The 72,089-nt window shown below is 43.3% G+C and overlaps 3 protein-coding genes across 4 annotated transcripts in view; 2 read left to right on the top strand and 1 right to left on the bottom strand.

The window, feature by feature from the left end:
• Positions 1-5,075: 5,075 nt before the first annotated feature.
• LOC106563154 (tRNA pseudouridine synthase A) lies at positions 5,076-8,248 on the bottom strand. 2 transcript variants are annotated; one of them, XM_014128418.2, is made up of 6 exons: positions 8,024-8,248; positions 7,000-7,232; positions 6,758-6,895; positions 6,463-6,565; positions 5,453-6,150; positions 5,076-5,252 (listed from the first exon to the last, which is right to left on the bottom strand). In XM_014128418.2, the coding sequence occupies exons 2-6, from the start codon at positions 7,195-7,197 to the stop codon at positions 5,214-5,216; spliced, it is 1,176 nt and encodes a 391-aa protein (XP_013983893.2). In that variant the 5' UTR covers positions 7,198-7,232; positions 8,024-8,248; the 3' UTR covers positions 5,076-5,213. The 2 variants fall into 2 exon arrangements, with proteins under 2 accessions (XP_013983893.2, XP_013983892.2); XM_014128417.2 differs by having other exon boundaries at positions 7,747-8,234.
• Positions 8,249-13,183: 4,935 nt separating this feature from the next.
• Positions 13,184-59,107, top strand: LOC106563153 (sarcoplasmic/endoplasmic reticulum calcium ATPase 2). The gene is made up of 21 exons (XM_014128416.2): positions 13,184-13,841; positions 15,936-15,953; positions 16,056-16,138; positions 26,690-26,794; positions 33,665-33,803; positions 44,946-45,026; positions 47,823-47,908; positions 48,226-48,523; positions 48,629-48,795; positions 50,826-50,914; positions 51,039-51,141; positions 51,321-51,452; positions 53,438-53,557; positions 54,390-54,608; positions 55,792-56,127; positions 56,320-56,540; positions 56,740-56,942; positions 57,056-57,141; positions 57,219-57,352; positions 57,521-57,638; positions 57,793-59,107. Exons 1-21 carry the CDS (start codon positions 13,724-13,726, stop codon positions 58,066-58,068), a joined length of 3,132 nt encoding a protein of 1,043 aa, XP_013983891.1. The 5' UTR covers positions 13,184-13,723; the 3' UTR covers positions 58,069-59,107.
• Positions 59,108-66,286: 7,179 nt separating this feature from the next.
• LOC106563116 (breakpoint cluster region protein) overlaps positions 66,287-72,089 on the top strand; it is a 134,710-nt gene continuing 128,907 nt past the window's right edge. The window contains 3 exon segments of the mRNA XM_045689934.1: positions 66,287-67,989; positions 67,991-68,353; positions 68,355-68,532. Coding sequence (XP_045545890.1) covers positions 67,027-67,989; positions 67,991-68,353; positions 68,355-68,532 — 1,504 coding nt within the window. The 5' untranslated portion in view covers positions 66,287-67,026.

Genomic DNA, 72,089 nt, shown 5'->3' with positions numbered 1-72,089 from the left:
GTCTATTGGAAAGCCCTTTGAGACCTTGCCTAAATGTAAACCCACCACAACATTACAATCAGTATCTAATTCATTCCCATCTCCAGACAGGTGAGTGTATGGGGTGAAATGGGGGCGGTGAATGAGGACTCTGCAGGCCGGATGACAGCGGATCAGGTTGCAGATGAAGGGTATTACCATGAGCAAGGCAGCAGGCACCGCCGTGAGGGCCAGGCGTGACAGACGCTTGGCAAACGCTGCCACCAAGTACTCTGGCAGGTGACTTCGAGAGAAAGACGAGACACAATGGGCAAAAGGTGTTGTTGACTGTTAACAGATTTACAGCAGATGTGAGGATGAAATGCCAGTCATTGATAGTTTAATGGAATAAGCATGAACGAGAGGTCTACTCTCTTTCAGTACAGCATAGCATCCACTCAGATTGTCTTCTATAGAACAGTCTATAAAAACAGACGATGGAAACCCAACTCGCCAACATCATAGGCTATAGCCAGGAAGTCGATCATCAGTGTGGGATTGCTATGTGGGGCAGGATGGAGTCACGGAGGATCACCAGCACCTTCTTGTACACGCTGTTGGGTAACTACAGGGGGCGACAGACAGACATGAGAAGAAAATGTAATTCTGGGTTGCAGACTCCAGTCCAAACAAGGTGGTCTATATGTTATACACTGCTCAAAAAAATAAAGGGAACACTTAAACAACACATCCTAGATCTGAATGAAATAAATAATCTTATTAAATACTTTTTTCTTTACATAGTTGAATGTGCTGACAACAAAATCACACAAAAATAATCAATGGAAATCCAATTTATCAACCCATGGAGGTCTGAATTTGGAGTCACACTCAAAATTAAAGTGGAAAACCACACTACAGGCTGATCCAACTTTGATGTAATGTCCTTAAAACAAGTCAAAATGAGGCTCAGTAGTGTGTGTGGCCTCCACGTGCCTGTATGACCTCCCTACAACGCCTGGGCATGCTCCTGATGAGGTGGTGGATGTTCTCCTGAGGGATCTCCTCCCAGACCTGGACTAAAGCATCCGCCAACTCCTGGACAGTCTGTGGTGAAACGTGGCGTTGGTGGATGGAGCGAGACATGATGTCCCAGATGTGCTCAATTGGATTCAGGTCTGGGGAACGGGCGGGCCAGTCCATAGCGTCAATGACTTCCTCTTGCAGGAACTGCTGACACACTCCAGCCACATGAGGTCTAGCATTGTCTTGCATTAGGAGGAACCCAGGGCCAACCGCACCAGCATATGGTCTCACAAGGGGTCTGAGGATCTCATCTCGGTACCTAATGGCAGTCAGGCTACCTCTGGCGAGCACATGGAGGGCTGTGTGGCCCCCCAAAGAAATGCCACCCCACACCATGACTGACCCACCGCCAAACCGGTCATGCTGGAGAATGTTGCAGGCAGCAGAACGTTCTCCACAGCATCTCCAGACTCTGTCACGTCTGTCACGTCCTCAGTGTGAACCTGCTTTCATCTGTGAAGAGCACAGGGCGCCAGTGGCGAATTTGCCAATCTTGGTGTTCTCTGGCAAATGCCAAACGTCCTGCACGGTGTTGGGCTGTAAGCACAACCCCCATCTGTGGACGTCGGGCCCTCATACCACCCTCATGGAGTCTGTTTCTGACCGTTTGAGCAGACACATGCACATGTGGCCTGCTGGAGGTCATTTTGCAGGGCTCTGGCAGTGCTCCTGCTCCTCCTTGCACAAAGGTGGAGGTAGCGGTCCTGCTGCTGGGTTGTTGCCCTCCTACGGCCTCCTCCACGTCTCCTGATGTACTGGCCTGTCTCCTGGTAGCGCCTCCATGCTCTGGACACTACACTGACAGACACAGCAAACCTTCTTGCCACTGCTCGCATTGATGTGCCATCCTTGATGAGCTGCACTACCTGAGCCACTTGTGTGGGTTGTAGACTCCGTCTCATGCTACCACTAGAGTGAAAGCACCGCCAGCATTCAAAAGTGACCAAAACATCAGCCAGGAAGCATAGGAACTGAGAAGTGGTCTGTGGTCCCCACCTGCAGAACCACTCCTTTATTGGGGGTGTCTTGCTAATTGCCTATAATTTCCACCTGTTGTCTATTCCATTTGCACAACAGCATGTAAAATTTATTGTCAATCAGTGTTGCTTCCTAAGTGGACAGTTTGATTTCACAGAAGTGTGATTGACTTGGAGTTACATTGTGTTGTTTAAGTGTTCCCTTTATTTTTTTGAGCAGTGTAGTTGATCTTATACCTTATACTTCAGAAACCCAAGCCACGACTGCTCAAAGGCACGACCGCTCACAGAACGCCAAGAATCATGGGTTCAATTCCTGCTGGGGCCACCCTACTAACAATGCATGACTAAGTGTCTGCTAAACAATTATGTATATAATATCATTGCTGTTAATTGGCATAAATACAGGTGGGTCCAGTTTCAAACTTGCCTCTTTGGTATACCAAGCACCCCAATGACCGCTTAAATGGTGTAACATTCAAGCAACTAACATGTAGTATTTCATTGAACCCCCTACCTGGATGACTTTCCTTGGGAAGCTGTAGTGTTTACTCCAGTCCAAGTCATGGAGGTGGAACTTCCCTTCCATGGAGGCAAACTTCATCAGGGCACTCTCCTGCATCGGAATAAATAGCATCATCACACTCAACATTTGACTAAATCCATGAAAATATATTTCACACACCACACCAATGATTAAGGCCAATGTTTTTTATTTACCTGTGACCGAGCAGACCCGGGAAAAACACCAGGCCCTAATCATCCTAATTTATGAAGCGGTCGGACCATCAAATAATTGGCATACACAGTACCAGTCAAAGGTTTCACACACTTACTCATGGGTTTTTCTGTATTTGTATTATTTTCTACATTGTAGAATAATAGCGAATACATCAAAACTATGAAATAACACATATGGAATCATGTAGTAACCAAAAAAAGTGTTAAACAAATCAAAATATATTTTATATTTGAGATTCTTCAAAGTAACCAACCTTTGCCTTGACAGCTTTGCACACTTTTGGCATTCTCTCAACCATCTGCATGAGGTAGTCACCTGGCATGCATTTCAGTTAACAGGTGTGCCTTGTTAAAAGTTAATTTGTGGAATTTCTTTCCTTCTTAATGCGTTTGAGCCAATCAGTTGTGTTGTGACAAGGTAGTGGTGAAATACAGAAGATAGCCCTAATTCGTAAAAGACCAAGTCCATAATAAATTCTTATTTACAATGACGGCCTACACCGGCCAAACCCAGACGACGCTGGGTCAATTGTGCGCCGCCCTATGGGACTCCCAATCACGGCCGGTTGTGATGCAGCCTGGAATCGAACCAGGGTGTCTATAGTGACGCCTCAAGCACTGAGATGCAGTGCCTTAGACTGCTGCGCCACTTGGGAACCCATGACAGAGAATGATGGAGGCCACTGTGTTCTTGGGGACCGTCAATGCTGCAGAAATGTTTTGGTATCCTTCCCCAGATCTGTGCCTCGACACAATCCTGTCTCGGAGCTCTACGGACAATTCCTTAGACCTCATGGCTTGGTTTTTGCTTTGACATGCACTGTCAACTGTGGGACCGTATATAGACAGGTGTGTGCCTTTCCAAATCATGTCCAATCAATTGAATTTACCACAGGTGGACTCCAATTCATAAAAACATTTCAATGATGATCAATGGAAACAGAATGGACCTGAGCTCAATTTCAAGTCTCATAGCACAGGTTGACTCTGAATACTTATGTAAATAAGGTATTTCTGTTTTTGCTTTGTCATTATGGGGTAGTGTGTGTAGATTGTTGAGGGACATTTATTTAATCAATTTTAGAATAAGGCTGTGGAAAAAGTCAAAGGGTCTGAATACTTTCCGAATGCACTGTATATGTCTACCCCCTAAAAAAAGCAGGCCTTTTATACTAGGGCCCAGTCTGCTTCTACACTCTTCTTGAGAGTAGAAGCCAGTCTGCTTCTACAAACTTCTTGAGTGAGGATTAGGCAAGAGCTCTATCTGATCTGGTACCAGACTAGAGTCTTCCCTCCTGGCCCTAATATTGACAGTCAGAAAAGTCACTCACTTTAATCTGGTATGATTCACGTCTGATGTGCTCCAGCAGCAGCTCCAAACTGCCATTGTAGCGGTGGCGCATGAACATGCAGTACTTCTCGTCCGCACTGCGACCACCTGCAACAAAACAGTCAGTCAGTCACTGGCATAGCCTCGGGTCCTAGTAAAATAAATCAAATACACCTACATCATTCGTTTGCAGTCCAACTCTATAGATGTCATTCACTAAATACGTTCCCCAATCAGAATACATACGCTGTCATTACTTGGTGAGGAAATGCCACAACCTTTTTTTCCTGGTTGCGGGAGTTGGAGTTTAGCTGATACTCACCTATTAACGTGTCTTCGTTGGGCAGTTTCCCAACATACTGGTCTCCCCTCTAATGATGAGCAGAACAGTTTACTACATCCATTGATCGCACAAACAACTTTCTCTTTCTCTGACTGAGGATGAAAGTGAAGAATGTGCATTGATATCGAATATGGATCGTCAATAACCAATACAACTAGGAGGGCAAAATTGATATGGGGGTCTGATTAGCTAGCTTTCAAAACGCAGCGATAACACGGACCACACAGAACGTTTCTGTTTAGTTACATACCTGAAGATACTCAAGAACGTCTTACACATCGTTGGCATGTTTCCTGCTCTAAATAATAATTGATGTCTATTTTGGGTGTTTTTATATCTGCGCCTCTGAATAGGTGTCCTCTTTTTTACTTAATGTTCTAATTTCGCGCCCTTGCAGTCGGTGGGTATATCGTGCTGGGCATGGCCAAATAATATTCAAAGTACCTCAAATATTCTAGAAAAACTATACTTCCATAATTGATTAACATTATTGTTATCAAATACCATAATTAATTTCATGGCATCGCATCATAGACCTGTCTTCTCAAGCTGTGTTTCTTTTATGAATGCTTCCAGCTAACAAATCCTCCAAAATACAATGTGTTAAAGATTACTACTGGAAAGGATTCACACTCAACGGTTTAAATTAAAGAACAAAATGTTTATTCAAATGAATTATGTAAAATCAGTGGCATTATTGACAACGCATTTCCATAGCAAAACAAAAGCTCCTTCTTGAGAGATACAGCAAAGGGTGTCTTTCTACTCGCTGGAGACTTCAAAGTGCAGAATCTGAACCATTACCCTCATCATCATCCTGAAAATTGAAACATTTTATGGGTTAAAAAAAAAAGAGGGTGATGGCATCTCCCAAAAAGACAGCAGGTTTTATGACTCCTCAGTGTGAACTGCTCCTAGTCGATTAAGCTACTAATGTTGAACATTTTGTAGGACTTACAAAAACAAACAACCACTGACAATTGAGCTGGCAAATATTATTCTGTTGTATTCACCCACCTGCCCCCTGTCCTTATCCTGAGCCCCTTTTGCAGTGGCCTCAAAGTCATGTATGGGCAGTGTGGCCATCCAGCTGGCCATGGACCCTTCCTGGCACTCAGTCTCCACAATGCTGGGGTAGATGTGTTCCTCCTTGAAGGCCAAGATAGCCTGCTCCTCTTCAGTCCACTCCAGGCACTCATGGAGGCCGTCCCCGCCGAAGCGCTTGTTGTACCTATCAAAGTGCACCTTCTCGAGCACTAGGCCCAGCCCAGGGGCCTTGGGCACATCCACCTTCTCCTCGCCCCAGCTTCGCTTTAACACCTCATCCCCAGAATAGCCCTTCACCACAGCTATCACCAGGCCAATCATTTTCCGGATTTGATGCATCATGAAGCTCTGGCCACGCACGGTAATCTCAGCAAACTCGGCGCCGCCGCGCACAAAGGGCTCGCCACAGGTCATCTCTGTGATGTAGCGGCGGGCGCTGGGGTCCCGCGCGGCCTTCTGGGAGGTGAAGTTGTGAAAGTTATGAGTGCCCTTGTAGCTGCCAAACAGACGGTTTACTCTCTGCAGTGTCTCTGGCTCCAGGCGGAATGCAGCGAAATTCTCGGTGCCATAGTCTTTTGGGGCGAAGGCCAAAGTGGGGAGCATGTAGGAGTATGTGCGGGCATCACAGCTGTTTTTAGAATTGAAGCCCCCAGTCACTCGTTTCAGACCTACCGGGACAAAAAAAAATATCACAAACTATATGGAACCCCATTGGTAACCAAAGCGACCCAAGTTCTTTTTTAGATCAATTTTTAAAAGTATATATTCAAGACAATAAGCAGAATAAACAGCATGAGACAATTAACAATTCCATTGTCATCCCACGTCCAACACATTTTCACTAAAAGTTGAATCAATGACATCCCAAAAGCGACCACCTAGACTTCAAGAACATATTTTTAATTCTGACACCATGGGTTTCCTTGTGAAGGGTTTAGGCTCGTCTCCAACACTTTTAACTGGAAGCAGTGCGATCTCACCCAGCACTCTGATCTGAGGTGGAAGATTGGAGTTGAGCTTTTCCTTTATGTCTTCAATCATCCATAGTTTTAGAGAGACCACTTGACCTGCTGCAGAAACCCCCTGACAAAACAAATGGAGCTGATCACAAAGCAAGGTAATTATCCATTTGTGTTTGATGCCACACACAGTGCATGTCTTACCCTGTGCATTCCATTACTTCAGGTATAAAAACACAGGTAAGTAAGACTACTTGCTCAAGGGACGCATTTGTGCAGACAGCAACTAAGCCCTTTCCATGTTTGTCTCCCATACCTTGTCTGTTCTTGCACATCTTTGGAATGACATTTTTTTCATATCATCTCCATGGTTGTCTGGGATGCACCCTGACTTAATCAGTGCTGTAACCAGCTCATCCTCAATGGTTTTGAACTGGGAAGATCCAGCATTTCTCTGAAACACAAAACAGATTAAGAATTTAGAAAGTAGCAATTTTGTTTAAAAACATCCCTCAATGGGATACAATTTATGGAAAGATTAAGAGGGTTAATACCAACCTGCATACCGTAGTAACCTTTGCCTGAATACGCCAAAAGCAGGACCACTTTTCTTTTGGGGAGTTTCCTCTCATCGCCAGTCTGTTCTACATCAGACTTAAGCTTCTTTGTGATGTGCCCATTCTCACCCGACTCTCTATTTCCCTCCTCCACTCGTTTCAGTGGCTTTGTCTGCGCATTCCCTGACTCTTCGCTCATTATCCACCTTATCCCTGCACACTTGTAAAGCCAACCTGATAAAAACACAAAAAAATAGCTAGTGAGTGAAGGGATGTATTTAATTCAAGTTATGACATTTCAGCCCTGTTCATTCACTACCAGGGTAAGTGTGCACTCACACCTAGTTATTCCACATATACAATTCCTTGATCTAAGATATGATTTTCAGATAAGGGGAGTGAAGATAACCAGACAGGAGGGAACAACTTTCTGAAATTAAATCCATCCTCGGGCTGAAATCAATACTTAGCACCTTCACCATATGTACTATGGTGAAGGTGGGTAGGTACTCATCTAGAAGGTATGGATATGTAAATACAACACGGTTCATCACTACAGGGGACATCCTTCCAATAATGTCAGATCTACAGGACTAACGTTACCTGGAGGAGGTGCCAACAAATGGTCATCATTACTTGACCGCTTAACACGAGTTAACGTTAGAACGCCAGCTACTACAATATCGATGACATACTCAAATCGGATTTCCTCCGAACTAGTCAGCTAATTTGGCTAAATTAAGCTTACCGTTGCTTTTGATACTCAACACTCGTGGACTTGCTATCAAGGCTCGAATTTTCTGCATTGCTCATGTCTTCATTGAATGTTAAGTTTAACAAGCTTCATGATAATGTTAAAGTTCTGAAGATCAAAATTAGGAGATAGCTAGTTATCGTTACAGATTCAGCTAGCTAACTAAACTAGCTTTATCACAAGACATTTCCTATGGTTAGCTATCTAGCTACCATGACTAGCAATAACGCTTTTGCTATAAGTTGAAACAAATCATTTGCAGGAGACTCACGAGTGATCCACGAACAATCGTTAAATACACGCCTTGCTTATAGCACAAAGTCGGGAGTTCATCCAGTTACGACATTTGTACGATCACAAAAGTGCAAGATGAAACCCTTTTACAAGTAGCTAGCTAACTACCGCTGCACCAAAACACACACATGGACAAGATCAACTTTGACCTTTCTTCTTCGTGTGGCTTTCTGGCAAACTGGACTCTTCTTCTTCTTCTTCTTCTTCTTCTTCTTTGGGATTTGCTTGGCAGATCGCATCCAACTTTTAGGTGCATACACCACCACCTACTGTACTGGTGTGTGAGGCCGTTAACGGTCTAGCTACATTATATTCTTTGATAAGATAACACAACAATTGCCCTGGCATCTATTACTCCTCTCAACAACAACAAAAAACGCCACCCACCTCACTATTCAACCCTATCTAGTCCTACTCCAGACCAATGGTCTGAGAGGACATAACACTACCACTCAACACCCTTTGCAGATATTCTGCAGCAAATCCTCGCAATCCCAAGTACTTCTCTGCTGCTGCCACCACAACCTCTATTTCTGTGACTTTCGTTTAATTTCTACAGTACAATTGACAACCATGGCTATAAATGCTAAAACTTACTGAAGCACATGTTATTCCTATCACTCTCTATTGACTTCGGCCTACTCACAGGGATGCTCTTAGGATCCCTCACCCTGGACCCATCTTCCATTACTTCTCTCTTCCCTGTCTCAGCATATGACACCTTCTGCACTACTCTGATCCTGGCAACCCCAACCTGCCTTTCTCTCACTGGGCATCTCTGATCTCCAGCACCATAGGTACCCCTACAGTTTACACCAGGGATCATCAACTAGATTCAGCCGCAGTCTGATTTTTTCTTGAGCGGCTGATCAGGGGGCTGGAACATAATTACAAATAACTTGTAGAGGGCAAATTGACAGCAAGAAGCTCAAACAGATATAATGTTAGTCTAAAACATAATAATTTCAAACCGTGCTTACATTTGTATATGATCACTTCTTCTCTATTATGTGTGGGAATACTTGGGGACAGATTTCTTAAAAAAAATTCAATTGGAGACGATTTCCTGCTGTTTTTAGTCTATTGTCCCTTCATAAAAATGCTTATATATATGTCGTAACTGGACACACACACACACACACACACACACACACACACACACACACACACACACACACACACACACACACACATATATATATATATATATATATATATATATATATATATATATATATATATAGTACCAGTCAAAAGTTTGGATACACCTACTCATTCCAGGGTTTTTTCTTTATTTTTACTATTTTCTACATCAGACCAAAGGACAGATTTCCACCGGGCTCATGTTTCTTGGCCCAAGCAAGTCTCTTCTTCTTATTGGTATCCTTTAGTGGTGGTTTCTTTGCAGAAATTTGACCATGAAGGGCTGATTCTCCTCTGAACAGTTGATGTTGAGATGTGTCTTAACTCTGTGAAGCATTTATTTGGGCTGCAATTTCTGAGGCTGGTAACTCTCATGAACCTATCCTCTGCAGCAGAGGTAACTCTGGGTCTTCCTTTTCTGTGGCGGTCCTGATGAGAGCCAGTTTCATCATTGTGCTTGATGGTTTTTGCAACTGACCTTCATGTCTTAAAGTAACGATGGACTGTCATTTCTCTTGTATTGAATTTGGTAGGGCAGAAGAGGGAGGTACTTTTAAGGGAGGATAGAGTGCAAAAGACCTGGCAAAAAATGCAGCGATAGACAGCTGTGGAGAAAGCCAGAAGGAAAGAAGAAAAATGATATCGGAGAAAACAAAATGGCGTCTCACATCTTGGTTCAGGAAATAGAAAATAGATAAAAGAGGAGCTCAATAAGCTGCACTGCTTTTTGAGAGAGGAAGAGGATGCCAGGCAAGCCGCTCTGAGGGAGGAAGAGGGAAAAGAGTACACAGGGATTCACCTCTGGGACTACCACCGAAGAAGAAGACACCTCTGGGACTCATTGTTGGGACTTGGAGGTGGGGCACAATGCCAACTGGTTGGTAGGAGTGGCTAGTGAATCCATAAGCAGGAAAGACAATTCTAAAGAGAACTACAAGGCTAGTCATTGGGTTGTAGGGGAGATTAAAAAATATATATATATATTTGACCTTTATTTAACCAGGTAGGCAAGTTGAGAACAAGTTCTTATTTACAACTGCGACCTGGCCAAGATAAAGCAAAGCAGTTCGACACATATAAACACAGAGTTACACATGGAGTAAAACAAACATATAGTCAATAATACAGTAGAAAAATAAGTCTATATACAATGTGAGCAAATGAGGTGATTGATGGTGAGCTACAGGAATAAAGCAGAAACCTGGGAGGATCAGGGTTTGTCTGGACTTGGACAAAAGGGAGGTGTCCTTTATGGTCTTCCACACAAAGAGCACCTCCATACTTTAAAACCTAAAATACTGAGCCTATACCTACTTATTGGGAAGATATATCCATAGGTCTAGTTCTATACAAAGCTGAACCAATGACGATCCTACCATTAAAGGTTTCTGTAAAGGAGGAAAATGTGTTGGTGAACTGTGATGACTTGTGTTATGGTTTGGATTGTTTCGCCAATCTCTGTAGAAGGGATGTAAAATCCCAATGGATTTGTTGTTTTTGTTATTGTTACCTTTGAATCTTTACTACCGGTATGTTCACTTCAATATTTGTTACCAAACAGTTTAAACAAAAGCATCTTAATAAATGTTTATTTGCCAGTACACACTTTTTGGATGCCTATTATTCCCTATTTTCATACACTATCTATGTCCACTAGAGTGCAGTAGATTAGCACAGATATATGCCCATTGAAGAGTTAGGGCCAGAGGGCTCAATTCCATCAAACGTGCATGGCAGCGGTCTATGTACATTTCTTCCCGGAGTCAAATACAATCACAGAGAGGTTTACGATAATGTTAGAATGCAAAGTAAACTCACCTAACAGATGGCAATTGTTTGTTGAGATAATGGCCATGACATGATATTTTACTGTGATGTGAAATCTACAACAGTCAGCGTGTCTGTATCTCTGTGTCTCTCAACACTGATCCTGGGGACTCACTATTTATGATGAATTTCACTGCATTTGAACATCAATAAGACACCAATAACCTTTAGCTTTTAATTAACTTTTACATTGTATTAGAGTAATGTGCATTAAACATCTACTGCCAATTCAAAAAGGGCCTGGGACAAGTTAATTGGCAGATCGCCATAACAACCCCACATCAGCTGAACCATGTCACAGTATCTATAAATAACCACAATCTCAGGCAGACAATAGCCAGCTGCAAGAGGCAGAAACCATCTCTTACTACAGTTCACACCCCTGTATAACTCACAACCAGGGACCAATGTCAATCATCACTGCTCAATTTTTCAAAGGCGATATTCTCACACACAACATTCTGTACAGACTAGACTTCTTGGGGCAGTTTTCTGGACACAGATTACGCCTAATCCTGGTCTAAAAAGCATGTTAAATTGTGTATTGATCTTGCATTTTATTCCAGGACTAGGCTTAATCTGTGTCCAGGAAACTTCCCCCTCGTGTCAATGAAACAGAATGAAGTAGAACTTTACAGGACTCTGCAACATCATTTCAGGTATTATTTTTAGCTGCCTGCTAATAGACACTGATTTGGCCATAGATAGCCTATGGGTAATGGGGTGACCTGTGCTGAATCTATGTCCATATCTATCAGACCATGGGACTTATCTCTCACAGCCCTAATAATACCAGTATCTGGGGGGAATCCATTGCAGACAGATAGGATAGTGATGTCATGATGACAGTGAGGCTCCTAGACACCTAAATAACTACATGCAAGCACACACACGTCATATCCTACTCCCTAATGAACATGTACTACTAACAAAAAATACTATCCACAGCTTGCTTTGTGTTGAAAGTGGGTTACTTTGTGCAAGGTAGCTGTTACTGCATCCTCTCCACTCTCTGACTATCATCTTCCTGTAGAGTAGGGGTTTCATCCAAGCCATTTACTATTCGTGGTCTGAACATTACAGTAAGAGCCAGCACATAGTGGCTCACACTGGGGAGGATGAGGAACTATTTAACATCTGACTGACGTGACCTTGAATGGAGGAGGCAGCCTCTCATGTCCAGGATTGACAGAACGACTATTGTGAGTGAGGGAGGAGTGACAGGTCAATGACTCACATGAGCAGACTCAATGGTTTACATTTTTGTTAATTTATATGGAATAGAGAATTCTTTAGAGGGATTCTCAAGAAAGAAAACAAGTAGCCGGCCAGTACAATGCAGAAAACTTTGTTAAATATTTACAGATAATATTGACAAAGAATACTTATACTGTAAGTAGGAGGAGATCAGCCCATGGTTTACATAACATCAGGACATACAACTGCAATGTGTTTCGACTACAAGAATCTTCTTCAGGCAGCGTTGAGGGATTCTCACAAATTCGACTAAATAATCTGGACCAAGCTATTATGAAAACCCTGAAGACGCCATTGACCTCCAGAAGCCCATCTGTCCCACAATGTCATGCTGGTGTCCATCAATGCAACCATCCTGTACAAACAATAGATAACTGACCTATCTGAATCATAGCTCACAACCCAGGTCTGCTTTCCAATATAACATGGATTTTCAACTGGGCTCTTATCAAATGGGTCAAGCAAATGTGATTTTGATAGTATTATTGATTTGTGTCTTGCTGACCTTAGTACACTTGTGTTTGGATTAATACTAGCTGTCAGCTGTAGTAGGCTATGCTAAATCAAGAAAGGAAATAGCATTCAAGATAAGATGTTCACTTTTCTTAAATCCCTAAATTACATAGACACGTATAAGCCTATCTACTTGTGTTTTTTCATCCTCTGTTCAAGTGATATGCCAAGACTTTACAGATAATCTAGTTTTTACTAGCTCTTTAAAATATTGCTGTCATATTAATGCTCTCAATAATACCACATAATTTATTTTAATGGGCTGTAATATATATATATATATATATCTTTGAGGAGAGTCAGCTGACACCGGAGAAAGATCTGGAAGAAAAAGGGATTTCCGGAGTCTCTCCAGCCAATAAGCGCATTCCACATGCGGACACCGAGCGCAGTACTCGGAGCATGCGAACTGGTAGCGGACAAATGCGATTGGTGCTGATGGTGATAGTAGTGAATCCGCGGCAGCACACAAGAAGGAATAGACTGCGGACATCCACCAAGGCAGTACTTTCAGACCTACCGTCTTGCATTAACTTACTACGCATGTCTTAAGTTATTGCTCCGTTAAAAATGAAATAGTTTTGATGGTGGTAGCTATGAATTATCCATATTTCATTGTTGTGCCTGGAACGTTGTAACCGGCGAGTTTGAGGGGGTAAGGCATTGCTCTCGTAACAAGTGGCGAGGAGGGCTAACGCAGTCATTACACTAGCCAGTTTTTTTTTACTGCATGTGAGGTTATTAAGCTAGCTACAGAAGTTTTTGGGATAACATACATTTCGAGATTGTTCTGCATTTTTCTCCAGCGTGAGTTGAGGGAAGACGCAAAAGAAGTGAAGAATCAGTGTGGTTCTTGAGGTTTCTTCAATTAACTATCTAGATAGCTGTCTAGCTAAGCAGCTAAATTAGCTAGTGTTTCCTCGAGCGGCTACTCACCATGGAGAACGCTCACACAAAGACGGTGGAGGAAGTTTACAGTCATTTCAACGTGAACGAAAGCACAGGTCTAGGTGTAGACCAAGTGAAGAGGCAGCGGGAAAAATGGGGACCTAATGGTGAGTAACATGTTTTTGAAATGTGATATCCCTTGCCTGGCAACACCGTGCACGGCCTGTTAGCTAGCTAGCATTCTTAAGCAACCGGCATGCTTGAAAAGATATTGCTGACGTCACGAACATGTTCAGGCTGACAGACAATGACTGTGTAAAAACAAAAAAACGACTGAAATTATTTCTGTAAACTGAAACAAAATGCTGCACATTTTGTAATGATATGCCGATTCTAAACGATGTTCAATTCCTATTTCTTAGCTATGTTTAGTTCATCCAGTCCACGTCTATCTAGATGTAATTTCCCCTTTGATTTTTTTTTTCTTCCCGGAAAACGTTCGTTCTGTTGAGTTTTTCTCAACTTCAAAATGTACATCGTATCTCTGCCTAAATAAAGTATTCATACCGATTGAGACTCCCCCCCCCACACACATTTTGTTACAGACTGAATTTAAAATGGATTAAATTGAGTTTGTCATACACAATACCCCTTAACGTCAAAGTGGAATTATGTTTAGAGAAATGTACAAATGAAAAGCTGGAATGTATTTAGCCCCTTTATGGCAATCCTAAATACGTTAAGGAGTAAAAATGTGTAAGTTGCATGGGCTCCCTCTGTGTGCAATAATGGTGTTTAACATGATTTTTTTTTAAATTACTATCTCATCACTGTACTCCACACATAATTATCTTTAAGGTCCCTCAGTCGAGCAGTGAATTTCAAACCCAGATTCAACCAAAGACCAGGAAGGTTGCCAATGCTTCGCAAAGAAGGGGGCACCTATTGGTAGATGGGTAAAAGCAGACATTGAATATCCCATTGAGCATGGTGACATTATGAATTACACTTTGGATGGTGTATCAATGCAGTCACTACAAAGATACAGGTGTCGTAACTCTGTTGCCAGAGAGAACAGAAACCACTCAGGGATTTCACAATGAGGGCCACTGGTGACTTTAAAACAGTTTGCGTTTAATGGCTGTGATAGAACTGAGGATGGCTTAACATTGTAGTTACTCCACAATACAAACTTAATTATAGAGTGTAAGGGAAGCCTGTACAGAATACTAATATAAAAAAAAAAAATTCATTCTGTTTGTAATAAGGCACCAAAGTAAAACTGCAAAACATTTGGCAAAGAAATTAGCTTTATGTCGTGAATAGAAAGCGTTATGTTTGGGGAAAAACCAACACATTACTGAGTAACACTTCATATTTTCAAGCATGTCTGCGTCATGATGTGGGTATGCTTGTCAACGGCAAGGACTTGGGAGTTTTTATGTTAATAATAAACAGAATAGAGCTAAGCACAGGCAAAATCCTAGAGGGAAACCTTGTTCAGTCTGCTTTCCAACAGACACTGGAAGACAAATTCACCTTTCAGCAGGATAATAACCTAAAACACAAGGCCAAATATTTTTATACATGTATGACATTGAATGTTCCTGAGTGGCCTAGTTACAGTTTACACTTAAATTGACTTAAATCTATAGCAAGACTTGAAAATGGCTGTCAAGTAATGATCAACAACCAACTTGACAGAGCTTGAAAACAAAATTGTACATTGTAAGTTGTTGAGCTCTTAGACTGTAATCGCTGCCAAAGGTGACTAATGTATTGACTCGGTGTGAATACCTAGGTAAATTTAGATATTTCTGAATTTAATTTTCAATTCACTTGCAAAATATTTAAAACTAGTTTTCACTTTGTCATTGGTATATTGTATGGAGATAGGTGAGATCGGTTTAATCTATTTTGAATTCAGTTTGTAACACAACAAAATGTGAATTATTTAAGGCTGATACTTTCTGAAGGCACTGCACATATGGTTGAGAAACCCAGCTAGCTAGTTCTGTCGTAACATTCCGGAACACGCTCTTTTCAAGCTACTTTGATTCAGTGACTAACATTTTTTTTTTTTACAAATTCATAGCGGGTTACCAGAGCATTTTCACTAACCCTTATCCTAACCTGCTGCGTAAGTTCTAACCTGTTATGAAAAAGTCACTTTGGTTTCGAAGTGGCATAAAGAGTGTTTCACGTAACATTTCTCTCACTGTTCTCTATTTTCGGTGTGGTGTCCCTTGGATCAATCGCAGAATTGCCTGCTGAGGAGGGTAAGCAAATTGTTTATTTTTGGATAGTTTACTTCTTCAAAGCCACAATCGAAGGTATCCCATTATTTGGATGCTATCAAAACCTCTCTTTTGTTCTCTTAGGAAAGTCTTTATGGGAACTGGTGGTTGAACAGTTTGAAGATCTGCTTGTGAGGATTCTTCTTCTTGCAGCCTGCATATCCTTTGTAAGTATAAAATGACTAAATTCAGGAACATGAGTATCATAGTAAGTTTCATATCTGTCCAGAATAAATATGAACATATTTGGGGCACGCAAAAATCTCCTGTAAGGCAGACCGTACCCCATAGGGTTTTCTTTAGGGTTCAAACACACCAATGGCGTTTTCCTGCAGAGTACTTGTGAACGGATTTTACATGTAGAATTGCACAGAAAATGTCAACAGCGCGCTGAGCGATTGGTAGATAAATGGTAGATCCACATTCAGTGCGACGTGTGCCACCATTTAGAAAATGCAAGCCCCTAGGTTTTCATTAGGCCTGATGCCCACAGCTCCAGCCTCATGATGGATTTATATAGAATCTGACTTTATTCTGGTGAAAAATATAATGAACTGGCATTTGTCCAGTACTATAGGAATAATTGGTTATTGCTCCTACTTGTATGTCATTACGTCTTAGGTTACAGTATTGGAATGAGGGGTGTGTGTGTAGTCCTGGTTGGTCCCTGGATGGGAGACCAGATGCTGCTCGAAGTGGTGTTGGGGGGGCTATTAGGAGGTACCCTTTACTCTATTCTAAAAATAAATGTCCCAATGCCCCAGGGCAGTGTGTAGGGTGCCGTCTTTCGGATGGGACATAAAACGGGTGTCCTGACTCTGGTCATTAAAGATCCCATGGCACTTATCATAAGAGTAGGGGTGTTTACTCCTTCCTATAGCACAGTGGTTCTCAAACCTCTCTTCGGGGACCCCCAGACGTTTCACAATTTTGTTTGGGTGTAGCCCTCAACTAGTTCACCTGATTAACGAAGTCACGGGCTTGATGATTAGTTGGCAGGTTGAATCAGGTGTGCTAGCTCTGGAATAGATCAAATGCATGGAATGGCTGGGGGTCTTTGAGGAGAGTTTTGAGAACCACTGCTGTTGCCTGGTTGGCTGATATTCAATGCCACATTGCTGTTAATATCACCAGCAGCAAGGACACATGGTGATGATGGTCAGGAATCTAGCCTGTAAATCACATCCAGTATTAGGCAGATCACATAAACAAGTCCCGGGCGGGCTTGAGCTGTCAAGCTGTTCATGTTTGACATTTGATTTGATAGGTTGTACCTCTGTGTTCGGAGGAGGATAAACTTATGTGACACATTTCTAGTTCTGGCCTAGATTCTGATTGAGCGGACAAGTTACTCCTGTCCCTGTTCTGAAATAGTCTTAGAGACCTCTCCCATTCTCTGGAGAAGATTTGCTGAATTGGGACAAACTCATTACGCTCAATACATTTACTAATGTGCAGTAGTGAGAGGCTTTCAATCCCCTGTTCATAGCTCAAATGATTGTCATTATATTATTGACTGTGTTATTGCCGGAGAGCTTGACAAGGCTAATTAGTTGGGCTCTGAGTTAATGATGGCAAGGCCTTTGTAGTGTATTCTGCAGCCAGAGGAGGAGTTCTACTCGGGTCCATCACCTCCCTGTATATTGATTGACTGTCGGAGACATCAAAATAGAATGAGGGTGTGGCTATTTAACCTCCTCATTCAAAGAAGTGGTCCATGCATTGTATAGCTATCAAGATCAAGCTTGGCCTTTATGAACACTGTTGTGAGGGAGGCTACCACTCCAGCCCTGAAGTGTAGACTAGTTTGAGATGTGCAGTTGTCAGTATATCTACAGTTATACCCTCCATTTCTGAGTCATTTCTGTGAGGTAAAATGTTTGGGCCTCATCAGATTGATTTGATCTCTTATGTAATCTGGACATTCAAACTGCGCTGGTTAAAATCTATGCATCTGATTTCAGTAGCTGAGAAGGACTTTATGGAAATGAACACCACTTCAAAGAGTAGTCGCTTGCTGTTCAGATAAAGGACTGAATGCTTAGCAAGAGACTGGGTGCCTGAACAGGATAGAGTTGTGCGGTGCTTTGAATTTGAACTACTACAGTTATTAGCAGTAGCATGTTCAACTAGGGCTGTGACAGTCATGGAATTTTGGATGATGGTTATGTCAGCCAAATGACCGCCCGCACAATTTTTATAATCGTTCAAATGGCAACAACAAAAAAATATTTTAAGACACTTTTACTCTGCTCCTGAATGCCTGAGCTGCTGCAAAATGTGCACGAAAGTTAGATGGCTAGCTAATGTGCTTGCTAAAATAAAATAAAATGTGGTCACATACACATGGTTATCAGATGTTAATGCGAGTGTAGTGAAATGCTTGTGCTTCTAGTTCCGACAGTGCATTAATCTAACAAGTGATCTAACAATTTCCCAACAACAACCAAATACACATAATTCTAAAGGGGTGAATGAGAATATGTACATAAGTATATGGATGAGCGATGTCCGAGTGGCATAGGCAAGGTGCAGTAGGTGGTGTAAATGTCATATGAGTAATATAAGATATGTAAACATTATTGAAGTGGCATTGTTTAAAGTGACTAGTGGTCCATTTATTAAAGTGGATTGGGTTTCAATGTAGGCAGCAGCCTCCCTGAGTTAGTGATGGCTGTTTAACAGTCTGATGGCCTTGAGTTAGAAGCTGTTTTTTCAGTCTCTCCGTCCCAGCTTTGATGCACCTGTACTGACCTCGCCTTCTGGATGGTAGCGGTGTGAACAGGCAGTGGCTCGGGTGGTTGTTGTCCTTGATGATCTTTTTGGCCTTCCTGTGACATCAGCTGCTGTAGGTGTCATGGAGGGCAGGTAGTTTGCCCTCGGTGGTGTGTTGTGCAGACCGCACCACCATCTGGAGAGCCTTGCGGTTGAGGGCGGTGCAGTTGCCGTACCAGGCTGTGATACAGCCCGACAGGATGCTCTCAATTGTGCATCTGTAAAAGTTTGTCAGGGTTTTGGGTGACAAGCCAAATTTCTTCAGCCTCCTGAGGTTGAAGAGGTGCTGTTGCGCCTTCTTCACCACAATGTCTGTGGGGGTGGACCATTTCAGTTTGTCTGTGATGTGTACGCCGAGGAACTTAAAACTTTCCACGTTCTCCACTGCTGTCCCTTCGATGTGGATAGGGGGGGGTTCTCCCTCTGCTGTTTCCTGAAGTCCACGATCATCTCCTTTGTTTTGTTGACGTTGAGTGAGAGGTTATTTTCCCGACACCACACTCCAAGTGCCCTCACCTCCTCCCTGTAGGCTGTCTCGTTGTTGTTGGTAATCAAGCCCACTACTGTTGTCGTCTGCAAACTTGATGATTGAGTTGGAGGAATGTATGGCTACACAGTCGTGGGTGAACAGGAAGTACAGGAGGGGGCTGAGCATGTACCCTTGTGGGGCCCCAGTTTTGAGGGTCAGCGAAGTGGATATGTTTCCTACCTTCACCACCTGGGGGTGGCCCGTTAGGAAGTTCAGGACCCAATTGCACAGGACAGGGTTGAGACCCAGGGCCTCCAGCTTGATGATGAGCTTGGAGGATACTATGACTACAGCTCAGCATTCAACACCAATGAACAACATTCTTACATAAGTATTCCTCTTGTCCAGATGGGATAGGGCAGTGTGATTTGCGATTGCATTGTCTGTGGACCTATTAGAGCGGTATGCAAACTGAAGTGGGTCTAGGGTGGCCGGTAAGGTGGAAGTGATATGATCCTTGACTAGTCTCTCAAAGCACTTCATGATGACAGAAGTGAGTGCTATGGGGCGGTAGTCATTTAGTTCAGTTATCTTTGCCTTCTTGGGTACAGGAACAATGGTAGCCATCTTGAAGCATGTGGGGACAATGGACTGGCATAGGTAGCGAGTGAATATATCCGTATAAATGCTGTCTGCACATGCTCTGAGGACGTGGCTAGGGATGCCGTCTGGGCCAGCAGCCTTGCGAGGGTTAACACGTTTAAATGTTTTACTCACGTCAGCCACGTGAGTAGCTTAACCAGTCTCAAATCAATCCATATGAAACGAAGCATCTGCTAACAAGGCCAGTTCACACACTCAATGCTGGATATGCCCTCCTAGCTAGCGAAGTGAAGTTCTTGCTAATGGCACAATGTGTTCATGATAACGCAGTTTTTGTTCTGTGGTTAGTGCACTGCTCTCTATTGTTCATTGAGTCACTATTGGCTGCTTGTTAAGTCGCTAGATTCTGTTTTGCCCTGGCCACGATGACGTCACAGCACACATTTGCGTTGTTGCCACATGGCTGTGGTTCCCCTTTTTATTTTATTTATTTAAAAAAATGTATTTATTAGAGTTACTGGGGTGAGTGCCACGATTTGTTAAACAGATGGCTCCTGGGAACTGTGTCATGTTAACCTCTTACATCTAGACGTTCCGCTAGCGGAACACCTGCTCCAATATCCAATGATAGGCGTGGCGCGAATTACAAATTCCTCAAAAATACAAAAACCTCAATTTTTCAAACATATGACTATTTCACAGCATTTTAAAGACAAGACTCTCCTTTATCTAACCACACTGTCCGATTTCAAAAAGGCTTTACAACGAAAGCAAAACATTAGATTATGTCAGCAGAGTACCAAGCCAGAAATAATCAGACACCCATGTTTCAAGCTAGCATATAATGTCACAAAAACCCAGAAGACAGCTAAATGCAGCACTAACCTTTGATGATCTTCATCAGATGACACACCTAGGACATTATGTTATACAATACATGCATGTTTTGTTCAATCAAGTTCATATTTATATAAAAAAAAACAGCTTTTTACATTAGCATGTGATGTTCAGAACTAGCATACCCCCCGCAAACTTCCGGGGAATTTGCTAACAATTTACTAAATTACTCACGGTAAACGTTCACAAAAAGCATAACAATTATTTTAAGAATTATAGATACAGAACTCCTCTATGCACTCGATATGTCCGATTTTAAAATAGCTTTTTGGTGAAAGCACATTTTGCAATATTCTAAGTACATAGCCCAGCCATCACGGGCTAGCTATTTAGACACCCGGCAAGTTTAGCACTCACCAATATCAGATTTACTATTATAAAAGTTTGATTACCTTTTGTTGTCTTCGTCAGAATGCACTCCCAGGACTGCTACTTCAATAACAAATGTTGGTTTGGTCCAAAATAATCCATCGTTATATCCGAATAGCGGCGTTTTGTTCGTGCGTCCCAGACACTATCCGAAATGGTAAATCAGGGTCGCGCGCATGGCGCAATTCGTGACAAAAAAAATCTAAATATTCCATTACCGTACTTCGAAGCATGTCAACCGCTGTTTAAAATCCATTTTTATGCCATTTTTCTCGTAAAAAAGCGATAATATTCCGACCGGGAATGTCCATTTAGCTAAACAGAGGAAAGAAAAAGCTTTCGGTTGACGCGGGCACGAGCCTGAGTCTCACAGTACTGTAACCAGCCACTACCCAAACGCGCTACTTTTTTTCAGCCAGAGCCTGCAAAGCCACGATTCAGCATTTTGCCTCCTTCTGAGAGCCTATGGCAGCTGTAGGAAGTGTCACGGGACAGCTAAGATCCTCACTCTTCAATAAACAGAGACAAGAAGAACGACACCTTGTCAGACAGGCCACTTCCTGCATGAAATCTTCTCAGGTTTTTGCCTGCCATATGAGTTCTGTTATACTCACAGACACCATTCAAACAGTTTTAGAAACTTTAGGGTGTTTTCTATCCAAAGCCAATAATTATATGCATATTCTAGTTACTGGGCAGGAGTAGTAACCAGATTAAATCAGGTACGTTTTTTTATCCAGCCGTGAAAATACTGCCCCCTAGCCATAACAGGTTAAAGGTAACTTTACAACGTGCATCATCTACCGACAGGTGCCATTATGTGGGAACAAACTCGACTGCATGACTGCCCGGCAGTCACATCTTCAGTCAGCTGTTTGTTCCACAATACATTTTTTTATACGTGTACTTTTTTTAACCTCTATGGGCTATGTGGGACGCAAGCGTCCCACCCCTGGTACACCCTATCAACAACAGGTGAAATATCAAGAGCGCCAAATTTGAAAACAATTAAATGTCATAATTCAAATTTCTTACACCCTTTGAAAGATAAACATCTCCTTAATCTAACCACGTTGTCCGATTTCAAAAAGGCTTTACGGCGAAAGCATAAAGTTAGATTATGTTAGGAGAGTACATTGACAATAGCTGTGTAATGTTTTGTCAATTCAAAGACAGGCGTCACCAAAAGCAGAAAACCAGCTAAAATTATGCACTAACCTTTGCCAATCTCCATCAGATGACACTCCTAGGACATTATGTTAGACAATACATGCATTTTTTGTTTTATCACGTTCATATTTATATCCAAAAACGGCGTTTTACTATGGCGTTGATGTTGAGGAAATCGTTTCCCTCCAATACCGCCAATCATATCAGCACAACAAATTAAATAATTACTATTCGAAAACATTGGTAAAATATTATATTGTCATTCAAAGAATTATAGATTTACATCTCTTGAACGCAACCGGATTGCCAGATATAAAAATAACCTTACTGTGAAATCACACTTTGCAATAATCTGAGCACTGCGCCCAGAAAAATACGCTTTGCGATACAGACTAACCGCCATGTTGGAGAGATCTAAAATCGAAAATACTATGTAAATAATCCATTACCTTTGATTCTCTTCATCAGATGTCACTTCCAGGAATCCCAGGTCCATAACAAATGTAGTTTTGTTCGAAAAAGCTCTTAATTTATGTCCAAAAAGCTCCGTGTTGTTAGCACATGATCTATGCCCGCCGGACTTGTCTTCATAAACGAGGGGGCAAAAAATATTTACGTTCGTTCAAACATGTCAAACGTTGTATAGCATAAATCATTAGTGCCTTTTTTAACCAGAACATGAATAATATTCAAGGCGGACGATTGCATTCTCTTTTAAAACGTATTGGAGCGAGTACCCAACATGAACTCGCGCCAGAGTCTAATCGGCCACCACCGTTCCAAGGCTCTTGTTCGGTCAGATCTCACAGTATAAGACTCAAAACACTTTGTAAAGACTGGTGACATCTAGTGGAAGCCATAGGAAGTGCTCAACAATTAATAAGCCCCTGTGTGTTTCAATGGCATAGGCTTAAAGGTAATTCAACACATCAGGTATCCACTTCCTGTCAGAATTTGTCTCAGGGTTTTGACTGCCATATGAGTTCTGTTATACTTACAGACACCATTCAAACAGTTTTAGAAAATTCAGTGTTTTCTATCCAAACCTGAACAATAATATGCATATTCTAGCTTCTGAGTTGGTGTAGGAGGCAGTTAAAAATGGGCACATATTTTTTTCAAAATTCTCAATACTGCCCCCTAGCCCCAAGAGGTTGTAAAGACGGTTATTTTCATGATTTTCATCCATAATTGGCGGTTGTGCGACTATACTATTACCATGCTAGCCATATGTTCAAAACTGGATTTGATTGATGTAACTGGAAGTCCTTGTAGAAGGTGCTGATGGGTAGCATTTGTCCACTGACAGCTCTCTGCAATAGCATTCCCTTGCCTTGATGTATAGATAACAAGCTATTTGATGGGCTTGTGCTGACCACATTTTCAGCCCAGATGAGCTTTGTCACTGTCCAATGGCTATTATTTTACCAAATTGAATGTCTCCTTGTTATCAAGTGATTGCCTTTGCCCTGATTTTACAATATTGCTCCTGGCTCTGTTACCTTGACTCTTGCCTCTGGCTCGCCTCATCTCCTCTAGTGTTGCACAAAACGTTGGTACTTTTTCAATACTAGAACACAAACGGTTTATTACTTCTGTCAAATGAGACTCGCATGGTATACTGGTTGAGCAGATCATGTGTATCAGTGCAGCCAATGTTCCCTTATAGCATGAGTGCACCGTTCATGCCTCTTGCCTGCTCCACTTAGTCATTGCTACAACACCGGGAAGCAATATGTTCGCTCCCCACTCATGCTGCACAGAAGTTAACACACTCGAATATGCCCCAGTATTTGTGCGTTAGATGTTGACGATGAGTTTGACGTGTCTCCTCTCTAATGCCCAGGAAACCCGGACTCAAACTCCCATTAGACAGCTCTACAAGCGTTCTCAAAATGTTTGTTACTCACTAAATATGGAGTTTTACTGAGCAACCATCTTCATTCACTTTTTTAAAAAGGGAAGGGGAAAAAATGTGTAATTGCATTTCAAGCAACCTCCAATTGCTCATTACTGCCATGCACCGGGATATTTGGAAATGGCCACGGGATGGTTGTAAAATACCATCAATCCCTTTTTTTTATTTATTATTTATTTATAAAAAAAAAATACCTTTCTTTTGTAGAGATGTTTTATTTTTTATGAATGTGAATATTTGTAGCTACTTAAGTAAATACTTGCGCAATACGTTCCAGAGAAATCAGATCGTGTTCTTCATTTCACCTGCTTCAATTTGAAGCTTACCGGTTGTCCCAGTCATGTGGTGTTTGTTTACAAGCACACAACAACGAGAGACCGGAGCCTAGTTACAGTGGAATTCACAACAAAATGTTTGCCAGCTAGATATCTTCTAAATATTTAAATTGACTGTCTAAAATGTGGCAAATGCTCTCAAGTTTTCCTTGGTAACAGCAGAGAATTCCCTCCTGGATCAAGAGCGTTGCTGTCTTACATTTGCTTTGTCCATGGAGCAAACTGAGTAGCATTTTTTTTGTTACTTGTATAACTTAATGAGCTGGGATTTCTGTCTTTACAAATACTTTAGGTAAGCGACTGTATAAAATGTTCGCAATGCTCTCATTAGCATTTAGTTAGCATTGCTGTACTTGTTAGCATTGCTAACCTTCGGATTACAATAGCGGCTGTTGTGTTCAGTTTCGGTATTACCGAATATCCCGGTATGGCACAAGGTCGGTATGACATTCTGGATACCGGCCAAGCATAGTTGCTTGTACATTTTTATTTTGACCTTTTCTGTAAGTACATACCGGACCACTTTTACCATTCAAATAAATTATCATTATGTTATAATTTTTTTCATGTATTTTAATTGGCCGATGTTAACCGTTCATGGAAATATTTGTATCTGTCTTTATTCCTCAGATAAAGCACCAACATTGTAACACAAATGGGTCTGCTCATTTGTGGTCATTTTTATAATTTTTCAATGCCTGCCTTGAGAGGGCACTCTACGAGCTGTTCACTGAATATCATTCAATCTGTAAGTCAGGACGTGGGCATGGTGGTTTGACAATGTGTAGCTTGCCAGCGACAGCATATTTGAATAAGTAAATAATCAAAAGTACACTTCAAGCAAGCAGCCCTGTTCTCATAGCTAGCCAGTGAGGTAGTTAGCCTAGCTAGTGATTAATCTTTGCTACTTCTGTATGAACAGTGGACTGGCGCTGACGTGAACTCAACCTTGATACAAGATTAACACTTACTGTCTGGGCCTGTTAACTTCTTATGGCTTGATACACATGGGGAAACTGAGTGTGAACCCAGCAGCGTTGCAGTTCTTGGCACATTCAAATCATTGTGCTTGGCACCAACTACCATACCCCGTTCAAAGGCACTTAAGTGTTTTGTCTTGCCCATTCACCCTCTGAATGGTACACGTACACAATCGATGTCTTGAGGCTTAAAAATCCTTCTTTAACCTGTCTCCTGTCTCCTCTTTAACCTGTCTCCTCCCCACTGATTTTTAAAGTGGATTTAACAAGTGTCATAAGGGATCATAGCATTCACCTGGTCAGTCTGTCATAGAAAGATCAGGTGCTCCTAAAGTTTTGTACACAATGTGTAATTTCAATGATGGTTTCGGTAAGAAAACATTACGTAATGAACAGTTAGCGTGTGCTTTTCATAACAAGCTCTTATTGCGAGGTTGCCATAGTGTTTCTTTACATGACCTTTGACTTGTAAAGCACTAGTGAATTTACTCAATACAAATGCTGACACTAACATCTAGTGGTTTCATTATGAAGTGCATGTTACTGTATTTCACTGCATAGTTTGTAAACAGTGCAGTTTCAGATGTACTTTGAGAGACTTTAGTGTGCTTGTGATGCTTCAGCATCAACCCTTCTGCATTCTTATCCAATGCCGTAGAAAAATCTTTAAGTTGTACCTAAGGTAAACTGAACAAGTGTTTTTATAGATGCAGTTGCTTTTTGGTGGTTCATTTAAACCACAAATAAAATATTCTGTTAATTTGTGTTTAGAAATCATTTAGAGTATCTGTTAATCCTTTGGAACACAACTTGTTTTGGTATTTTTCATTCCACTTCTAAAAATACCATCTCGACAGATCGGTGACTTTTGCCTCCCTAAAATTGGTATCAGACCCAAAAATCCCATATCATTGGCGCTGTAGTTGTTAGTTTGGTAAAAATAAAGTTAAATGAATAGCAGGATTTGTATAATTGATTCATTTATGCATACGTGGCTTTAAAAATTTTTTTTTTACCTCAAGTATCGTGATACCAAACCTGGTATCGATGTAAAAATGCTGTTATTGTTACAAGACTAATCTCTTCTACATCCTGAAGCTGATACCTGATTGAGACGTTAATATCTGATAGTGCAGGGCATAATCTGTCAATCTGTTATGCATGTGTTGCTGTTTGACTTGTCTGCCTATTTTTCCTCTAAGGTGCTGGCCTGGTTCGAGGAGGGAGAGGAGACCATCACAGCATTCGTTGAGCCTTTTGTAATTTTGCTGATTCTTATAGCCAATGCTATTGTGGGTGTCTGGCAGGTAAGCAGATCTTTTAAAACATTTTCCTTTTAATATGGTTAGCTTAGTTATTCTTTGGGGTCGGATTTACCGTCCTACCCGAACAGTAATTGTTAATTGATTGTAGTAGACCGAGCTTGTGATAGGTTTAGGCCACATCTCCAGGCCATATAACATACATGGGTCAGAACCAATTCCAGATCACATTTTTTGTTGTTGCTCATATTACATTGTCTACCTTACGAAAATACCTCATATTTAGTGACAGATGTCGCCTCGGTGTCAAACTGCATATAACTACCAAAGTTGCGGTTATGAAAATTGGTCAACTTGTTGTCATGCAAAAGACTGCCGGTCTCACGGTAATTGACTGTTAATTAACATAAACACGGCCTCCATGCATACAAGCCACTGATGTGCGCCTTTGGAACATCTGCATGTAAAAAAACACATGTACATCAATTTAATATACACCATCACAATGAATCAATTTATTTTAGACAGCGCTAAAGAAACATAAAGAAAATGTATTTCAGAAGAACAGAATGAGTTTTCTTACTGTATGTTATCTGACTATGTGCCATGCCTTTAGGCTTGTTCATTTAGCAAACAAGATATGCTTAAGTCCCGTGCAATTATTTCATATTATGATTTTAATTTAATTGAACTTAGCTGAATAAAATAGAAAGGATATTATTCCCATTACAGAGCGAGTGCACATATGAAGTGGCTATGTTGAGTGTAAACGTGATCATTTGGAACACGTCTTATATGCTGGATTTAGAGTTATTTGGCAACATTTAGAGTTGAATGATACAAACTTCAGAATGTCTTAGAAATCAAAACATACAGTATATGGGCTGCACAATGTTACTATAGGCTATTGATGATTTAGAAAGTAGCAAAAAAAGCTTGCGCTCTGTTCCATGCCTCAGGCTGCACATGCTGTTCATATTTTCACTTCTACATTTAATCAGGTCTTTACTAAACAAGTACATTTGTTTTGATTTAGAATTGGCCATTATCAAATGGGCAGGGGAAAAAAGACATCCATATAACCTTGAATAGTAACTGGAGGCCGCTTTCCAGCTGGTTTGTTTTTCAGACCACTCCGGTAATTTCACTCCATCAACCACTGTTTAAGGAGCATGCCACCACTTGCTGCACAACGGGTTATATTCTGCCCAAGCTCTCTGTGCCATGGGCTCTCCAACCCTGTTCCTGCATTTACCCCGTGCTTGGGGAAACGTAGTGAAGCCTTTTGAGGACCCCTTCGAGATAAAATCCCGTTAACGGGATTGGTTGGACAACAACCAGTGAGAGGGCACGGCACGAAATTCAAAACACAAAAATCTCAATTAAAATTCACGTATTATATGGTATTTTAAAGATAACCTTCTCGTTAATCCAACCACATTGTCCGATTTCAAAAAGGCTTTACGGTGAAAGCAAAACATTTAGTTTATTTTAGGATAGCACTTTAGCAAAAAAAAACAGCCATTTTCCAAGCACGGATAGCCGTCACAAAACCAGATATACAGCTAAAATTAGGCACTAACCTTTGACAATCTTCATCAGATGACACTCCTAGGACATCATGTTAGACAATACACGCATTTTTTTTTGTTCGATCAAGTTCATATTTATATCCAAAAAACCCCTTTTTTAATTATTATATATATTTTTTTTATATATTGGCGCGTGACATTCAGAAAATGTTTTCTCCCCATAACTTTCGGTGAATGTGCACATCATTTTACAGAAATACTCATCATAAACATTGACAAAATGTATAACAATTATTTAAAGAATTATAGATAATCTATTCCTTTATGCAACCGCTGTATCAGATTTCAAAATAACTTTACGGAGAAAGCACATTGTTCAGTATTCTGAGTACAGAACTTAGCCTTCAATGCTAAGCTATACAGTTAGCCTACAACCACGGCGTCGACAAATCTCTTTTCTTACCTTTGCTGATCTTTGGCGGAATGCACTCGGAAGGACTTCCACATGAAATGTTCATTTGTTCTGCGAAGTCCATCATTTATGTCCAAATACCTCCGTTTTGTTGGCCCATCAGAACACTATTACAATGCCATGAGGCGTGGGCGCAAATCCATAGACAAAGTTCAAAAGTTCCATTACCGTTTGTAGAAACATGTCAAACGATGTTTACAATCAATCTTTAGGGTATTTTTTTTAACGTAACATTGTGATAATTTTCCAACCGGACAAAAGGTATTCATCCCAGAAGAAAAATAACGAACAGCGAACTCGTGTGCACGCGTATCACGAGACACCTGTCCTCAGACTGGCCACTGATTGACTGAGCCACAATTTTCTGCCTGGTAACAGGAGAGGGATGAAACCAGTTTCTAAAGATTGTTGACAGCCAATGGAAGCCTTAGGAGGTGCAACGTAAACCCTATGTCACTGTAGTTTCTCAAGGGATTCAAAAGAACTACATTTCTTCCACTTCCTGGTTCAATTTTTCTCAGATTTTTGCCTGCCATATGAGTTCTGTTATACTCACAGACACCATTCAAACAGTTTTAGAAACTTCAGAGTGTTTACTATCCAAATCTACTAATAATATGCATATTCTATTTTCTGGGCAAGAGTAGTGACCTGTTTAAATTGGGTACGTTTTTCATCCGGCCGTGAAAATACTGCCCCCTAGCCCTAAGGTTTTAAGAAAAGAAGAAAAAAAATCACAACGAAACAGTTATTTTATTTTTCTGCCGTGTTTAAAATGCGCTAGGCTATGTTTTGTATAACGGCACAATCATTATTTTAATTCTGGATTTTTTCAGGCTTGGGCTCATAGGCCTATGCGTATGCATAAACTCTATGCTTGTTGGATGTTATTTAATGGAAGCACCTTAGAAAGCGCTGTCCATTTCATTCTGTTAGGCTTTGAAACATCCACAGTGACCATGTTTTTCACTCTGTTTCAACCTGTTCATAAATTTGAAGAAACAAGTTCAATCATAGTGAGGTGAGTTTTCAAAGGACATACTGTTTTGATAAGTGTTTGATGCGATTTTCATTTGCATTGATGTCAGAGTAGTTAGAGGGACGTTAGAGCCCTGAGTGCCAGGCCATTAGCAACCATATGGTTGTTAGAGCTAGGTACTACCAACACATTTCGAGTGCTTAAAAGGAGATTACCGTGACGTCCCGTGAAAATGTTACTGTGGTCATGACTGCCGGTGTGGCGGTAATATGGTCACCGCAACAGCCCTAGTTGTGCTATATATTCATTGGCTATTTCATAGCTAATTTGAAAACGATAAATATTGATTCATTACTAGCTCAAACACTTAATCTGTGAAAATGGCATGTCAATTAATGGGTGGTGGTGATTTCAGATGGAAAGTGGGGCCTCTAATCTGACAGTGCTAGAGACTTAGTGTCTCTGGAGAAGACCTTACGGCTCAGCTCAGGTGCATACATTTACACACTAGTCAGCTCAGACATATCCAGCTAAAAGAGGCCCGGCCCCTCAGCTCCATCAGCAGCAGATTGTAATTTATAATGGGAAATTTGTGCAAAAATGTTAGTGAATCGCATCGTTTCAAACTAAAACCTATTGTTCCTGTATCAGAGCCCATGTATTTAGATGCGTATCATATCGTCCTGAAAGGGAAAGAAGCACATCTCTACTCTCCTATCTACAGGTAAATGTACTAAGTCTCTCTGGATAAGACCGTCTGCTAAATGACTAAAATGTAAATGATTGCCTCATTCACTGTAAATTGAGAGAATTGATTGTGTGAATTAAACTGAAATGATAGACACATGCTAGCAAAGATGTTTTTTTCCCTTGCTGACAAGGCTTCTGGGTCACTCCAGTCAGTGACGACCATTAGTTGCCTGTGATTGGCCACTGAGCTGGTTCTCCTGACAAACATGGCAGGGATTGGATGCCAGGAAGAGGGTTTGGAGGGATCCCCGTGGACGTCCTCTGGCCAGTTCAATGCCTGCCTGTCCAAACGATCCTTCAAACCTTGGGGAGAGAAAATGCCATGAACAAAAAGACAGTTTAAAAATAGATCCGAGCTTCGAGCTGAACCAGAGGCTATTCTTCTGTCCTCTGTGAAACAGGAGAAGGAAGCTATACACTGGGCATGTAGCTATCCACATTTTAAAACCTTAGTTATTTAGTTTAGAAGTTGAAGTCAGTCGGTTGAATCATGGCTGTGTGATGGTGTTGCCAGCCAGGTGCATTAACTTAAAAAATAACTCTAGATGCAGAGGGGGATGAAGTAGGATAGTGAAACTTCAGTTATGAGGGGAAAAAAGATTAGCCTATATGAATGGTTTTCAATGTAAAACTCCAGAGCTAGATAACTCTCCCCATTAAGGCTAAAGATAGAGCAGGCATCCCACTGGAGCCCCGGGCCTGGAGCAGAGTGAGAAGAGGTCACCCTGAAACCCTCGTCCCACTTTCTTCTCCTTGGTTTTATTTTCATCTGCATTCATTACCCTGACTGGCCTGAAGCCCTGGCCTACCCCAGCCCCCCTCCCCTACCACAGGCCAAGTTCTCCCTCAGTCTTTGGTCCTTTTTTATTTTTTTTTTTTTTATCCCTGAATGGCACAACCTGTATGGTTGTACTGGTATGCCTCTGCGTGTGCTTTCCCCTGGATTTCTGGCTTAGCCCAGGGGGATAATGTGGCAGGTCATGGAGGAGTGGATTATTGATTTGGCCCTGTGCGCTTTGGTGGCAGGAGCAGGCTTGGAGGCACACAGCCTAATTACCTTGCTTTCTGCTGTGTTTTAAAAAAAAAAATTCAATTTGAATTGGAGCAGAGGCAGGAGCGGACCATCTTGGAGTGGTTCCTGCTCCTGGGGCACAGGGACTCCCTAGCATCAGCCTGGCGGATGGCAACGCAATATTTAAAAGAACACAGTGAATTAATGCCGGACGTCTCGGCAAGCGAGGCGGAAACAGGCCAGTTAGTGTAGGAGGATGGAAGGTTTAACATATTCTAAATGTGTTATCATAGCATTTTGTGTTTCACTCTTAACACCTAGATTCATCACCTTTTTTAATTTAGTTAGTGAGGTAGATTGACAATGAATATCTTGAGGCACAGGCCAAGGTTGTGGTGAGGTTATTTTAAATTAAAAAATTGTCCTGTTTGGTACATGTCCACCCACAGTCTGAGGGAATCCCATTAAAGCAGGTTCATACAGTCTCTGTTTTTAGTTATACCTTTTTGGTCAATAGTGTCATTGGCCACTGGAGTTGAGTATAGAGCAGTCTTTTTTGCCTTATGGTTTTACATCGTGTGGATTTCTGAGATATTCCTCAAACAAGAGGATGACATTTTTGTCTAGACATGGAACCCTGTAGCGAGTTGTTCTTAGTGTATATTACCCACATTTCAAAAGGACACATTGTAATTTGCAACATTCTCTTGGCTCTTATTTGTGGACAATCGGTTACTCAGTTTACACTGCCTCTGAACACACCTTAGTCGCTCAGTACAGTGTGTGGCTCTGTAATGCTTTACGACATTCTGTCCCTCTTTGCTAAGCTGTGATGTCTGGTGAGTTTAATTTATGCTCAAGTACTACGCAAGTAATTTTTTGGGGGGTATCTGTACTTTACTTTTTAATTTTGCCAACTTTTACTTCACTACATTCCTAAAAATACTATACTCTTTACATTTTCCCTGACACCTAAGTACTCGTTACATTTTGAATGCTTAGCAGGACAGGAAAGTGTTCCAATTCACGCAATTCTCAAGAGAACATCCCTGGTCATCTACTGCCTCTGATCTGGAGGACTGACTAAACACAAACGCTTTGTTTGTAAATTGTGTCTGAGTGTTGGAGTATGCCCCTGGCTCTGTAAAAAGAAAATGGTGCCATCTGGTTTGCTTAATAAAAGGAATTTGAAATTATTTATGCTTTTTACTTTTGATACTTAAGTACATTTTGTCAATTACATTTACTTTTGATAGTTAAGTATATTTAAAACCAAATACTTTTAGACTTTTACTCAAGTATGTTACGAGGTGACTTTTACTTCAGTAATTTTCTATTAATGTATCTACTTTTCCTCAATTACTTTTTCCGCCACTGCAATTGAGTGCAGGAAATGCAGAAATTATTAAAGTGCTGAAATTTATTTTGGTTGAATTGTTTTATACTGTTCAATCAGCATGGAGAAAGACTCATTGAAATCTCTTAGAATGTATGTGTTGCCACCCTAGGATCACTCACTACTCATAAAGCAAATGTATTACTTTTATTATTCAAAAACTAAAAATACCTTCATACTACCTTAAAATATATATTTTTTTAATACCGAGATGTTTTGGCCGTATTGCCCTGACCTGCCCTGTCCAGAGTGCTATCAGGCTGGCTGCCCGTGACTGTCCCTCAGGGAGTAATCACACAGAGGGTTAAGGTCAGCAGATCGCTGGCTGGGTACACCAGTCCTCAGCCATATCTGAGGACACACTGACTGACGTTAAACTTACAATATGTTAAAAACACAAGTCAATTGAATTCCCAGGGTTGAATGAACCAGGAATGTATTGTTTCATTACACTTGATTAGGGGCTCAATTTTAGATGTAATGGCCATATTTTCCTTTTGGTCCTATTGTTTTTCTTTTAGGTATGATGAGAGAGCCACAGATCAGCATTGTAAATACTGTGATATTTCTGTCTTACAGTATTCAATGATTTGCTGTGGGATACACTTCTCTCTTGGGTTTGATTCCTTTCTCAGCTTGAGGGGTCACTGTTCAAGTGATCATTCTCATCGTTGAACCATCTCTAAATGCTGTGTGGGATCTTGTCATCAACCCACACTTAAAGTTGACGTTCTCTGAATAATATTGATTAATCTGGTGGCTTTTGTCTTACAGGAGCGAAATGCAGAGAATGCCATTGAAGCGCTCAAAGAGTACGAGCCAGAGATGGGCAAGGTGTACCGGCAGGACAGGAAGAGTGTGCAGAGGATCAAGTCCAGAGACCTTGTACCAGGGGACATCGTGGAGGTGGCTGGTAAGATGCTTCTAATACACTGAGTGGTGGATTAAACCTCTCTGTAGGAACTGGCTATTAACTGATGATTTGGTTGTCAACCAACCCCACACATGACTGCCCCTGTACACTGCATTCAGAAAGTATTCAGATCCCTTGACTTTTCCCAAATTGTATTACATTAGAGCCTTATTCCAAACTTGATTTTAAAATAATGTTTACTCAGCAATCTACACACTACCCCCATAATGACAAACAGGTTTTTAGAATTTGCTAATTTATAGAAAATAAAAACCATCACATTTACATAAATATTCAGACCTTTACGCAGTACTTTGCTGAAGCACCTTTGGCAGCGATTACAGCCTCAAGTCTTGGGTATGACGCTACAAGCTTGGCACACTTGTGTTTGAGGAGTTTCTCCCACTCTTTGCAGATCCTCTCAAGCTCTTGTCAGGTTGGATGGGGAGCGTTGCTGCACAGCTCTTTTCAGGTCTCCAGAGATGTTTGATCGAGTTCAACTCCGGGCTCTGGCTAGTCCACTAAATGACATTTAGAGACTTGTCCCGATCCCACTCCTTCGTTGCCTTGGCTGTGTGCTTAGGGTCGTTGTCCTGTCGGAAGGTGAACCGTTGCACCAGTCTGAGAACCTGCTCCAGAGCGCTCAGGACTTCATCAAGTATTTCTCTGTACTTTGAGCCGTTCATCTTTGCCTCTCTCCTGACTAGTCTCCCAGTCCCTGCCGCTAAATCATCCCCACAGCATAATGCTGCCGCCACCCTGCTTCACCGTAGGGGTTGTGCCAGGTTTACTCCAGACGTGACGCTTGGCATTCAGGCCAAAGTGTTCAATCTTGGTTTCGTCAGGCCAGCTTTAGAAAGTGTCTTGGTGGTTCCAAACTTCTTCCATTTAAGAATGATGGACGCCACTGTGTTCTTGGGGACCTTCAATGCTGCGGAAATGTTTTGGTACCCTTCCCCAGATCTGTGCCTTGACACAATCCTGTCCCGGAGCTCTACAGACAATTCCTTCGACCTCATGCTTGGTTTTTGCTCTGACATGTCATATCATCCATCCCATATATGGGATGGATGATATGACATTTCGGAAGGCACACACCTGTCTATATAAAAGTCCCACAGTTGACAGTGCATGTCAGAGCAAAAACCAAGCATGAGGTCGAAGGAATTGTACATCCCTAATTCATATATATGAATTATATATGAATTAGGGATGAACAATCTATTTATATATTAGTGAACATATCGGAATGAGCATATCGGAATGGGCCGATATTAGCTAAAAATGCCAACATCGGTATCGCCCCGATGTCTAGTTTAACGCCTGATGTGCAAGACCGATGTCAAAGCTGACTTGCATACCTAATATAATGTAGGTACATGACACAATGTACATTTTTGCACTACACGTGCAACACAGCATTCCTAACCTAGCCCACAATGTCTGCTGTATGGATCGAGCAGTCATTTGACAGAGTAAGTATTTCAGTGCGACAACATAAAGGCGACATCCATTAACGCCAAGATAATGGAATTCATTGCCCTTGACAATCAACCGTTCTGTTGTGGATGATGTTGGCTTTCGCCAAATGGTCGAGCACCGGTACACACGACCAAGTGCGCTATTTTTCAGATGTTGCCCTACCAGAGTTGCATAGTAATGGCGTCAGTGCTATTAGCTAAATGACATGCATACTATGGAATGCCGTTTGGGTCTATGTGTGTTAAAACAGATACACATCAAATAACAGTTCTATTATAGAATGTTGTGTGTTCTGAATTTGCACATGCAAACCAAGTGCCACCACTACTATCAGTAGCACTGTCAAAGCTAAACAAAAGTCTGCAAACACCGGCCACAAACGATGTGATTACAATACCGCTTTGGTAATAAAGCATTGTTTGTTTGACCAACTTCTGTGATAGCTAGCTTTAGCTTGGTACCTAGCTAGCACCAATACAACCAGCCTGAAAACAATGACCAGTAGAAACTGCAGTCATTTTCATTATTCTTAGCATTGATTTAGGAATCCTTGTGAGTAAGTATTAGCTAGGTTGCCACTTGTTCGCCTACTGAAATTGAACTTAAGTTCATGAAAATAAATAACTAGCCAGCTACTTAACCCTGTTGCTAACGTAATAAGCAGCCAGCTAGCTTCATCTGGCTAGTGAGGCTTGACCGGACTGGGTTATGTGTTGTGAAGCTAGCCACAAAAGTGGAATTTGCCATTTGCCTTCAAAATAAAAGTATGCCTTTGAAAGTGATGCAGAAGGTTACAATTGGTGGACTCATGCCATATTTTACTAGATAATGTTAAACAAGGTTGAAATGTGAAGCAATGAAATATGAGTACTCGGTGACACCCACAGAACACTTGTGAAGAGTTTATGCAAATATTAGCGTTGTAGCTCTTATTGCAGGACTGTGACTGTGAAATCACCTCCCCACTCAGCCTATTGTGTTTATTGACATTCATATTGCACTGTACAGCTTTACCAAAGGATTGGGGATCAATTAAATGGGCTATCAGTCTATTCAATACCCAATATATTCTTTCCTAACGCCATCAGAGTTATCAGACTCCAAAACATCCACGCAGTATGGTTTTTCCTCGGGAATAGTGTTCAATAGTGTTGACAAATGTGGCTCAATTCAGTTTCAGAATCCTGCAATAAGAGCTAATCTTCCTTGGGTGTCAGAGTAGACTGATACCCCATGTCAATTTGTAAGTCGCTCTGGATAAGAGCGTCTGCTAAATGACGTAAATGTCATTGATCCACAATCCATAGGTATGGCTCTACATTGAAATAAGTATGCCCCAAATGCAATTCTAAAGTATAATACAGGATCACCACTTTCTCATGTGATTTTAAGAGTTTTGTAAAATAAAAAAATAACATTCCAACCTCTTAGCATGATCTATTCAATTATGCCACAATTCTACTATTTGTATTAATTTGCGTCACTGTCACTGACATACTTTTTTATTTTGAAAGCTAAATGCAAAGTCCACTATTGTGGGTAGTCTTTGTGGCTAGCTTCACATAGATGGGTCCGACCACCATTAATCAAATAAGAACTACCGTAATTTCCGGACTATTGAGCGAGCGCACCTGAATATAAGCCGCACCCACTGAATTAAAAAATAAATATTATTTTGAACATAAATAAGCCGCACATGTCTATAAGCCGCAGGTGCCTACCGGTACATTGAAACAAATTAACTTTACACAGGCTTTAACGAAACATGGCTTGTAACAAAAAATAAAAAATTAGCAGTAAGCTTTAGTTGTCTTTTTGCACTGAGTCAATTCCTCACGCTGCTTTTTCCAACGTCTTATCGACTCATTAAGACCAAGCTCCCGTGCAGCAGCTCTATTTCCTTTTCCAACAGCCAGATCAATCGCCTTCAACTTGAAAGCTGCATCCTATGCATTTCTCCGTGTCTTTGCCATGATGAGGGTGACAAAATGACTACCGTAATCAGAATGATGGGAAGTTTGAGAGTGCTCGATTTAATCTAAACCGTAAACAAAGTTGTTTTACCTTAACCCGTTCGGCAATTCCATTGGTCTAATGAAAGCTTCATGCCGCCAAAAAACTGAGCACGTCACAGAATGTGTTTTTTGGGAGAATAAAATTTGAAAGCGGGAAAAATCCATATATTAGCCGCGTCATTGTTTAAGCCGCGAGGTTCAAAGCGTGGGAGAAAAGTTGCGGCTTATAGTCCAGAAATTACGGTACCTTATAAATTAGGGTTATTTTAGATGACAGCTATATAGTTAGCTAGCTACTGAAACAACAGATTGTCGTTTTGCTATGTTTTTGGGGAAGAACATTGTTTGCATCCATGACCTAGCTAGCTTTTTTTCAATGACAGCGAGACAACTTACCAGCATCACACCATACGTATTGATGAATTGTTGCGACATGTGAAATACAAGTGATGGTGTAATCAATGTGTAATAACTATGTAAATTAATGAATGCGTTAAATTGTGATGCGCAATCATCCTGATTGGTCACCTAGTGTTATTTTTACATGCAAAGGCCCAAACAGCGTTCTGTAGAAATCCTGGTTGAGAATGAAACAAATGAACAACGAAACGGCACAGCAAGTAAGTGATAGAAATAGGTTTTGATTTTGTTTTACATGAGTAAATGTCCACAAAATTGCTTTTGTGTGTGTGTGTGTGTGTGTAACCTTTATTTAACTAGGCAAGTCGGTTAAGAACAAATTCTTATTTACTCTGATGGCCTAGATGATGCTGGGCCAATTGTACGCCGGCCTATGGGACCCCCAATCACGGCCGGATGTGATACAGCCTGGATTCAAACCAGGGACTGTAGTGATGCCTCTTGCACTGAGATGCAGTTCCTTAGACCGCTTGTGTGTGTGTGTGTGTGTTAACTATTTAACTGTACTAGAATGCTTAAAAGGCTGCTAAATTGTTAAAAATCGGTATTGTTTATTTTGGCAGGGAAGATATAGGTATTGGCCAAAAATGTCATATCGGTGCATCACTAATATATATTGCTGGGCGATATGGCCAAAATATTATATTCTAAATGATTTCAATGGGTCTTTCTCCATTCTGATTTGTTTTATTCTGTTCAATTTAACTTCAACTGAAAATAACTTCATACATTTCCATCAATTTCTGCACTAATTTGAGATCAATTCCACACTGCCACGATATGGATAAAAAAACTAGGCCTTATTTTTAACCAAATGTTGCAATTGCAATTTAGATCAAAACACTTGGGTGAACATTTGCAATCCTGGAAATACAATGTTTATTCTAATTCTATAGTTAGAATATAAAAAATAGTGGGCACTTTGGATACAGTGTTTGACATGACAACTAATGAAAATGCCATGGACGAGTTATTGTGACAGTGTAGGAACCAAAGTGATGTTCCGTGTTTCCTTGGGGACCCTATAATCTTTGGGTACATTAAATCTTTATTCATGTAGCCAACATATTCATGCTTCGCCTATTCCTCTTTGATTTAAAAGATACTGTTGCACAAATAACATGCTGATTTAGGCCTCCTCCAGCACTGGTATCGGGCTGTATTAGCTAGCTACGTTTGCTCTGAGTCAGTACTAGCCAGCTAACTAGCGATTAGCATTAGTGGCTAACACGATTTAGCTTAACATGCTAAGAAAATACAAACTAGCTGTTTGCAGATGTAGAAACACAAACTAAATTGTAGTTATAGAACGCTTGTGGAGTTATAAGATCAAATTGGAAACAACATTGTCATCAACGTTGTTGCATGTGCTGCATTGACAGTGCAGACTGAACGAAAGTGTCCCGATCTTGTGATATGGCCCGGGATCGAACCGCTGTGCCTTTTGGGAGCCCCCCCAATCAATTGAATTTACCACAGGTGAACTCAAATGAAGTTGTAGAAGCATCTCAAGGTTGATCAATGGAAACAAGATGCAGCTGAGCTCAATTACGAGTCTCATAGCAAAGGGTCTGAATATTAATGTAAGTAAGAGATTTCTGTTTTGTAGATAGAGGAAAAAACATTTTTTAGAGGCTATAACTTAACAAAATGTTGGAAAAGTCAAGGTAAAAGTCAAGCGCATTCGGAAGGTACACCTTCCGAATGCGCTATCTCTGCTTAGGTTTGATAAACTAGTCTCAGGTGACAACACACTTTGTTTGGGGGGGGTGTGGTGCAGGTCTGTCTGTTTTTAGGTGTGTGAGTATTTTGTATTTCATATTTGTGTTCCTGTGTTTTTTTAGTGGGCATGCATGTTCTTTCATGTATGCAGATGGAGCTGTTTGATCTTAGTGCTCTGATGATAAGCAGAGAGGGATCAAAGCTGTGTTGCTCCTGATCTCTGCTCCTCTCCCCCCAGTCACCCTGTCACCACCGCTAAACCCCGAGATCAGACACCACCTGGCATTGGCTCTGCTAATTGATCTACAGATGCATTCACTGCAATTGATAAACCCAAACAGTCTTTGATCTTGGCTGGTAAATGTTTCAATGTCTGATGTAGACAACTTAGAGCTGTGAGCTCAACCTCTGAGTTTCACAGTACTTAATCACTTGCAATGAGGGACATTTAGAAAGCTCTAAGCAGTTGACGCTCACGCTACTGATAATCTGTTGTTGGCAATGTAAAACTGGCCACTGTTTCTCTCTGGAGGGATAGACGCTGGGTGAGGATGTTTGCATGAGAACTCCCCCTACACTGATGTTAAATCTACCTGTACCTCGCCAGGCTGCGCTGGAACAGGTGCTTGAGATAAAAGATTAAGTAGGCTCTGCTAAAAAGGGAAGTTATTTGTTTGGGATGTAGATGAGTCTCTCCCCTAACTTGCACATCCACCCTGCTGAACACTGCTCATCTCCCTGACTAATCCAATACAATGGCTGCACCAGGTGATTGGCGTGGTTACATAAGACCATGAGCGCTGTAAACCAATTGAGAGGGTCATTCAACATTAATTGAGTCTCTGTGTGGGGGGGGGGGTTGTTGTGTGATGGATGGGATAAGAATAGGGTTACAGTGAAACCAGACTACAGCGGCCTCAGTACCCATGTCCCAACTGGGTGTTAGCTCCACAACCCTTTCCATGGCTTCCTTCCTCTTGTCACCCGGACCTGGCCTCCTCACAGATTGACTGTTCTCCTTCAGCGTCACCCAATACATTGCCCTTTCCTTTCCCCCTTTTTTTTTCTCCTCGTCTTGCTCTCTGTCACCCACCTTCCTAGAAAATGACTTTTCTTTCCCCTCAAAAAAAAGGTTGGGGGGTTAGTTATAAGAGTTATGTTATAGTTATAATGTTGGTGCCCTTTCCCATTCCTGACACCACACTAAGGACGTGGAATGAAGGGCTTTGGTTAACCCCTCACTTTCCAATCCTAGAGTAACGTGTAACTATATACCAATGAGGCAGAGTATGTGGACATTCTTTGCTGTGAGTAAGGAGAGGAGTTGACTTTTGACTCTAATATTAATTCGCTAAGTGCCATGTTAAAAGCAGCATCCGCTTTATGCCCTGACCCACCCATCCCTCTTGCCCTGAAGGGTGTGTCAGAGCTGACAGGCTGGGCTGGAGCTGCTGTCTCCCACTGTCTGGAGCTCAGTGACCTTGGAAGTCTACCAGAAAGACCCTACCTACCTACTTTCCACGTTTTGTATTCATTAGTTTACTTGTCAGTAACCCTGCACAGTGTTTGGCACACACCAAAATTGTCCAGTCCGTCTCACACACACACTCTGATTAGGTGCTCATCTATATACAGCCAAGCCAATCAGTGTGGTCGCATCAGGTCAAAACCCAACCGCAACACCTGCCTCCCTTTTTAGATTACATCAATGGTCAGATATCTGCCCTACTGTTATGTTTTCCATGACTGAGCGGTTTCATGTAACTTTCTTAACTCTGTCCACATCTTTTTGTCCCACAATGTGTTTGCCTGCCTCCTGGTGGACTTTGGTTCTCTGCAAGCATGGGGTCAGAGCAGAGTTCCTTCTGAGATTGTTGAAAGGTGGAAGAGGGGTGGGGAAGAACACAGCGGTGGTGCTAACGAGTGGAGGGGATGACCTCAACATGAGCTGAGGCGCGTGCCAGAAACCTGAGACTGCCTTCACCACCTCGTCTAATGTGGCTTTCACTTTAACCGCCTGGCTGAGTGGATTCAACCCCCCCCCCCCTTAGAGGAAGAGGGCGACCAGGCGGGATCTAGAGTGGAAGCCACTGCTTAGCAGTTGTCAAGCCTAGGTTTATCCTCCAGCGCTAACAGCTTTCCCGGTCACTCTGCTACAGGTTGCCTGATTCAGAGATTCCCTTCCTCGTTTCTATTTTCACCCACAGTTGGCTGTCAGGAACAATGATTCTGTGTGGTATTTCCTAAAACATCACCGCAGCAGCAGTTCTTTCGCCAGCTCTCCTTTCAGGATTTTTTTTCTCGTCCAGCTGATTTGACGTCACCTCACCACCCTCCCTTTCAGCATTCAGACCATCACCAACCAACCGCTACTGTTGCCATGGCAATAACCTTGACCCCTTCAAGCCACAACATCCTGTATATAGGAATCAAACAAGCGCTCTCTTTCCCTTGCTCTCTCACTACACATCCACCATGGCAGGTGACTCTCAGAATAGGTGAAACGACCCAGGAAACTGCAGGCTTAGGTGTAGCCTCGCCAGGGAGTAGGAAGATCACTGGCCACTGACGTTTCTGGACCCCCCCATGTAGACTGAGCCCTGGGTGACTGTTTACCAGAACAGGAGAGGGGTGACATGACCTGCTTATTTTCCCCCCTCTGCTTGTGGTCTGCAGTAACGAGTTTTACACAGCTCCACACAAGCACCACTGCAGCTAAGGCCAGATTCCATGTCACAACACGTGCACATGCATTAGTGAATGTTAATCTTTGTGCTGAAAAGGATTGCCTTGGCCTTTGTGGGCTGAAGTTTGTGTTGCTTCCCATTTATCTCTCTCGGAGAGGATCTTTGAGACTCCGGGGGGATGGAAAAAGGTCCTCAACCTGGAAACAACAGTCTGTCCCTTTCTCAGAAAGTTGACCAGCTAAATAATGCTTCCTCCATGCTGATGGAGAGTGTGACTTCTACAACCTCGAATGCAAGCTAGTTCACACGTCATTTCATTTTTAGAACCCCACGTCTGTCTGCAGTGGCGAGTCAGTTAGGGTTATCCAAACCAACAGCGACATCCGTGGACACGGTGTGATGCTCAGCTCTGCACTATGACTAATGGCGGATAAGGTTGTGCGTTTTCTCCTCAAACTGTTAATTATCTATGGAGTTATTAGGAAATTACCCTTAGTGACCCTGTTTTTTTGGAGTAACCATTGATGACACCAATCCATCCTATTCTTGTCAAACATGTTTTGAACAGCTTGTCTAATGATGACCTATTCTTACAGATGCTCTGCTCTCATTGTCATCAAAAGTAGGTTACCCATCTATTCATGACCCTCTTAACCAACCTGACGTCTATATGGGGAACAAGCTCCACTATTAGCTAGTTTGGTTTAGTGCCATTTTCACAGTGGCTTTTTATAAATTGAGTCCAAACAGGTTGGGGGAAATATTTAGTATATTTTGCACATGTATTTGTTGTTGAGCTACCCTCCCAATCCATCCTTCAATCTCGTCCTGTTGAGATTGATCTAGTTTGAAGCCTGGCGGGTGATAATGATGTTTTGACAGCCACCAAGGATGAAGAGGATAGCGCTCCATTTTAAACTTTACTGCTGGAGTTGGCACAGCTAAGGCCAGGGTTTTATCAGAATGTTGGGAGGGATAAAGCCTGAAATAAGTAGCTGCTTCTCTTGCCTAGTTCCATAAGGCCCATAGCAGAGACTCCTGCCCAGCAGCGTTCACATCTAAACCCTAACTACTGCACTGTAGAACTGATCAAAATGGTTTTGCCTAGGGCTTTCCCTGACAAAAAGAAAAACCTTGGTTGACCGAAAGTTGTCTGTTCTTTCGAACACCCCCCCCCCCCCCCCCCAAAATGTTTCCATTGACACCTTATGTGTTTTAATAAAATCAACTATATGCTTTAAGTGAACTGTTTGAAATAAGACACAAATGAGTCGGGAGCCAGAGATCAAGATAACCAGAAGAAGAAACTTAACCTGACCCAACCATCCTCCCGTTCCTGCTGACTTTTTAAAATTCTGCCTTTCCTCTCCTGAAGTTGTCGGTAATGGGCTACACGAGGAGTCGGCAACCTTTCTCATGTGGAATGCCAGTTTATCTTACCATTTCTACCTATCTGCGTGTCAGTGCTGGTTTTCATATGCACGTTTTCGTGGAACATTAGCGCGCCAAACTAAGGACAATGCCTAACTTGACAAATGGAATTAAATAATCTTGTTTCTGCTCTGCAAACGTGTCCACTCTGACAATGAACTGTAAAAGACTGGGATAATAATATATTGAATGCATTAACAGAAATTACCCTAACTAAACAAACATTGTAGATTAGGAATAATGGTAAATGTACTACTGGTGATATATGTAAAGTGGAATTGATAGACCCTTACAATCAAGGCAAACAATTCACACAATAATGTCGTGAAACAATGAAGGTGCACAAATTGTCAGGAGAGCACATTCTGGAGACAGAAGTACGTTTTAGCCACACTCCCCTTGGACTGTGCCATCCATGCGGCCTCTAATGGATTAGTTCACTGAGATGGGCACGAATCAGACGGTTGTCTCGTGTGCCATAAAAATAATATAGATATTTGCTACTGCTCGACAAAAACCAAATCTTGGTCGACAAACAGCCCGTCGACTAATTGGGATCAGCCCTAGTTTTGCATGTCGTACAGTAGGCAGTCTTTGTCTATATGAAGTAGTTGGACTAAATACACAGTAAAACTACATCTGAAGAACAAGCGCTTTTAAATTCTGCATTCTTAATCAAACCCCACTACCTAAAGCAACTTATCAGTCCCTTTATCTTCTGTATGTAAATTGAATAATCTTTTGTCTGTATTGTATTTTTAGTTGTCTGACCCCAGTAAGACTAGCTGTTGCCATTGGCGTCGGCTAATGGGGATCCTAATAAATCAAATCATATGAAACCTCATTTGGAAATCCCTGTGTTTTTCTTTCAGGCTGACAGCAGGATACACTCTCACCCCATCGGTCGTAACTAATAAATGTCAAGAGCCTTGAATAGCATCTTGTTCCTGTCCCATTTCAGTGGTGCAAAGAGTTGTTTGGTAATGGGAGATTTACATTTTACCAAAGCCCTGTTTTATTGGAAACAATGAGCTGCCTTCTATTTCAGTCCCCCGCCCGTCCAGTGGAACATTCATCTTTTTTGACAGATTGCTTTATCTGAGCTGTTATCCAGCAAAGATGTTTCGTTTGATGTCATTAGCCTTCATTCTGCACATATTAGTGAGCCAGTGGTTTCGTGTATGTGCATCTCTGTGTGGGGAGAATTGGACGTTACCTGTGCACGTCATTAGTGTTTACTATTTTTCACATGAAAAAACTTGTTTGTAAAGCCGTAATCCATTTACTGAAGGTGTCCTCATCAGTATAATCAACTCAAAGACCTGTTTTTAAAAAGGCTAAAGTTGTACTTAAACGGTTTCTCCCTCCATTGTTTTTCTCCACAGTTGGCGACAAAGTTCCTGCAGATATTCGACTGACCTCTATCAAGTCCACAACCCTGAGGGTGGACCAGTCCATTCTGACAGGTGAGTCATACTTTTCAATCTTCGTCTTTTACATTGCTCTTGCAGCCAGAAAAGCATTGCAAGAACGAAATGTTCCAGGGATTCATAGTCTGAAGGTTATTTACCCTTGCTGGGTTTTTTTGTGTAGAGCTTGTATGTAGTTGCTAGTGTTTGAGTCGGGTTATATGGGCTGATGAAAGGCTCCAGGTTGAGTCACCAATTGAGGATGACCCTGAAACGGTCAATGTGAGAACAAAATGATCATTACTCTCACTGAGTGACTCACTGATCATTTATTCGAGAGTCAGCAGTGCTTAGTCAATACAGTGTAGAGGAGGATGGACTGCTGGAGGGAAAGACAGGCCGAGGGTTATGAGAAGATGGTCTGTTGTATCTGTTGGCATTGATTATTTTGTGAAAAATCATTCACGTGAGTTGGTAAGGAATTTGCCTGATGGTAAAGCACTAAGGACCACGCCTTCTCATGCAATGCCATGCCAATTGGCCACATGGTGTTGTAACAAGCGATTTGAACATGCTAACCTTTAAAGCTCACGCCCCTCACCCCTAGAGTCCTGAAATTCGGTATAAAGGTCCCTCGCAAGGAACAAATTTGCCTCAAGGACCCATAAGATCTGCCATGAAGGATTTCTGCCATTTTGAATTTCAAAACGCTACTCCTCTGGCACCTAATGACCAATCTGCACAAAACTTGGTACATGGCATCTATGGACCAGGCACTCACACATTATGTTTTTCCAGGATATCGTCTCAAACACCATGACTAATAAACATTCATGTTGGCGTGGTCTGGCACATAAAGGCAGAACTCTGACACGGATATTAATTTGACATTTTAGTCATTTAGCAGATGCTCTTATCCAAAGTGAGTGCATACATTTTCGTACTGGTCCCCCATGGGAGTTGAACCCACAGCCCTGGTGTTGCAAGCGCCATGCTCTACCAACTGAGCCACACGGCACCCATCGTATTGTAACAAATCCTGGTAGACATGTTCCATACACTGTCGAGACTTGCATATCGCTGCACATTCATATCGACCACACGGTGGCGCTATAACGGGCATATTTTTATATCTGTTTGACTCAGTGATGACATTTGGCACACACTCAGCGATTTGAGTCTTATCTATAAAGAATGAGTCAGTTTAGCCTCATGGGGATGCTGTCGGACAGGAAATATCAGTCATGCAAGCTCATTGGCTCACAGTGGCCATGAGTGAGTCTTTGAAAATATTGTGTTGGGAGATGTGCGTCTATATATGCTATATACCTATTTTGGTGCTGAGCGGTTTTGTAGAGAAATAAATGTTTTAAAGTAGTAAACATAATTTGAAAATGGTCCAAATTACATCAAAATAATATCGAATGATCAGTTTGAGTTCTGATATTTGGCAAGCGTTGGAAACGGTACAGAAGTAGCACGTCCCAGGGCAATATGGGCAATTTTTCATGATGGTGGCACAGTGGGCCACAGCTGCTTGCAGCTACACTACATGGCCATATATTAGAGCCTAATGAATTATTTTCTATTGACTGATTTAATAATATGAACTGTAACTCGGTAAAATCTGAAATTGTCACATGTTGGGTTTTTATTTTTGTAAAGCGTAAACTATTTTCACACACACTACATAGCCAAAAGTATGTGTACACACCTTCAAATGAGTGGATTTGGCTATTTCGGCTACACATGTTGCTGACAGATGTATACATTGTAGCACACAGCCAATGCAATCTCCATAGACATTGGCAGTAGAATGTACTGAAGAGCTCAGTGACTTTCATCGTGGCACCGTCATAGGATGCCACCTTTCCAACAAGTCAGTTAAGTCTCTCCCCTGCTAGAGCTGTTATTGTGAATTGGAAACGTCTAGGTGCAACAACGGCTCAGCCGCGAAGGGGTAGGCCACACAAGCTCACAGAACGGGACCCCTGAGCGCTGAAGGGTGTAAAAGTCGTCAGTTGCAACGCTCACTACTGAGTTCCAAACTGCAACGTCAGCAATAGAACTGTTCGCCGGGAGCTTCATGAAATGGTTTCCGTGGCGGCGCAGCCGCACACAAGCCTAAGATCACCATGCGCATTGCCAAGTGTCGGCTGGAGTGGTGTAAAACCTGCTGCCATTGGACTCTGTAGCAGTGGAAACGCGTTCTCTGGAGTGATGAATCACGCTTCACCATCTGGCAGTCCGACCATTGGCACAAAGCGAGGTCCATACAAAAATGGTTTCTCGATCTGTGGAAGAAATTCACTGGCCTGATCAGAGCCCTGACCTCAACCCCATCGAACACATTTGGGATGAATTGGAACGCTCACTGTGAATAAGCCAGGCCTAATCGCCCAACATCAGTGCCCGACCTCACTAATGCTCTTGCGGCTGAATGGAAGCAAGTCCCTGCAGCAATGTTCCAACGTCAAGTGGAAAGCCTTCCCAGAAGAGTGGAGGCTGTTATAGCATCAAAGGGGGGGCCAACTCTATATTAATGCCCATGACGAGCTTGTGTCCACATACTTTTGGTGGAGTTTGTGGTATTTCAGCTGCTTTTCACCCCATTCATGGCTATTATCTGTGAAAAGCAGTGCAACGCTTGCTGAGCTGATTACCCACTAGGCCTTGCTTTCCCCTGCAGTGCAGATTCAGGAGTGAAAGTCTTTTGCATGCAGCGTTTTGTAATTGGCAGCCATGCTCAGTCAGCTGTGAAGTCAACACACCCGTCAACCTGTCACCTCATTGCTCTGTGTAAGGGCTGCGTTTGATCCCCGTCTTCCTCATCCCTCTTTTGTCCTCCTGCAGGAGAGTCTGTCTCTGTGATCAAGCACACTGACCCGGTGCCTGATCCCCGGGCTGTCAACCAGGACAAGAAGAACATGCTCTTCTGTGTGAGTCTTTTAGAAAACCTTGAAATGCCTCTCTCCCTTCCCCTTTCATCTTCTCTTGCCTCTTCATTACATGATCCGCTTTCTCTTTTAGCGAACCCAAGATTTATAATCTCCTCCGTTCCTTCTATCTTCTCCTTTACATGTTCCTCTCTGGGATTCTGATGGCTGGCCTCTTCTCCTTAACCCCTCGTCCACTTCTTTCCTGGTTCTTTTCTGCCCCTCCCTCACTAGCTCATGTCCCAATGTGTATTTGAGGTAATTACATCCCTCAGCAGTGTACACCTGTAGTTTCACCACCTCTCCTTTGTCCTCCACAGGGCACCAACATAGCAGCGGGTAAGGCGGTGGGCGTGGTGGTGGCCACAGGCGTCAACACGGAGATCGGAAAGATCCGGGACGAGATGGCGGCCACAGAGCAGGAGCGCACGCCGCTGCAGCAGAAGCTGGATGAGTTCGGGGAGCAGCTGTCCAAGGTCATCTCCCTGATCTGCATCGCCGTGTGGCTCATCAACATCGGCCACTTCAACGACCCCGTCCACGGAGGCTCCTGGATCCGCGGCGCCGTCTACTACTTCAAGATCGCTGTGGCCCTGGCCGTGGCCGCCATCCCAGAGGGTGGGAGGAGGGAGTGAGGGGAAGCCGTCTATAGTTTTCAGAAAGCAATACATTGGGCTCCAGCGTTGTTAGTGTCTCTAACTCCTCTCTCGCTCTCTTTACCAGGGCTGCCCGCTGTCATCACCACTTGCCTGGCTCTGGGAACCCGCCGCATGGCCAAGAAGAACGCCATCGTCCGCAGCCTGCCCTCTGTGGAGACCCTGGGCTGCACCTCGGTCATCTGCTCGGACAAGACCGGTACCCTCACCACCAACCAGATGTCTGTCTGCAGGGTGAGTCCCCATCCGCAGAGCACCGTGGAGGAGATGGATGGTGGGGGGAGTAGGGGCGGTTGATAAGTATTATGGTTACGTCTGACTCTAAGGGTCATATTCAGATTATTAAAACTAACATTACCTTAGTAGTGAAAAATATCAATCATTCTAGCTATATGTGTGCTGCTGCCTAGTCACTATCTGAAACAAATCTCCTGCTGCTCAATGTGAAAGCCGTGATTTTAAAAACACCACCTCAAACCTGGCCTCCTAGGACAAGCTTTCTGCACTAGCAAGTAGGGGTCCAGCTGCGATAAACAGAGCCTACAGCAGCCTCTTCCACACTTTAAGCTCATCTTTACTCGTCTTTTACTTTATGTAGCTGTAAACCTGCGTACGGAGAAGGCCGTGTTCTTGCCAACCATGAACAATCCATTCAGTGAAAACATTGACGCTGATTTGGCATCATCCCTGGAAATAAATCAGTCTTGACAGCATCTGCTGACAGTGTGGATTTATCCCCAGTGTGTTGTCGAGGTTGAAGGGCAACACTGTATAATGAAGGATTCATTTATTTGCAAGCACGGTTTAAATGAGATTGGAAAGAAGAGGCTTTGAAATTCCGCTGTTCCCGTATTCATTGAATTCTACCCTATTAGATTGATTAAATCCATCTGTCGAACTCTGTACCTTCCTGCCCCCACCTTGTGTGACTCATCGCCAGTCTGAGGGCAGTGAAAATACCTTAATGCATCATCACCCCTCCCTCAGTCCCCCAGCCTGTTTCCCCAATGGTCTCCTCCACTGCTGTTCTCTTCCACTACATCACTCCTGCCCTCTCTTCTCACGTTTAAATCCCTATTTCTTATATTCTTCATCCCGCTACCTCCACTCCTCTCTACCTCTCTCTCATGCAGTATTATGATCTGTATGCAGCAGTCAGTCACTTGCAGTAGTGTTGCATAACTGACCTTGTGTTTTAGACCTGTCCTTCTCCCCTCTAACATGGTAGTGTGATGCAGTTCTTGGATTTTGAGGTGGGGGGGGGTTTGAAGAAACATCTTGTTTACGCTGTCTAATTGTTTTCCAATGCAAAGGTTCCTAGCATAATGTACTTTTGAACTATTCCTGTACCAATCCTGCAATTCGGCTGCTGTGTGAGAAGGGTAGCTCTAAAATTAGCCCGCTGGAGTAGAGGAATGTTAATTTATTCTGTGATTTTTGGTAAAGCGTTCCTGAATGTCACAGCTCTTTGAAGTCTGTACTGTGCCTCAGGAGAGAAGGAGAAAGAACACCGGTTCATCCTTTTATTTGGATATTTCTCTCCATCTCTCATCCTGCCTCGATTCTCTGCAGAGCAGACGCCTGGGAGATTAGCCTCACTCAGTGTGTGTGTGTGTGCGTGCATCTCTCTGTTGCATGCCAGCTGTGGAGGAGGCAGGCTTGCCCTCTTACTCACGCTCTGTTTTCTCTCACGCACATGCTCCCTCTTCTCTCCGTCTCCCTTTGTTTCAGTGTTTTCTCACTGCTCTTTCTCTCCTCTCACCCTGTCTGCTTTCTCTCCCGTCTCCTCCTCACTCTCTTTCTCTCCCCTGTTCCGCCTCCTTGCTGGTTTGTCTGTTTTTGTTCCTTATGGAGAACTAATGTCCTGGGCTACCATTCATTTACATAGAGATGACATCCAGGCTTTCATCCCAGCACGGATGTAAATTGGTTACCCTTGTCTACCCTGCAGTGAGAACACCTCTTCAAGAGACCTACAGCCACCAGTGTAAAGTGTGCTTAATCCTTAGTGGTTTTATTCCCAGGCGCAGTAGAATTGATTTCATTCATTTGCCAAAGGCTATTATGGTTCATCAGTGCTCTACTTGTATTGCAGTTGCCTGCTGCACCCTACTGGGTAGGCTGCTACTACTGCATGTAGATCAATGGACTCTTCGGTGTTAGGTTGGTTCAGGGGATCTAGGGAACTTCTGGTGGTGTAAGTCCAGAACAGTTGCTGTGTGACTTGTAACCTGACAGATTCTCTCCCTGTGTTTATGTTCTAGATGTTCATTATTGACCAGGCAGAGGGCAATAGCTGCTCCCTGAAGGAGTTCACCATCACTGGCTCCACATACGCCCCTGAGGGACAAGTGTGAGTAATTAGTGTACACACACAGTCAATGAAACATGTTGTGTCGTCTCATTGTCAATACACCAATACAACCTACCTGAGCTCACTGTTCCCCCTTTTTCATGGCTGTTGTCTTTTATTCCAGGTACCATGATGGTAAACCAGTCAAGTCCTCCCAGTATGATGGATTAGTAGAGATGGCCTCTATCTGTGCCCTGTGTAACGACTCCTCCCTGGATTACAATGAGGTTTGTGTCCTTTACAAACGTCACTGTTAGGTTCCGGCTGGTTGAAAAGTCCCGGTCACACAAATCAGTGGTTGATTTATTGGTTTGAATATTACTATTCTTTTGTGGATATACAAGTAAACAGGTTTTTAGTTGTTCATTGCTACGATCTTGCTAATGAGTGTGTGCTTTCTCCTCAGACCAAAGGTGTGTATGAGAAGGTGGGCGAGGCCACAGAGACTGCCCTCACCTGTCTGGTGGAGAAGATGAATGTGTTCGACACCAACGTCAAGGGCATGTCCAAGATCGAGAGAGCCAACGCCTGCAACTCTGTAAGCTACTGTTTGCTACTCTCTCAATCCCAACATATTCCTCGTGTGAAAGTATTATACAACTCAGTGTTGGTCCCAAATGTCACCCTATTCCCTTTATTGTGCACTGCTTTTGACCCAAGCCCTATGGGACCTGCTGGTCAAAGGTAGTGCACTATATAGGGAATAGGGTGCCTTCAAGGATGCTGACTGAGTGTGGTCCTACTCCATCAGACCCCCCTCCAAGTTGTGCTGTTCCACTCCTCCAGTTGTTAAGGATGTGTTGGTGTTTCGTCTGTGTGGTCCTACCCCCAGTTGTTAAGGATGTGTTGGTGTTTCGTCTGTGTGGTCCTACCCCCAGTTGTTAAGGATGTGTTGGTGTTTCGTCTGTGTGGTCCTACCCCCAGTTGTTAAGGATGTGTTGGTGTTTCGTCTGTGTGGTCCTACCCCCAGTTGTTAAGGATGTGTTGGTGTTTCGTCTGTGTGGTCCTACCCCCAGTTGTTAAGGATGTGTTGGTGTTTCGTCTGTGTGGTCCTACCCCCAGTTGTTAAGGATGTGTTGGTGTTTCGTCTGTGTGGTCCTACCCCCAGTTGTTAAGGATGTGTTGGTGTTTCGTCTGTGTGGTCCTACCCCAGTTGTTAAGGATGTGTTGGTGTTTCGTCTGTGTGGTCCTACCCCCAGTTGTTAAGGATGTGTTGGTGTTTCGTCTGTGTGGTCCTACCCCCAGTTGTTAAGGATGTGTTGGTGTTTCGTCTGTGTGGTCCTACCCCCAGTTGTTAAGGATGTGTTGGTGTTTCGTCTGTGTGGTCCTACCCCCAGTTGTTAAGGATGTGTTGGTGTTTCGTCTGTGTGGTCCTACCCCCAGTTGTTAAGGATGTGTTGGTGTTTCGTCTGTGTGGTCCTACCCCCAGTTGTTAAGGATGTGTTGGTGTTTCGTCTGTGTGGTCCTACCCCCAGTTGTTAAGGATGTGTTGGTGTTTCGTCTGTGTGGTCCTACCCCCAGTTGTTAAGGATGTGTTGGTGTTTCGTCTGTGTGGTCCTACCCCCAGTTGTTAAGGATGTGTTGGTGTTTCGTCTGTGTGGTCCTACCCCCAGTTGTTAAGGATGTGTTGGTGTTTCGTCTGTGTGGTCCTACCCCCAGTTGTTAAGGATGTGTTGGTGTTTCGTCTGTGTGGTCCTACCCCAGTTGTTAAGGATGTGTTGGTGTTTCGTCTGTGTGGTCCTACCCCAGTTGTTAAGGATGTGTTGGTGTTTCGTCTGTGTGGTCCTACCCCCAGTTGTTAAGGATGTGTTGGTGTTTCGTCTGTGTGGTCCTACCCCCAGTTGTTAAGGATGTGTTGGTGTTTCGTCTGTGTGGTCCTACCCCCAGTTGTTAAGGATGTGTTGGTGTTTCGTCTGTGTGGTCCTACCCCAGTTGTTAAGGATGTGTTGGTGTTTCGTCTGTGTGGTCCTACCCCCAGTTGTTAAGGATGTGTTGGTGTTTCGTCTGTGTGGTCCTACCCCCAGTTGTTAAGGATGTGTTGGTGTTTCGTCTGTGTGGTCCTACCCCCAGTTGTTAAGGATGTGTTGGTGTTTCGTCTGTGTGGTCCTACCCCCAGTTGTTAAGGATGTGTTGGTGTTTCGTCTGTGTGGTCCTACCCCCAGTTGTTAAGGATGTGTTGGTGTTTCGTCTGTGTGGTCCTACCCCCAGTTGTTAAGGATGTGTTGGTGTTTCGTCTGTGTGGTCCTACCCCCAGTTGTTAAGGATGTGTTGGTGTTTCGTCTGTGTGGTCCTACCCCCAGTTGTTAAGGATGTGTTGGTGTTTCGTCTGTGTGGTCCTACCCCCAGTTGTTAAGGATGTGTTGGTGTTTCGTCTGTGTGGTCCTACCCCCAGTTGTTAAGGATGTGTTGGTGTTTCGTCTGTGTGGTCCTACCCCCAGTTGTTAAGGATGTGTTGGTGTTTCGTCTGTGTGGTCCTACCCCCAGTTGTTAAGGATGTGTTGGTGTTTCGTCTGTGTGGTACAGGTGATCAAGCAGCTGATGAAGAAGGAGTTCACCCTGGAGTTCTCCAGAGACAGGAAGTCCATGTCTGTGTACTGCACCCCCAACAAGGCCCGCTCCTCCATCGGCAAGATGTTCGTCAAGGTAACGATGAGGAGCCACCCAGAGTATAGCTTGGATAGTAGACCATATGGACACCGGAGAAATTCCCTATATGGTGCACAACATTTTGACTGGGGCCTAGTAGGGCACTATATAGGGTTCCATTTGGGATGCAGTTCTAGATGCCACTTGATAATAACTATGATAAATTATAGGATTTGAGCACATCTGTTTCAGTACCAGTTTACTTTAGGAGTGTCTATTTAAACTAAGGCCCAAGGGGTGTGTGGTAAATAACCAATAAAACAGGCTAAGGGCTGCAGAGTGCCTGGATACAGCCCTTAGCTGTGGTATGTTGGCCATATACCACAAACCCCCAATGTTCCTTATTGCTGTTATTAACTAGTTACCAACATAAATGGAACAGTAAACAAGTGTTTTTGCATCATACCTGTGGTATATTGTTTGATATACACATGGTTGAAATGCTATTTCAGCCAATCAGCATCCATGGCTGAAACTACCTGGTTTATAATGAAGCAATAAGGCCCGAGGGGGGGAGTGGTATATGACCAATATATCACGGCTAAGGGTTGTTCTTGGGCACGACGCAACGCCTGGATACAGCCCATAGCTGTTGAATATTGGCAATATACCACAAACACTCGAGGTGCCTTATGAACTAGTTACAAATGTAATTAGAGCAGTAAAAATCAGTTTTTTTTTTGTCATACCTGTGGTATACTGTTTGAGCCAGTCAGCATTCAGGTGTCGAACTACCTGGTTTATAATTGTAGTTTAATCTACAGTATGTAGTAAATGAGCCGAGGCTGATGCTTTATTTCCCCTGGTTTGACTTCCTCTCTCTTTCTAGGGAGCCCCAGAGGGAGTGATTGACAGGTGCACTCACATCCGTGTGGGAGGGAAAAAGGTGCCATTGACCCCGGGCATCAAGGACAAGGTGTTGTCAGTGATCAGGGAGTACGGGACAGGGCGCGACACCCTGCGCTGCCTGGCTTTGGCCACAAAGGACAACCCCGTCGCCAAAGAGGACATGGTGCTGGAAGACTCAAACCGCTTCATCGAATACGAGGTGAGAGAATGGAGGGAGAGGGGGGCCTTAATGAAGTGAGTGACAGGAATAGCAGGGCATTTATTCAGAGAAGTGATTTAAGACTAGTATAGGCCTATATGTTTTTTTTTAATAAGATTTGTAGTACAACTAAAGTGGCCAAATAACTAACTTCTTAAAATGAATCTGCTTTGCAAGGGGTGTAGAGCCTAACTTGCATATATAAGCTGTGAGTGATTTTCACGTTTGGTGAAGATAGTTTTCACCATAAAACTACACTTTTATAATAAAAGCATTACATGCATATTCGCATTTGCGGTCACTTTTGATAATGGTGTCTTCCTGCTAATGGAACATTGGTGTTTGTAACCTCCTACCATGTGCACATTGCTGTGCTTAAGCAGAGCTCATGCCTTTTTAAGTTACTTTTTTCAAATCGTCGTTAGTCGCATCATGCAGCATTACAATGTATTAAAAATCAAAACATATAGCCTAATGTTTGTAGAACAACAAGTTACATTAATAACTCTAAATAAGCATGTTGGAGTACCTGTTTCTTTGTTAACCGCTCAACACAGAATAGCCGCATGTGTGCACTCCCTCAAATCGTTTGGAGAAAAAATGCTTTCTGTTTTATTCAGCTTTGTTTAATTGTATTCTTCATACTATAAAATAATGCCACGGAATTCTAAGCAAATCTTGTCTGCTTAATGAACTAGTGTAGCCCACAGCCATATGACATATCCAGATCAGGACCTAACATAAGGACAACTCAGAGTATGCTATTCTGTTCTTCTGAAATTTACATTTTCTTCATATCATGCTTCTTCAGACCTGTCTAAAATAAATCATGGATTTATTGTGAAGGTGTAGGCTATATTACTTTTTAAAATGTAGGTGTTTCAAAGGTCTGCATCAGTGGCTTGTAGGCTAGATGTGGAAGCAGGAGATGCTAAATGTGTTTGTTAATTAACGGTCAGTTACCACGAGACCGACAGTTTATTTGCTTGACAATCACCGGCTGACAACATTTTGTGACCGCCACAGCCCCAAGTACAACTAATAAAACTTTAAACTTGATGAGGCTGCAAAGTAATCATGTGTATATTTCAGAAATGTATAATTTTGGTCATTGGATGAGGCGTGAGTGAGCCAAAGCCAGGACTCTAGTCTGGTCTGACTGTCCCGCCGTGTCTCTCCCCAGACGGACCTGACGTTCGTGGGCTGCGTGGGCATGCTGGACCCCCCCAGGGCTGAGGTGGCTGCCTCCATCAAGCTGTGCCGCCTGGCCGGCATCCGCGTCATCATGATCACCGGCGACAACAAAGGCACGGCCGTGGCCATCTGCCGCCGCATCGGCATCTTCAGCGACCACGACGACGTCTCGTCCATGGCCTTCACCGGCCGCGAGTTTGACGACCTATCGCCGGCGGCCCAGCGAGACGCCGTGGTGAACGCCCGCTGCTTCGCCCGCGTGGAGCCATCCCACAAGTCCAAGATCGTGGAGTTCCTGCAGTCCATGGATGAGATCACAGCCATGGTGAGACATGGTCCACCTTAGACCTTCCTCATCAGTTTGTACTGAAACTCCACACTTTGTGGTTCGGCCTTCATGATTGATCAGCCCTCGGCATGCAATGTAACCTTGACTCAATCCAGTATGTGATTAGTCTAAACAGATCCTGTAGAACAGTTGATTTGCTGGTTAACCCTGTCCTTTCTCCATGGCCAGACTGGTGATGGAGTGAACGACGCCCCTGCTCTGAAGAAGGCAGAGATCGGCATCGCCATGGGTTCAGGCACGGCTGTAGCTAAGTCGGCCTCTGAGATGGTCCTGGCCGATGACAACTTCTCTACCATCGTGGCGGCTGTGGAGGAGGGCAGGGCCATCTACAACAACATGAAGCAGTTCATCCGCTACCTCATCTCCTCCAACGTGGGAGAGGTCGTCTGGTGAGGATCCAGACTTGGTCCAAAATGGCTCCCCATTTCCATTTGAAGGGCACTACTTTTGACCCAATAGGGAATTGGTCAATAGTAGTGCACTATATAGGGAATAAGGTGTAATTTGCTTCAGCGGGGGAATCGATAAACGGTTCTCAGTGCCATGGTAACAAGGCTCCATGTAAATGTTTTTCCATCATTCCTACAGCATCTTCCTGACCGCTGCTCTAGGCTTTCCCGAGGCTCTGATCCCTGTCCAGCTGCTGTGGGTCAACCTGGTGACGGACGGCCTCCCTGCCACAGCCCTGGGCTTCAACCCCCCCGACCTGGACATCATGAACAAGGTCCCCCGCAATGCCCGCGAGCCCCTCATCTCTGGATGGCTCTTCTTCAGATACCTCGCCATCGGATGTGAGTGGGCCTCTAGAACAAAATATCCCCTCATTGATTTTATTTAGTTGGATATGTTTAGGCTGTTGTGTGTATCCAGATGGCCATGTGACTCCTGTGCTCTACCTCTTCAGGCTATGTGGGTGCGGCTACAGTTGGGGCTGCTTCCTGGTGGTTCGTTGCTGCTGCGGACGGACCCAGGATCACCTTTTACCAACTGGTAAGATGCCAATACAACACACACACACACTCAGACACAGTTACTCTTACTTAGCTGCTTTTCTCCTCTGCCCACAGAGCCACTTTCTGCAGTGTGGTCCTGATAACCCTGAGTTTGAGGGTTTGGAGTGTGAGCTGTTTGAGTCCCCCTACCCTATGACCATGGCCCTGTCTGTGCTCGTCACCATCGAGATGTGCAACGCCCTCAACAGGTCAGACTATGCCACTACATCTTTCACATTCCCTCTCTTATTTCACTGTTGCTTTAGGCTTGTCACTAGTGGTATAATGATGTGAGATTCATCTGGTGTACATGGTGAAATGATGGGCAAATGGGTGTTTAGTCAGTGACTTAACCCAGTTCTTTCTGTCTCCCTCAGTGTGTCAGAGAACCAGTCCCTGCTGCGTATGCCCCCCTGGGAGAACATGTGGCTGCTGGGAGCCATCTGCCTCTCCATGTCCCTGCATTTTCTCATCCTCTATGTGGAGCCCCTGCCGGTGAGGTTACCTGCACTAATAATGGGCCTGAGGCTACCAGAAATGCTTTCTAGAACAAACTATTATAATGCTAATGTAATAGGCGGGATGGGTGGAGAAACTGCGAAAGCAGGAGAGGTTATCCTGCTCGCTCATGTTATCCTCTCCACTACAGATCATCTTCCAGATCACCCCTCTGAACCTAACCCAGTGGCTGATGGTGCTGAAGCTCTCCCTGCCCGTCCTCCTGCTGGACGAGGTCCTGAAGTTGGCAGCCAGGAACTACATGGAGAACTACCCTGGTAAAGAGCTGGAGAAGCCCAGCAGCAAATGCTGCTCCCTGTTTGCTTGCATGGAGGGCATCTCCTGGCCCTTTGTGGCCCTCACCCTCCCGCTGGTGCTGTGGATTTACAGCACCGACACTAACATGGCAGACATGTTCTGGTCCTGACTGACTTGAGCACAACCCTCTTCCTCCTGTGTGTGCGTAGCTAGAGTGAGTGTGTTTGTGTAGACTTAGTGTGTGCCTGTGTGCCTGCCGAGCATGCACGAGGACACAAACTAAACAAATAATATAAAAATGTAACAATTAAAGTCCTGTTGAGTGTCAGTTGACCATCATGCCCATAGCTGTGGACTTTTTGCTGGTTCGAACGAAAAATACTCTTGTCAGTTTTTATTGTTCATATTGCCTTTTTAAATGTGTATTTTTTTAATGATTTGGGATTGTAATTTTGTCTCATTTCACTACAGTAGAAATAATACATTCCTGTTTTCCGCTTCCCTTTTCATGAGTATACAAATTTAGATATTTAAAAGCAGTCCATTGACCTGTACAGAGATTTAACACTATTGTATGCAACTGTTTTTGTTCATCACTTTGTGTAAATGATGGACAAGTCCCAGTTGGCAGGAGATGGGTGTGACGAGTTTGTGGAGTGATTGTATGCATTGCTGAAAACAAAACAAAAGTATCCTGAAAAATGAAAGCTGCATGTTCTTTGACCTAGCATGAACTGTATGTTTTTTCACTTACGATTTAGTCACGTCTCCCCCACGTCAATGTAAAAATGACCATGGATTTGTTTATTTTTTAAACTGAACTCTTTGATTTTGAAAAGCCAGTATTTCTGCGCTAGGCAGAGCACAGCTACCTCAATATGATCAATTTAACTCATTTCTACATGTTTTTACATACTTGGCTTTAGTCTCTATTCAACATTTAGTCAATATAGTTATGACGCCTGAGGTGCGCCCCTATTTCCTTGTGTAGAAAACCAACTTGACAAAACCGATTGGCCTTCCCTCTAACTTGTTTTAAAGGATGTAAATGTTGCCGTCTCTGTGGGACATGGGTTGATTCAAAGGAGAGCAAAGGCTATGAAACATTTGATTTAAATGCAGGTTTTCCAATTGACTACTCAAACCATGAACTTAAAACATATTTTTTTTTTCTACTTAAAACAAATACATTCATGAACCTTTTGGAACAATGTGTTTTTGTCTTTCTTTACCAGGACTAAGCTAATGGTGTCTAGATCATTTCTATACAGTGTGGTTTTTGGATGGGCACCTACTTGAATATAGATAATGTACCAAGTCTTTGAATGCTTCATGCTTATTGGTCGCGACGTGGTTGTCAGGATGTGTTTATACAGAACTCTGATCTAGAGTATTTTTCTCCCCTCTGGGGGGCTTACAAGTCTGAAAGGTGCCGTATACTTTTAGAGTAGGAGTCCATACGATCACGTTATCGGCTTATTAAATGGGTCTGATTTTCAGCAATCCAACGTAAGAACTTCCCTCTGTGTGAAGCATGTCTTTTGGTAGAGGCCTTGGTTTGATTGCACTGTGTGTGTTCTTTAACAACTGCTTTCTCCTTCAATGCCTTCCACTGGCTTCCCTTTCACTAGTGAGTATTACATTCCTCCTCCACATTCCTTAACACACCAATCGCTTATACCAACAATTGATAACAGAACTGACTTAGCTATAAAACTTTGATTAACTGCAGGCATCAGCATATATTTAGCATTAGATGATTGACTTTGACCAGCTGAGCCCATCAGATCAATCCATTTCTGCTGTTGTCATTTTGAGAGTTGTCCATCTGGTGCTCAGGCAGCTCTGCTGTCACTGCAACTTGATGATGGCTAGGGCTGCCGCTCATCAGATTGAATTAACTTGTCTCTGACTGGCTATAGACTCAGGATGGGCTTTTTGACTGTAAGGCTAAAACGTTTTCTTTTTTTGTAATTTATTGCACACTTAAAAACAGGCCTGATTGGCTGCTGATGTTGCGCATAGAAGTCTGATTCAGTTGGTTGTGGTTGATATTGAATCGACTCTATTTCAAATTTATATCATAAATCTAGTATGTCACCATTCTTTTAACGGACTTTACCTGAGAACATCTTTTTGTTTTCTTGCACATGAACACTTTTGCACCTTAAGCTTATGCTCCCACACAATCACAGATATCAGTGTGGGTGTCTAGTGTTGTCTGCAAGAAAATAATACTGTGCTGTACATTGTCTTTTGGAAATCCAAATAAGAAATTGTTTTTTAAATGTTTTATTTTCTGTGCTGATATTTGTACTCATCATATTTTCTTTCTCTACAGGTGAGGATTAAAGCCTACCATTCCATCTAGTCTGATAGTATATTTGCAGAGACTAACTGTCCTGTCCAGCATGTGTCCTGGGTAGCATCGCACCTCCGATATCATGACTCGTATTGTATGTGTAACCTGTGCAGACATGGGTACAATGCATTTACAGTATATTCACAATTTATTATGAAAAAGATGACCAAGTAGTAAGTGGAATGAGATGGTATAGGAATGTGGGGGAGGGTTAAAATGGTTCGAGTGTTTTTCTTTACATTAATGTTAGACTGGGGAGAGATGCCATTTGGATTCTTCTATACAGGGAAGCCTTCCATGTCCCTGACATTCCCACCTGCATGAAGAACCTTCTTCCCACCTTCAAGATTTCACATCGTAGTTTTCTCTCCATGTACAATACATAGTAGTGCATGCCCTTCACCTGTAAGTAGCCATGTAATGTATCTACATTTCTATAGTAAAATAATATCGTGCAATTCTGCTTGACATATTAGATTTATTTTAGAGACCTATACTACAGTATCACAAATACTATTTGTGTTTTATCACTGATCAAAAATATTTCTCAATGACATTGTTTGGGATTTTGCACAATATTGGTCCGGGAGATACTGAGGTCTGCTGAGTGAACCGTAACAATATAACCACTCGACTACTGACTCTTAGTTGTGGCTCGTGACAAACAGAAGACAAGACAGTGACTTTGATTTATCAGTGACTTGCAATATAGCTGTGGCCTATACATGTTGAAAAAAAAATGTCCCTTTTTGTCTTAGCAATGCCATGCAAGTTATTGAAGCTGCAGTTAAACTGTGATGCCTCTATCTGCTAAGAGCTGTTTTAACTATGTTGAAACCCATGAACATTGTAAATATGACTGATCATTATCTGCACAAAATGATTGTAACATGCATCACAGGTTGGTTTCTGTCTAATAAACCACTGAAACCATTTATCGGGGTCAATCCTTGTCTTGTAGCCGGAGTGTCGGTCTGTGATACAACTTGCTTTCACTCATTGCCAAATCTGCGATCAGGCTGTGTGTCTTGATGGATGGATGTATTATTGTTCACATATCAGCTATTATGGGAAAAATACAAAATTAAATTGGGAATAGAAAGCTACTTTACTACTACTGTACTCCTATGTTTACCTTAAATATAAACGCAATATTTTTTTTACTGAGTTACAGTTCATATAAGAAAATCAGTCAATTGAAGTAAATAAATTAGGCCAGAATCTATGGATTTCACATGACAAGGAATACAGATATGCATCTGTTGGTCACAGATACCTTAAAAGGTAGGGGCGTAGATCAGAAAACAGTATCTGGTGTGACCATTTTCCTCATGCAGCGCAACAAATTTATTTTGCATGGAGTTGATCAGGCCTGTGAATGTTGTCCCACTCCTCTTCAATGGCTGCGAAGTTGCTGAATATTGGCAGGAGCTGGAACACAATGTTGTAGAAGTTAAACCAGAGCATACAAAATATGCTCAATGGGTGACCATGTCTGGTGAGTATGCAGGCCATGGAAGAACTGGGACATTTTCAGCTTCCAGGAATTGTGTACAGATCCTTGCAACATGGGGCCGTGCATTATCATGCTGAAACATGAGGTGATGGCGGCAGATGAATGGCACGACACTGGGCCTCAGGATTTCATCACAGTATCTCTGTCCATTCAAATTGCCATCAATAAAATGCAATTGTGTTTGTTGTCCGTGGCTTATGCCTGCCCATACCATAACCCCACCTCCACCATGGGGCACTCTGTTCACAACGTTGACATCAGCAAACGGCTTGCCAACACACCATACACGGGGTCTGCGGTTGTGAGGCCGGTTGGACGTACTGCCAAATTCTCTAAAATAAAGTTGGAGGTGACTTACGGTAGAAAAATGTACATTCAATTCTATGGCAACAGCTCTGGTGGACATTCCTGCAGTCCGCATGCCAACCTTGCGCTCCCTCAACTTCAGACATCTGTGGCATTGTGTTATGTGACAAAACTGCGGACTTTAGAGTGACCTTTTATTTTCCATGTAATGATCAGCGCCGATTTTAGCATGCAAATCTTGGTGGGGCAAAAAAAGATATGTATATGCATGCCAGCAAAGCCACAAAACTAAACAATACATTAATTGCACTATATAACGGTGACAAACGGTTAGGTCCTACATAAAGCTGACCCAACAGCAGAGTTTTATTTTCAGCACCATGGAGTGAATCCTTACCATCGCTACACCTGGCTAACAGCGGAGGCTTGTCTGGCAGCGATAAGTTCATTCAACCTAATTTAATGCCTTTTTAAAAACCATACCTGATATGGTTGACTTGCTTAAACAAATGTGGTTTCTACTGACAATTCAAATGTAAAAACTATGGCATAAGGGAACGATGAGAGGATCATTTATATTGACAATGAGTGAGCTAAGACAGATGTAGTCAAAAAAACGATTTGTTTTCTGCACTTTTGAAATTTACAGCGACAGAATTCAGAACATGGGCCATTCTTACAGTATTTTCGCTGTACACCAAGTCAGAACCTTGGGATAAATAAAGGGGGTATATAAGACGCCAGTGAAAGCTCTTACAATATTCAATGATGACATTTCTCTAAAACAGGCTATAGGCTACATGTGCACTGTCAAGTCAGAACAGTAAGCACATGGGCTACTAATAGCTTACTACACAACATACAATTAGTATTACTTTCTTAGCTACAGTATAGATATCTCCCTGGCATATTACATAATTTATGCAGCAACATACAGTACATTTTTGGACTCACCTTGTTGTGCTGAACAGGAAGGTGGCCCGGCACTTCTTGTGGGCAAATTTTGTCATGAAACTTTGTCATCAATGTCTGGCATTCTCTGGATTTATGGTGCTTTCAAGACAACTGGGAACTCTGGAAAAAAAAACATGGTCGAATCATGTCAGTGATCTTCAGGTCGGAGCTCTAGAAAGAGGCCCGAGTTCTCGACTTGGAATTGCGAGTCCAAAACGTATTTTTCCTGTCAGAGCTAGTTTCCAGTTATGTTGAACTCACTAAAGTCTGAGTTTCCCGTTCTTTTGAACGCGGAAGAAGTCATGCTGTATTGACAGCATGGCCAATGTATTCAACCTTTTCTGGCCAATGGTGTTGCCTGTGAATGTTTATCCTTTTAATCTTGGAAAAGAGACCCTTAATCCCAGACTTGGACCACACACCCACTCCACCGAATAGCAGGCTAGTGATTGCTTTGCAACGCTTGCAGTTAGCCACTAATTTCTTCCAAACCACTTATTGTTGAATTTGCGATTTCCAACTTGTTGTATAATGTTTATGTCCAATGGCCGATGAGCACCGATATGTTTTATCTATAATTTCTCTTCATATGACAAGGATTGAAAAGGATTTGCCAGTAGATTGTCGACTTAACTCATGAGGATGATTGCTTGTCTAGCTTGCTAGCTAATATTTTGAAGTATGATGTTGACATGATCAGTCCAACCAAAGCAACGGGAGATATGTGATTTAACAATTTTATCTGTGGCCAATGACCTTGAACCTTCTTGGATGGGCACTTCTAACGTAAATCTATGGCAGCACCCAAGGGGCTTATACACTGCTCACAAAAATAAAGGGAACACTAAAATAACACATCCTAGATCTGAATGAATGAAATAATCTTATTAAATACTTTTTTCTTTACATAGTTGAATGTGCTGACAACAAAATCACACAAAAATAATCAATGGAAATCCAATTTATCAACCCATGGAGGTCTGGATTTGGAGTGACACTCAAAATTAAAGTGGAAAACCACACTACAGGCTGATCCAACTTTGATGTAATGTCCTTAAAACAAGTCAAAATGAGGCTCAGTAGTGTGTGTGGCCTCCACGTGCCTGTATGACCTCCCTACAATGCCTGGGCATGCTTCTGATGAGGTGGCGGATGGTCTCCTGAGGGATCTCCTCCCAGACCTAGACTAAAGCATCCGCCAACTCCTGGACAGTCTGTGGTGCAACGTGGCGTTGGTGGATGGAGCGAGACATGATGTCCCAGATGTGCTCAATTGGATTTAGGTCTGGGGAACGGGCGGGCCAGTCCATAGCATCAATGCCTTCCTCTTGCAGGAACTGCTGACACACTCCAGCCACATGAGGTCTAGCATTGTCTAGCATTAGGAGGAACCCAGGGCCAACCGCACCAGCATATGGTCTCACAAGGGGTCTGAGGATCTCATCTCGGCAGTCAGGCTACCTCTGGCGAGCACATGGAGGGCTGTGCGGCCCCCCAAAGAAATGCCACCCCACACCATGACTGACCCACCGCCAAACCAGTCATGCTGGAGGATGTTGCAGGCAGCAGAACGTTCTCCACAGCGTCTCCAGACGTGTGAACCTGCTTTCATCTGTGAAGAGCACAGGGCGCCAGTGGCGAATTTGCCAACCTTGGTATTCTCTGGCAAATGCCAAACGTCCTGCACGGTGTTGGGATGTAAGCACAACCCCCACCTGTGGACGTCGGGCCCTCATACCACCCTCATGGAGTCTGTTTCTGACCGTTTGAGCAGACACATGCACATTTGTGGCCTGCTGGAGGTCATTTTGCAGGGCTCTGGCAGTGCTCCTCCTGCTCCTCCTAGCAGGCGGAGCGGAGGTAGCGGTCCTGCTGCTGGGTTGTTGCCCTCCTACGGCCTCCTCCACGTCTCCTGATGTACTGGCCTGTCTCCTGGTAGCACCTCCATGCTCTGGACACTACGCTGACAGACACAGCAAACCTTCTTGCCACAGCTCGCATTGATGTGCCATCCTGGATGAGCTGCACTACCTGAGCCACTTGTGTGGGTTGTAGACTCCGTCTCATGCTACCACTAGAGTGAAAGCACCGCCAGCATTCAAAAGTGACCAAAACATCAGCCAGGAAGCATAGGAACTGGGAAGTGGTCTGTGGTCACCACCTTAAGAACCACTCCTTTATTGGGGGTGTCTTGCTAATTGCCTATAATTTCCACCTGTTGTCTATTCCATTTGCACAACAGCATGTGAAATGTATTGTCAATCAGTGTTGCTTCCTAAGTGGACAGTTTGATTTCACAGAAGTGTGATTGACTTGGAGTTACATTGTGTTGTTTAAGTGTTCCCTTTATTTTTTTGAGCAGTGTATTATCTAGCTCTCTCTGTAGATTTTGCGGTGACATAGTGTCCCATGAGTGACCGAACACTGAGCCAGTCACGGCACAACTAGAGAAGATTACCAACCCCTACACTCTGTATTTCCGCTGGCTGCCCCTCCACCACAGAAAGCACTGAGCTAGGCTGAAACACCTGCATTTTGGAGCTGCCTTACTCAAGAAAGCAAAGCGAAACCATGTTTGTATGAGGCTTTATTAACTCAATATATATATTTTTCACATTGTTTGCCAACTGATATGTGACACGTATTAATGCCAAAATAATGTAGAAACAGGCTAAACATGGTAAATGTCTTGAATATTTTATTTCAGCTCATGAAACATGGGACCAACCCTTTACATGTTGTGTTTATATTTTTGTTCGGTGTATATTGTGGATTTGAAGTGAGTATAATCATTAACCTACTACTGTATGCACTTTAGGTGAACAGCCACACGGTGGCAGTCTGGTGTCATTTCAGGAATTCCGACGCTCCCACAAGTATCACACCTGCACGGCAGTTTGATTTCAATCACTGTAGCCTATTATAATTGCCATTTCTTTGTCCAAATGAAGAGAGAACACAATAATATTTTTTAACACCACTTTCTACCATCCGAACTGCAATGCATAGAATATAGACTACATCCATGAGTCTCGACTATATATTATGCTTATAGGATTGACTGAAATATCAATAAATTATCCACCTCCGGAATAATGTATTATTATCTGAAAACGGAATAAGAATTGTTCTGTGGTATACTGTTGACTACATCCATGCCCTGTCTCTTTAATTGAACCGAAACCGAGTGTGGCCACTGTCAATCATTTTGCGTCTGGTCCCTCCCTTTCCTGCAGCCTCCGTCTCCAGTGCGAGATTGAGATGGGAACACGAAGCACAAGCACAGGAGAGGAACGGGGAATGTCTGGATAAACTGTACATTGACAAGGGACCCCGAAAACATGGGGTAACAAGGCAAAACAAATTATAATTAATTATCGATTTCGAATAGCAACAGGAGAAAATGAATTTTGTCGTGGGAAAATTCTAGAATTCTCGGGTTTCTCTCTTTTTATGCCATTCTCCTTGGACGCTGCTGGTACAAAGGGCTTGGAACAACTGGAGGCAATAATGGAACAGGGATGTTGTCATGTGAATGAACGAGGATCATCAATGATGGAATAAAGTGAATTGAATGAGAAAATGTAAAGTAAGTAGTTGGAGAGCCGTTATCACTTTCTCATCACACGGAAGATCCAGATCATCCGCTCAGGAGGACAGATGCTGTCATTGTGTCGAGACAGATTTTTTTTTCTCATTCTGCAAGTGGTCATTCAGGAATAATGCAGAGCAGGCGTTTGACTGGAAATACTTCTATTTCTATTGTTGACAATACAATATATTTTGTCTGCGAAATCTGTGAAGACGTGACAACAGTTAAATTGTCCGTTTTTGAACTGCTTTATCATACCATTAAAATGAATGGTTTTTTTCTATTGTAGATTCTCTAGGTACATTCCGATTTTCCCCCTGTTGGAAACTGGATGATAGGCGAGAAATACGGCTACTGGTGACATCACCCGGGTCAGATCTGTATTGCTATACAGTAAATGTCAACAATGGTGGAGCCGGTGGGATTTATTGAAGCGTGGAAAGCTCAGTTCCCCGAGTCAGACCCCCCAAAGATGGAGCTCAGGTCGGTGGGGGGCATCGAGCAGGAGCTGGAGAAGTGCAAAGCCTCCATCCGGCGGCTGGAGATGGAGGTGAACAAGGAGCGCTTCCGTATGATCTACCTGCAGACGCTGCTGGCCAAGGAGAGGAAGAGTTATGACCGCCAGCGCTGGGGTTTCAGGAAGGCCCAGATGAATGAGGGAGGGGACCAGGCAGGGCTGGGTGCTGAGTCTCAGCAGCCACACGTACAGGAACAAGGGGAGCGGAGCCGGTTCCAGTCGGTGGGGGAGGCCAGGTCCAAACAGAGACCCCCTACAGCCCGGAAGTCAGCCTCCCACGGTGACGAGCTGGAGCTCCAGTCTGCCTTCGAGGTGCCCCAGCAGGCAGAGCCCTGCGAGACAGACGGCCTCTCGCCCTCCAAACAGAAAGGGGGTATCTCCCCTCGCCGCCCAAACCCACCCTCAAACAAGGACCTACCGTCTGACCCCAATGACAAGCTTGGCATGGGGCTGGGGGTGGCAGCGCTGAGGTCCAACTTTGAGAGGATCAAGCGGGCCAACTCTCACTCTGCCGGGGATGCAGGGAAGAGCCAGGAGAAGCAGCAGCCCTTCTACACCAACATGGAGTTCCACCATGACAGGGGCCTGGTCAGGGTCAACGACCGAGACGTCTCTGACAAGATCAGCACCCTGGGCAGCCAGGCCATGCAGATGGAGCGCAAGAGGTCCCTGCACTCTCTGCCAGGCAACCTGGCCACTGTGGCAGGCGAGCTCCGCACCCGGCCTGTCTACAGGGGGCGCTCTACAGAGAGCACCTGTGGGTACGATGCTGAGTATGAGGACGGGGACCCCAACCCACGCCACCCCAAGACCAACGGGGGAAAACAGCCCCCCTCCACCCCCATGGCAACCCTCTGACTTCCAGCCTTACACCAGCGTCTACGTGGGCGGGGTGATGATGGGCGAGGGCGGGGGGGATGGGAAAGGGGGCGTCACCATGAGGGACCACGTTGGAGACGAGCACCACCTGACCTGGCCCCGGCGCTCCTACTCTCCCGGGAGCTTTGAGGATGTGGGGGGCGGAGGCGGCGGCTACACACCAGACTGCAGCTCCAATGAGAACCTGACGTCCAGCGAGGAGGACTTCTCATCTGGCCAGTCCAGCCACGTGTCGCCCAGCCCCACCACGGCCTACCGCCGGCCTTTCAGGGAGAAGAGCCGCTCGCCCTCGCAGAACTCTCAGAACTCCCAGCATTCTATTGACAGCAGCAGCCCCCCCCACGCCACAGTCCCAGAAGCGTCCCCACCGCCAGCAGGGCCACGTGGTCATGTCCGAAGCCACCATCGTGAGCGTCCGTAAGACCGGCCAGATCTGGCCCCCGCTCGACCCGGACACCACGCCGGCCAGCAGAGCCCCCCATGACAGCAGTTTCCATGGAGACCTGGGTGAGTGGCCGCCGCCCTCTCTAATCTTAGCTCTAGTTGCTGCTCAGTTCCTGTCTGGAGATTGAAGAGGCAGTCGCACGCTGACCGTTGCCTGGCAGGGTTGATTGACTGCCATGTAAGGAAGGAGTGAGAATGGGCATAGAGCCTTATCATCCACACTGGTAGGATTTAGAGCATCTAAATCAAATCCAACGGTTTCTATTTTTTTATTTGACTTAAATCTCACAACTGCAGGTCCTTGCATTGGTGCCGTTGATTCTCAGGTGTAGTTTCTGGTACTTGACATGTTCCTCGGCTAAAATGTCAGGTTTGACCTCTTGACTGAGACGACCCATAGAAACCCGACTAAGTGCCTGCACTGAGTGCTCTCTTCATTGCCTGTTCATTGCACGGTCATAGAGCCGCTAAGCCTTGTGAGACATGGGCTCCTCCTAAAAATAGCTGCACAATGAATTGTCAGCATTGTTTTCTTTTGTCTGTGTGAGCAGCTTTTCCCCTCATTCACTCTTCTCTCTCAGTGAATTCTGACACTCTTGTCTCCTCCCTCCCTTGTCTCTGAGCAAGGTACGTTCGTTGTGAGGGGTATTAGAGGGCTACATGAGCCTCACAGAGCAGATGTGTGTGTGTGTGTGTGTGTGTGTGTGTGTGTGTGTGTGTGTGTGTGTGTGTGTGTGTGTGTGTGTGTGTGTGTGTGTGTCTGCAAGCCGCAGCCAGCCAGGGGAGACAGAGGATCCATCCTAAATGACACCCTATTCCCTATGTAATGCACTACATTTGACCAGGGCTCATGGAACGCTAGTAAAAAGTAGAGCACTATATTAGGAAACGGGGTACCATTAGAAAGCAGGCAGAGAGAGGCTTCTGACTCAGCCCACGACTATTTCTGAAACCCAACCAGCTTTTTTCTAGAAGCTTTTACTGGAGTCCTAGACAAAGAAAGCTATATTTTCCCCCTCTCTCCCAAGCAATCAGCTTCAGTATCTTTAACCTGTTTGTAGCCTCGAGGCCCAGTTACTGCCCAGCTAACAGAGCAGGTTAGCGGTTAGCCGTTTGGCTTGGAGCTAGAGGCGTGGGCGCTATGCTTGGCGCTAGCTGCAGTGTTGTCTCCTTCTGGCCCGGTGTCCCTGGGCTTTCTGCTGACGAAGTGAGTGGCGTTTTAGCGCCTGCCCTCCCGCCGCAGCCCTGGCGGAGCAGACAGAGCTGCGGGCCATTGGCAGCGGGCGCCCTTTGCTGTGCCAGGATGAGCCCTGTGTGTGTGTGTGTGTGTGTGTGTGTGTGTGTGTGTGTGTGTGTGTGTGTGTGTGTGTGTGTGTGTGTGTGTGTGTGTGTGTGTGTGTGTGTGTGTGTGTGTGTGTGTGTGTGTGTGTGTGCAGAGAGGCAGATAAGACTGTCTTCTCTGATGGTGGTGGTGGGGGGGCAGCAGATGCACACTAACCCCTGTACTTAGGGTGTGGCGCCAAATCTGGCTTGCCTACTACCTACTTAAACTGAATACTGTGTGCTAATCGTACTATATACTTTTTAGAATGTACTGTTTAGTAAAAATGAATGCAGTAGGCTAAGCAACAAATATCTGCATACTAGGCTCCGCCTACTGAGAATTTGTTGACTCCTGCCATTTCGTACCTAGTTATGAGCGATTAGTGCTTTCTGAGGTCGGTTCGGTTTTAGTTCGATTACTAATAAATAATCACGGATTTTGGTTTATATTATTATTTTTTTATGCTGTAACACAGAATACAATTAAAACAATTAATAAAAGTCCCATGATGGTAGTGACTACCCATTTACCGTTTATTAACAATCATTTATTCACATCACTTTACTTTAATTCAATATTTCAGTTGTTGTGTATATTACATTTGTTTTATTTGATGACTTAATTTCATTCCAAGTCATCATCTCATCTCTATAGAGCTGCTGCCTATGCTGTCTGACAACAATCACTATTTTAGTCGTTCTTCAAAGTACAGTGCATTCGGAAAGTATTCAGACAGGGTTGTGCCTTTCCAAATCATGTCCAATCAACTGAATTTACCACAGGTGAACTCAAATGAAGTTGTAGAAGCATCTCAAGGATGATCAATGGAAACAGGATGCACCTGAGCTCAATTTCGAGTCTCATAGCAAAGAGTCTGAATACTTATGTAAATAAGGTATTTCAGTTTTTTTATTTTGTAGAAATGTCTCGTTCTTAACTGACTTGCCTTGTTAAATAAAAATGGGTGTTAATGGCAGAGCGGGGTCACTTACAGTGCCTTCAGAAAGTATTCACACCTTGACTTTTTACATATTTTGTTGTGTTACAGCCTGAATTTTAAATGTATTCAATTGAGCTGTTGTGTCACTGACCTACACACAATACCCCATAATGTCAAAGTGGAATTATGTTTTTAGAAACTTAAATTAAAAGCGGAAATGTCTTGGGTCAATAAGTATTCAACCCTTTTGTTATGGAAAGCCTAAATAAGTTCAGGAGTAAAAATGTGTTTAACAAGTTACATAATACGTTGAATGGACTCTATGTGCAATAAGTGTTTAACATGATTTTAAAATGACTACCTCATCACTGTACCCCACATATACAATTATCTGTAAGGTCCCTCAGTCAAGCAGTGAATTTCAAACACAGATTCAACCACAAAGACCAAGAAGATTTTCCAATGGCTTGCAAAGAAGGGCACCTATTGATAGATAGGTAAAAATTACTTTGAGCATGGTGAGGTTCTTAATTACACTTTGGTTGGTGTATCAATACACCCAGTCACTACAAAGATACAGGCATCCTCCCTAACTCAGTTGCCGGAGAGAAAGGAAACCGCTCAGGGATTTTACCATGAGGCCAATGGTGACTTTAAAACAGTTACAGAGTTTAATGGCTGTGATAGAAAACTGAGGATGGATCAACATTGTACTTACTCCACAATACTATCTTAATGATAGTATCAAGGCACAAGGCGAGACCCACATGCAGACACAGGAGTCAGATGGTTGGAGTCTTACAATGTTTATTAATCCAAAGGGGCAGGCAAGAGAATGTCGTGGACAGGCAATAAGTTCAAAACCAGATCAGTCCAGGAGGTACAGAGTGGCAGACAGGCTCATGGTCAAGGCAGGCAGAATGGTCAGGCAGGCGGGTACACAGTTCAGAAACAGGCAAGGGTCAAAACCGGGAGGACTAGAAAAAGGAGAATGCAAAAAGTAGGAGAACAGGAAAACCGCTGGTTGACTTGGAAACATACAAGATGAACTGGTACAGGGATAAATACACTGGGGAAAATAAGCGACACCTGGAGGGGGTGGAGACAATCACAAGGACAGGTGAAACAGATCAGGGCGTGACTAAAGTAAAACTGCAAAGCATTTGGCAAAGAAGTGATCTATATGTCCTCAATACAAAGTGTTATGTTTGGGGGCAAATCCAACACATCACTGAGTAACACTCTTCATATTTTCAAGCATGGTGGTGGCTGCATCATGGTATGGGTATGCTTGTCATTGGCAAGGACTAGAGTGTTTTTTTATGATAGAAATAAACAGAATAGAGCTAAGCACAG

Source organism: Salmo salar, chromosome ssa11, assembly GCF_905237065.1.
Source record: "Salmo salar chromosome ssa11, Ssal_v3.1, whole genome shotgun sequence".
Taxonomy (NCBI): Eukaryota; Metazoa; Chordata; class Actinopteri; order Salmoniformes; family Salmonidae; genus Salmo; species Salmo salar.
This window is presented reverse-complemented; position numbering and strand designations above follow the sequence as displayed.

Coding starts and splice junctions, on each gene's coding strand:
- LOC106563154 (XM_014128417.2), bottom strand. CDS start 7,804: ATGCAGAAAATTCGAGCCTTGATAGCAAGTCCACGAGTGTTGAGTATC. Junction 7,233..7,746: donor GTTGAGTATCAAAAGCAACG/GTAAGCTTAATT, acceptor TGTTTTTATCAG/GTTGGCTTTACAAGTGTGCA. Junction 6,896..6,999: donor AAGGTTACTACGGTATGCAG/GTTGGTATTAAC, acceptor TTTGTGTTTCAG/AGAAATGCTGGATCTTCCCA.
- LOC106563153 (XM_014128416.2), top strand. CDS start 13,724: ATGGAGAACGCTCACACAAAGACGGTGGAGGAAGTTTACAGTCATTTC. Junction 16,139..26,689: donor TTGCAGCCTGCATATCCTTT/GTAAGTATAAAA, acceptor TTTTCCTCTAAG/GTGCTGGCCTGGTTCGAGGA. Junction 47,909..48,225: donor AGAAGAACATGCTCTTCTGT/GTGAGTCTTTTA, acceptor TGTCCTCCACAG/GGCACCAACATAGCAGCGGG.